Source organism: Cryptomeria japonica, chromosome 1, assembly GCF_030272615.1.
Source record: "Cryptomeria japonica chromosome 1, Sugi_1.0, whole genome shotgun sequence".
Classification (NCBI taxonomy): domain Eukaryota; kingdom Viridiplantae; phylum Streptophyta; class Pinopsida; order Cupressales; family Cupressaceae; genus Cryptomeria; species Cryptomeria japonica.
In genome coordinates this window covers 460924855-460994578 of record NC_081405.1, presented here as the reverse complement: position 1 = coordinate 460994578, position 69724 = coordinate 460924855, and the positions used below count along the sequence as shown (strand labels likewise).

At 36.5% G+C, this 69724-nt stretch overlaps 1 protein-coding gene across 1 annotated transcript; it reads left to right on the top strand.

The window, feature by feature from the left end:
* Positions 1-10048: 10048 nt before the first annotated feature.
* On the top strand, positions 10049-29810 carry LOC131064255 (uncharacterized). The gene is made up of 2 exons (XM_057998355.2): positions 10049-10438; positions 29528-29810. Exon 1 carries the CDS (start codon positions 10154-10156, stop codon positions 10433-10435), a length of 282 nt encoding a protein of 93 aa, XP_057854338.1. The 5' UTR covers positions 10049-10153; the 3' UTR covers positions 10436-10438; positions 29528-29810.
* Positions 29811-69724: the final 39914 nt, after the last annotated feature.

The following is a 69724-nucleotide window of genomic DNA, read 5'->3' as shown; positions in this document are numbered from 1 at the left end:
AATGAGATTGCTTCTGGATTCCTTTGTGTGACTTCAAGGCAAATGATTAATTGGAAAAAGTCAAAAGTGTTCTTTCTCAACACTTGACCAAGTCTAAAGATGGACATTGCTAGAATTCTAGAGCTCGAGATTCCAAATTTACCTAGTCAATTTTTAGGTATACCACTATTTGGAGGACTGAATAAAAAAGCTATTGGGAGCCCCTAGTTAACAACTACAAGAAAAGGTTGGAATCTTGGAAGGGTAAATTTTTTACATTGGCTGGAAGGTTAATGATGTCAAAATTAGTCTTGTCTTCTATTCCCACATATTCTATGTCCTATATGAGCATTACAAAAGCAATAAATGAATTATTAACTCAAAATATGAGGAGATTCTTTTGGAGTAGAATGAGAGATTAAACCAGATTTCCTTTGATTGTCTGGAATAATGTGTGCTCCCTTAAATAGGCTAGGGAACAAGGGGTAAGATAGATAAAAATTATGCATGTAGCTATGGGAGCCTAAGGTAGCTAGAATTGGGTCAAAATAATCAGGAGGAAGTATTTGGAATCTGATCTCCCATCCAAAATCATCACAATTAGGGACCCTTCGACAAGATCAATTATGTGAGTGTAGAGATATAATTACAAAACATGTGAACTAAAATGTCAGAAATGGGAGGAATGCCTCTTTTTGGGTGGATTCATGGTACATTCACCTCTTGCTAATAATCTAGATTTGGTGGAAATCAAGGAAGCCACATGCAGATCTTGGGGACATAAGATAAGGGATAATGTTATTTTTTATGAAGGTAGAGGAGTGTGCAGTTGGTATTGGAGACCTTGATGCCCCAAACAATCAAAAGGTTGAGCTAAGGAGATTACTAGAGAAAATAACCCTTGATTTCTCTAGTGAGAGGATGAGATTAGGTGGTGTGGATCAAAATCGAGGGGACATAGAAGTCAAATTTGGATACAAAATAAAGAAAGTAGTTGTGAATAAGAAAAATTGGCCCTTGCATATTTTTTGGAATAAGAAGGTATTGCCTAAAGTGGGTATCTTTTTATGGACGAGCTTTCAAAAAAGGATAATAGAAAAAGATAGGCTCTGAAAACTTGGTATCCAAGGTTCTAGTATATGTGTCTTGTGTTGCAAAGAAGCAGGGGAAACAACTAACCACTCACTCCTATGCCCATATGCTAATTATTGTTGGATTTTTTTTTAATAAACTCAACTAGCTCTACCCCCTCCCACCAGACACCAAAGAGTTGCTTCAATTATGGTCGAGGTTACAAAAAAATGTCGTATTTCGAAGCATTTGGGTCATTTTACCCTCAATTACAATCTTAGAAATCTAGAAGGAACAAAACAGGAGAATTTTACAAGACAAGGAAATGAATAGGGAGTCTCTAGCTCTACAGACAAAAGTGATGGTGGTGGAGCTTTGCAAAGTTGCAATTCACAATGTGAATATTCAAAAGAACCTATTCACAAATTGGGCTGATGAACTATTAAATATTTTCAATGGGCTTAAGGTTCCCCTCGTTAATGGGGTCAGGAAGGTTGATCTTCCTCTGAATCCTTGTGCTAATATTTCTTGGACTACTCAAAAGTTGGGCTAGATAAAGATTAATTTTGATGGAGTATCCATGGGAAATCAAGGAATTAGTGGAGTTGGATGTATTGCTAGAGACCACATGGGTAGGATTCTAGCTCAAAGATCGGTCAATCTCGGGATAGCGACTAATAATGAGGTGAAATTCAAGACAACCCTGATCGAACTAGAGTATGGCAGAGATCTCAATATCGCAAAGGTACATTTGGAAGGTGACTCTTTAATCATAGTTAAAACCATTTGATAGAAACATACTTTGAACTAGAAGTTGTAGAAGTGGATTGTCCCAATTTGGGAAGTGGTAGGAGAATTAAAGTGTCACAAGTGTACAAGGAAAGAAACACGATGGCCGATGAGATGGAAAATATGGTCTTGATCACACCTTGAGATAGTTGATGACTTAGCAAGGTTGAAGGGAGCTGGCGATGATGGTGAGGTGGCATGATTTCAATATTTACTAGATAGACATATTAGAGAATGATTTATTTGATGGGACAGGCTTGTGTTGCCATGAAGCTAAGTGTTTTCCCACCAAATGTCAAAATGCACCTTTTAAATTTTTTCACATTGAACCCTAACCCTATTTGAATAGTAACCCTAATTAATTTCTGATGTTAACTTTTATTAAGCCCTAACCTTAACTGAATCCTAATTATAATTGAACTTAATTGATTCCTAATATAAGCAAATATCAATTACCTTTATAATTTTTATATAATGAACATATTTAATAGAATATAATATAATTAATATACAACTATTAACAAAAACATTATACATGTTTATATGTTGAAGCATAACTATAATCCTATATAGAATGAAACCCTAAACCTAAACCAATTGAGCCCTAAGACTAAGAATACAACAAATAAAACCCTAATTGTCTACCAAATTTAATCCTATTTGTCTAACCTAGTACTAATGATTAAGAGCTTAAATTGTGAAGATCAATTGGGGTTGTTATATGAAAATTCTCAAAATGATCAACCAAGTGAAAATAACTAATTATGCACATTTATTGTTGCATTACCACTAGATGTCATATTTATCCTGAAGTGGAACAAGGTATAAAATTTAGAACAGAATGAAGCTATCGAAATATGATTTAATTTTATCTAGTTTGTTGAAAGAAAAATGCATTAAAAAAATGTATTCCAAAATGTAGCGTCCTAAAACTGTACCCCTTTGCAATTTCGACCACAATGGGTTCTTACCTTAGTGTTTGCATCCCTTGGCCTACTTGGAACTTGATTATGCTCATGCCCCTTCCATATTGCATCATTTTGTGACATTTTGCATTCATAAGGCACTTTCCCCTTTCCCCAAAATAGGGCAGGAACAGGGCATGGCGCTTTGGTCCTCAATAGGACCATGGCGCCATGCCATGGTCCCCCTCATTTTTGGGCCCCTTTAAACCCATTTTCACATTTCAAATATGAGCGGAATTCCTTCTCCGTGTTAGCTCATGTTGAAAAATTAATTAGTTTTCTCAATGAGAAAGTATACAAAGATGATTTACCCTCTCATCTAACACATCAATCAATCACCCAACAAGAATCCATCAATTACAACAAGCATACATTACACACATGAGATCAAGCAATCAAGCATTCAAGAGCAATTGAGCATTTTTAGTATTTCTTCAAGCCTTGGAGTAGCAATAAAGTCAAGGATTCAAGCATGGAAGTGGAGATCTACATCCAATTTCATGAAACCCTAATTCCATGTGAAGGCAAGCAAAACTTCACAAGGAGGTATCATCATTCAATTTTTAGTCATAATTCAACATCTCCCTCAAAAGGAGATCATTTCCTTTCAGTCATTTCAATTATCTTTATTTCAATTTCATGGTTAATTCCAAAACCAGGGTTTGACCTAAGGCAGGCCCCTATTCCCAACCTATTTCCCTTTCTTTTTGTGTGCAGGAAATAGGTACAAAGTTGTACTCTTCAGCATAAGCTTCATTCACAGAGACGAATCAACCCTTTTCGACATGCGGAAAGTTTGGAGGACCGTGGTGCCATGCCATGGTCCTGACTTTTTAGGAACTTTTTTGAGGATCAGATCTGACTCGGCTTATATTGCTTAGATCCAGTGCATGCGAAAATCCTGCATCTGTAGCTCGTTGTTTTCTCAATTTTGCCTTTATTTTTCAACACCTAACCTATTTCAGCATTTCAACTTACAAAAAAGAGGAAACCCCCATAATAATCAATCAATCCATTCAGTATTCAGTCCTTAATATGATTAATGACTAAATCTAGTGGATTCCCCTCCCTCTTTCGAATGTAATGGTTTTTTATGCAAAATTGATTTGGTGATTTCTCCTTTCTATGTTGCAAATTGTCAAATCCAATTTTCACCATTACACAAAAGTTTTAGAGTTTTCTTCAATACAAAGTCATAATTTTAATTTTAAAGGGAAGCCTTATACACAATGTAATCTTGGTGTGAAAAGAATAAGGTTAAGGCCTCCTACATTTGGTCATTAAAACCTCACTTTTTTGGTGAAAATGAAATATTCAAAGATGTGTTAACTTTTTCAATGATTAAATTTGGTGTCAAAAAACATGCTAAAATGTATCATTTATATATTGAAAGAAAAGATATGAGCTCTCAAGATGTGGATGATCTTTCTATTCAGCCAAGAGAGTTCATGACTAGTTTTGCTTCAGTTGTGCAACAACTATTGGACAATATGCTACTAGCATAGGTAATTTCAAGAGGTAAATAAAAATGAACAATTGCTAATGCCTTTTTCTTCTTCAAAAATAGAAGATTTCACATTTGAAAGTGTTGATGGAATTTTGGTGAATGGTTTAGTTGAAATAAAAATTAAAGTCTATCTTGGAGAGAAAGAATATACAAACGAATCATCTTGTAATATTTTTCAAACTGATATGTAGCCTGAATACGAATCCTTCCAATTTATTGAAGAACATAATGGAGAAGAATCACTATAACAATTGTGTTTAAAAATTCATGAAGATATTAGAGATCAGCTTGAAAGTAAAACCACCATTGCTTTGACATGCATACAATTAGAAGACCAAGTATTCAAATTTATTGATGAAGGTTATGAAGACAAAGTATTTCTTAGAGAGGTAATCAATCATCTGATTCTTGAATCTTTTCATTTTGAAGATACCATTATGCAGACTCCATCCCTTTCTCTTGTTCATTGACATAAGCCATCACACAAAGTACATAACAAGGAAGAAACAAATGAAATATTGGATGAACTCATGGTTGAATTTGATAAATTTGGTGGTGCATGTGTTACAAGCTGATTTTTAGAGACTTTAGATAATGTAGGTTTGGTTAAAAACACTACCACAACTAACCCTCAAAATATATCTTATTCTCATATTTTTTATGAAGGATTTCCAATTTGGGGGTTGATTCATTACTCATACAATCAAGTGTTGTTGATATTGTGTCCAATATTATACATGCAATCTCTAATGATCATATGCAAGACAACACTTATGTGATTCAGTTGACTTCAAAGGTGTATAATGAAAAGTGGATTTTTGCGAATAACGACTCATTCAAAGAGTTTTTACAAGGCATTATTCTTAGTATCTTGAATCTAGTAATCACAAGTTAGCAGTTGGGTTCGCACATGTTTTTCATTTATCAACCATTATTTTGCATGTGCATTTATTTTTCTCAGCCCATCAATGGCTTTATATGACCATTTGGAGAAATTTGAGGTAGGGTCCCCTGCCTTGTACATAAGTTAAGTAGAAGTTTTTGTCTTATTTGTTTTGGTTCTAATCTTTGTCTTTTTATCATGTCTCAATTTTTGGCTTGCATAAAGTTCCTCTTCGCCGGTCATTCTTTGATCAAATTTTTTGACTTTGTTGCTCGGTGGATTTAAAACATTGGTCTTAACCTAAGCTTATAGTTTCCTTCTACATCCTTCATTATTCTAGTCCCTAGATAGAGCTTGCTATTGGCCATGTTTTTTAACCTACCCAATTCCTTTAGTTTTTGGCTTATATTGAAAGAGAATTCTAAGGTTTCGAAACCTTTGATGGTCTCCGAAAGATTCTTAAAACCCTCTTAAATTCTGACAAAGTCATATTACTTTAAAAGTTAAGCATATCATTGTCCTTTTTGTTTTGTTGGTTTTCAAACTTATGTTGAGACCCAACAAGGTTTTCAAAACCTCATCAATCTTTGACATGGTTTTCACAAACCCATTGGTCTTTGATAATGTCTAAAAGATTATTAACTCCTGACAACTCTTTGTTCCAAAATCATTAAAAGTTGTTTCTTTCTTTTGTGTTGATCTTTAGGCCTAGTTTTGAAACCTTTGTTAGATCCTGACAAGGTTATCACAACCATGTTGGACCCTGACAAGGAACTCACAACTATGAAAAAGATACAACCATTTACAAAGAGAAGTTTAATGAGTTGGTAAATTGATCTTTGACTATAAAAGGAGGTTTTGAAACCACTTTCAAAATCTGATACATCAAGCCATTATTTTTAAACTTGGCACCTATGAAGGTTGTGAGAAGCACTTGAAAGCTTGACAAGTGTTATATACATGAGAAGGAAAAAGTTTATTTATTTTTATTGCATAATTTATTTTCAAGAAATAGCTATGTAAAGTCTCCCTTTGTTATTTATTGTTAAATTTCCAAGGAGAGGGGGGGTGGGTAGCACTATTGGAGAATTTCTAAAGGAAGAGATTGAGTTTTACTTGTACATAAGAAAGAGTTTGTGAACTCTTCGATTAAAGAAATAAATGAAGATCATTTTATTGATCTATGAATTAGATGTGCATTTCTCCATATTGTGGATTTTTTTATTGTTAAATTTGCAACCATTCTTTAATGTTTTATCACTAGCTTAACTGTAGTTAATTTCCTTCATTTTATATATGCTCTTTATGCATCAATGAGATGAATCTATGTGTTCTTTTTCTTTCTTGGTGCAATTGTCATTTCTTATTTCCATTTTAACTTACTTTTCTTTCCCACTTTTTGATTAAAAGAATACTCATTAAAACCCAATTTCCATCATATGAGGAAATTTAAGCTCTAAAACTCAAAGGAAGATTGTTAACCCAATAGCGTTCTCTCCAACTATTGGTTTGTTTGTTATTGCTCATTGGGCAATTTGGGGTTGGTCCTTAAGGAAAAACTACAACAAAAAATCTATTTACCAACATATATAACAAAAGTTAGTGATTTTTCATACACGATTATTTAATTTATATATGGTACATGCTTTATCTCTATTAAAGTACCACACAATAGTATTTCACACTGCATATCCTTTGATTATTCTCCTATTTGATGGGGTATAAACACAACACTTAATAATTCTAGGGCTTATAAATCTAGGTTGTGACCCCACTTTTCTTGCTAATATTGGTTCCATTATTGAGACTCCAATAAATAAGTAGAGAACAAAAATAGCAAGAAAAGTGGGATCACAAACTAGAGTCATGGGCCCTAGAATTCTTAAGTGTTATGGTTATACTCTAGTGATGATAATAGGAGAATAATCAAAGGGTATGTGATGTGAAATACTACTATGTAGTACTTTAATAGATCAAACATTCACCGCATATAAATTAAACAATCGTATATCATAGAATAACTAACTTCCTTTATATAAAAATATTTCACTATATATAATGTCTAATACAAAGTATTTTTCTCTTATACTATCTCTTTCTTATCTATTTATTTTCTTATTGCTTACTCACTTCTTACATCATCATAATATGCTATTCATATATATGCAATCGGGAACATGTCCCTTACAAAATATAGCTATCCTTATTAGGCTTGGTTGTCCTTATGCTTTGCATTTCATTGGTGACCAACTACAATAAGTTCTAGTTGCTGCTATAATTTTTTATATCTTGCTGCCAACAAAAATGTTATAGATTACAAGGAAAAATTATTGGTGCTATGTCGTTTATATGATATGGTCATATGCAATGGTATGAGAACATGGCCAAAATTGAGCAACATCACTTGCAAAACTTAGTCAAATTGTAGCACTAGATTATGTTATTTGATCACAAAACTATATCCCAAGATTGATGGAGTTAGTGGTTGGGGACTACAACTATTGAGATGAAATTAAATCATAATTGAATATATACAAATTAGATCAAAAGAAGACATCTTCATAGGAAAAAAATGTCATGACTCAAGAAAATAAACAATTATAAGGTCATCGTTGAATGATTATTTTATGAATATGAGAGCAATACAAATTGAATGAAAGAGCCATCCAATAAATATAATTTTGATAATTTCCATTAAACAAGGCTTTAAGTGCATATAAAAGGGCTAGGCCCAAATGAGGGACAAAAATAACTTTCTAATCAAACATATGGTTCAATGAAGAGAGCAAAATGGAAAAAAATAAATAAGGAGCATGAACAATTGTTATGGTATTAAAAACTTCCCAAAGAATCTTTGGAAAGAACTATAATAAAAAAAATACAAAATAATATCATAACTTTCCAATGGCTTGTGTATTACTATACTCAAGTAAACACAAACTCCCATTAATCAATGTAATCACTGAACTATTCTCCACATAGGATAATAACTAGGGTATAAAAGATTTGCCAGAGGGAAAGCATAAGATATATATGGGCTACAGGGAGTATATTTAAATGGGGTGTACAAGTCCTTGCACCTCACATCAAATGCATTTTCAATAATGTCATTCAAGAGGGCATATTAGAGGATTGGAGAACTAGTGTTGTTATCCATATATATATAATTGATGAAATAAAAAATCTATCAAAATATCATATTATTATGGCTAGTCCTTTTCTTGAAAAACTTTTTGGGATCATGGTTGAATGAAGAATTAGTAGTTGGATAGAATAAAAGGAAAAATGGGCTAAGGGACAAGCAAGTTTATACAAAAACATTTCATTTTGATCATTGTGTCACCCTTAAGTACTCGATTAAAAAGATATGAGACAACTAATGGGATGAAGTTTTTTACTAGTTTGTGGATATCAAAAAGGCCTTTGACATGGTGTCTCATGGAAAAATTTAAAATAGGATGGAGCAAATTAGAGTATTAGCTTATAGTGGTAGTTCATAGGTTTTATGAACAAGTCAAGGCTAAAATGAGAACACGTGATTAAAGTTTGAGTGCTTTGGTATGATATTGGCATCAAACAAGGTTGCTTGCTCTCCTCAACTTTGTTTGGGTTATATATTGATAAGTTAGAGGAGTGGATAAATAAAGCTGGTGATGAGGGAGTTCATCTTGCTAGATACATAATAAAGTAACTATTATATGTGGATGATCCCATCCTAATTGCAAAAACAAAACATAGTTTGAGAAACCACTTGAACCCTCTGAAACTTTTTTATTAGGAGGTTGAGATGCAAGTGAACACTAACAAAATCAAATCACGCTCTTTTCGTTATAGAGAAAAAGAGAAGCAAATTAACTCTTTTTTGAAGGTAGCTTGTTGGAAATAGTGGAAGAAAACAAGTGCCTCGTGATTGATTTTCACAACAATATTAGTTGAGACACATGTAGAGCAAAATGAATTCAAGAGGATTATATTCACAACAAAATAGATGCTAGAGTCTAGAAAATGGGATTGGAAAACCAAGATAATCTTATTTGGTTTGCTTGCCACTTTGGTGATCCTTTATGGGTGCGAAATTTGAGGCAATATTATGTCAAATAAGAAATGGAGGTAGGTAGAAATAATTCATAAACATTAAATCATAACCATCCTCAAAACTAAAGGCTTTAGTTCCCTTCAAGATTTTATTAACTAATACATGGATTTCTTTTGGAACCATGAGCGATGGCTTGATTGTTAAGCTACCTAGAAAATGCTCAAAATATGGAGAATCACCATTGACCTAGATCAATTATTAAGGAAGAGCTAGATAGAAGAAAGAACATATGGATGAAACACAATGACAAGTGGATAAACAAACATGACATTAATTTGTAGAGATGTCCAAATACTTATAAGAAAATTAAAAAGTATGTCAAAGAAAAACTCAAATTTACCATGTAAACAAAGCAAATTGGTTAAAAGAAAGCTTTACTATATCAAACATTTTATCCTGCATGAAATCATGTTGAAAAAACTAACATAAGAACTAATATCAAGTAAAGAAGAAGAATTGATAATCTGATTAAAGGCTAGCTTGTATCCTCTCAAATTTGAAATTGATAAATGATAAATTAGACAAAACTATGTACTTTTTGATCAATTAATACTCTCATGCCTAACATGCTACTCTTTTATTAGTGCTCTTAATCCTATAAACTATTTTAATCTCGTGAAATTATTTTAAAAAAATAGAAATTGTGAAAATTTGCAAACGTCAAAGGGCCAGATTCAATCCAAAGTGGTTGGACTGCATTCCAAAGAGCTCGGAGAGCAGATAAGAAAATTCGCACAGCTTTTACCCCTTCTCAACGTTGTAATATATCGAAAGGGGAACTGCGCATCTGGCCTCAATATAAAACTGCAGCAGCAAGCCAAGCGAGTGAGTTAATTTGATTGGGAGGTGGATAGGAAGAAATCATGGGATTTATAATGGAATTTGCAGAGCAGTTAATCAGGAACAGTATGGAAGATCCAAAGCAGAGGGAACGCAAACGCCGAGAACATCTGTACGCCGTAAAGCAGCGGTGTATAGAAAGAATCGAAGAAACAAAGCTTCCACTGCGGCCTTACGGCTTCTGGACCATGGAGAAGCATACCCTCCGCCTTAACTGGGACAAGCAAATGTCCAACGCCCGTGGCCGCACCGATCCCTACGACAACATCTCCGCTGATCCCTTCGACTTCGAAGATAAAAAGTGACAGGTATTCTTTTCCATTGGTATTCCTTTCTCTTTCATTTTCCAATTCGATTAAGAAGAATCTACCCATTTTAGGGACTGTTAAATGGCTCGCTCCTGCATTACTTTTCACTGGAATGATCCCCGTGATTGCCTTTGTATTTGACTCCCAATTTTTCCTCTTTGCCTGCGATTGGTTATTTTCAATCAGAATTTCTGGAATTGCATGAATGTCCAAGTGCATTTCCATTTTTCTCATCAACTGGTCCCCGAGATTTTCGATGTCTTCTCTTGCACTCCCTTTCTTCTCTCCTCTAAAGTAGGATGTTAGAAGCCCAAAACAACAAATTGTTGTAATTGCTTTAGTAGTTCACAATTTTCCTCCCATCTGTGCCTACTTGTGGGACCAAATATAAGCCACCCGTAGGTTACAGCGTAGTTCTATTAACAATTTTTCAATGGATATATAATATGAAAATTTTCAGACGTTTTGAAAATATATTGGATGTTATGCAAATTGTTAAATGAAGAACTAAGGTGTGAGAGTTAAGTACAATATTTGGTGACTGACAGTGAAATATCAACAAGCATTTAAGAAATCATACCCAAGGAATTTTAAAATATAGGATACTCAATACAAGAAGAGAATTGACGATTTGTTATGATGCTTGTATGTCATTGGTCAAAGCCTCCTATTTAGGTGTCTATTCCTGATGCGCAATAAGAGTGACTTATCTACTCTAACATCCTCCACAAGGCATTACTTGGAGGGCCCAAAGGTAAGTGGCAAATTTTCTCTCCAAACTTTGCTTCCAACATTCCACCGAGAGCGGAATCATGGAAGGTGGCATTTTTTGCTAGCTCTTCCCTCTGATATACCCCTATGAGAGGAGCCATAATGAAAAATGTCATAATAGGAATATGGCATCATAATAGCATTATATTTACAAGCGTGGCAAAAGTATCAAGGGGAGTTTGAAACAGGAAAGACTTGAGAAACTAAGTGTGTAATGAGTCCGAAAAATGATAGCTATTATTTAAAAAAATTTAGAACCACTTTTAAAAAATTTCAAGAATAACTCATGAATTATTTCCGAGATTTAAAAAGTTGCATATTTTTCGCTTTGACTACTGAACAATATTATATTAATATGATGTTGATGAGCTGAAATGCTGAAGCCAATTATGAGGACACATGTAGATCACCACACTCTCTTACTTGCAGTACCATAGTTGTAGAATGTGACGATTGATCAATCTATGTTGGTCCTAGATAAAAAGGATTTTAGTATTGATATCTGACTATTGCTAATATTTTATCAGCATCTTTGACCTTTCAAGAGTGTAGGTAATGCTTGAAGTTTGGAACCCCTCCAACAATAGGCCTGCTGCCTTATAATCATCTATTTGCACATTCAAACAAGTCTCCAAGAATGAAGAACCAAAGTGTTGAAGCCACACATGATCCAAACACATGGTGATCACCAAATGCACCCAGCTATAGGGTATGTTGGATCCACTCAAACAATGGATCTAGAGCTTTACATCTTCCAAATCTAAACAATCCTCCAAGGGAATGATGGAAAAATGGCTGAAGCCAACTATGAACGGGTCGATAACTTATCAAAAACTGCTCCCAGCCATGTGCGTGGGATCCCAAATCTGCACTAAGGACATGCTATCCTTAGAAGTGATGATGATGGCCAGAATGCTAAAGCCAACTTTGATCCATCAACCAAGTTGATCACAAAATTCTCCCAGTCACGCGTGTGAGCTCACAGAACCTGCACAATCCACAGATCCCTGGCAAAGAATTGAAGGCAAACTCCAAAATCTGCCATTCACAAGATCTGTCATGGATATCCTAGAAATGGGTTTGTGCCTTACAACCCCAAAAGCATAATGATGAAAGCAAGCCATGATTATATCTACAGTCTGTAAGATCACAGCAAGCCTCAAACCAGAATGGTGACCACAAACACTCAATGAAGCCGTTTCTTTTCAGACGCATAATCTCTAACAGACAATGAAGCTTATCCTTTTTAGCACATGACCTCCAACAAATTGATGAAGTTTACTCTTTTCTGATGCATAACCTACTGCAAAACAACAAAACCAATCTTCTTCGAACATGGGACCTCCAACATTACCCCGAACTAACTCTCAAAGATAAAATCAACATGATAATTCTGGCTAAATGGGATGGTCTACACTTACAAGGCCATTCATTTGTCAAATTTAATATAGAATTCATTACTCATGTGAACAAAATGCTTTCACAGTTGAGGAAAGACATCTATATGAAGCCTTAGAGCCAAAATAAGTAGCTCAATGACCTAGCATTGATCTATCCTAAAATCAACAAATCTGTGCCATCTATGCTCCCTCAAGCGAGTATGGCAATCAAGTATGGCCTCCATCCAAATGCACAGATTGAGGCCTAGAACACCCTTCTTTCCAATATTTAGGTTGTTGATTGTGGAAAATCCTCACAATGGTCTGCTATCAGGTTTTGAAATCAAGCAATGCTGAAGAAGAATCATCTCCCAATGTAGTTTGAGGGGTAATCAAGTTGTGCTCACTAGCCTAAATACAATTTTCATAGGAGCAACAACTCTGTCCACCTTACCTAGTCTGCCACCTGTATAACCCATTTATGGAAGCAAATTTGAACTGATAGTCAATATGAGTAGAGATAGCAAAGGGAATATCATAAGAGCCTTAGTAATATTAGATTAATAGCATGAGAAGGAACATCATTATTACGAAAAGTACTTTCAAGATTATAAGTAGCATCAACAATATTGGAATTGCCATTAACAGTAGTAGTACCATCATTACACCCATCTTGTCCAATGCCATTCTTACACTTTTAATTCAATATTCTTCTTCAAAAGCCTTTGATACAAGTATTTCAAATGTTGGATCTCTTTGATGGATTACACACTCACACAATCCACCTAATTGTAAGACACAACTCCTTCCATGAACAATTTCTTGATTTTCTCCCCTATTTCATTAGGCATTTCAAGCCATCAAATATGATCATGCGGATGTATACCATTCTGACCAATAATGGGTCCATAAGATGTTGGTACACACTTTTATACTCAATTAGCTTCTCTATTTCAGTTGGAAAATAAGCTTCACATTTAGTAATTGCCTGCAAACCTCTTCTAATGAAATTTATTTGCATACACTTCTGTAATGTTTCATGATTGTGCTCATTTAACATCGACACACCCAGAATCAGTTCTGTTCTCAGCTGAATCAAAGTCAGAATAAAAATATCCAAATGCCTTAAATAACATCCTCAATATGTAGATATCTGGATTAGCTTTTCAAATGTTTCAGAAACAGGGTCAAACAAAGCTTGTATGACCTTAAGAAAAAAGGCTGCCCCCATAATGGTCAACTTATCATCAAATTTAAATCAGTCATTTCAAGCCAACAGAATACGATAAAATGCAGTAAAATGACACTTTTTGTGGGAAATCCAAACATGTTTGTTGATGTGGAAAAAAATGCTCATAAACCTCATAAATGGGCAAGGATTTGATATATATCACTAGAAATGCCCCTTGAAACTCAAACTTGCTAATTTGCAATTTCCTCTTCAGAAACACAATTCTAACAGAATGCCAAGTTGGTGTTCCACCTCCTATGTTTCTACCGATGCCTCTGCGCACCAAACAGTTGTAAAAGTTCAAAACCAAGGGCCATAAACCCCAAGCCATGAATACCATATGAGAGTTAAGCACAATACTCCATGATGGAAAAGTGAAATATTGCAAATATTCAACAGGTTATCCTTGAGATACTGAAGTGAATTCCCTTATGGAATCTTAAAACACAATATACTTTATAAAAGAAGAGAATTCACAATGTAATATATGATTAAGTATAGGTGGGCAAAGCCTCTTATTTATTCACTTACTCTTAGTAACATATACGATGAGTTGAACACCAAAGAACGAACTTATACTGACATATATTCAAATGAGGAAACAATATTTGTTGATTCAAGTAGCATCGATCAGATAAAACCATATACCTATCTGTTTACATCAAATGAAGAAAGACGGTAATGCAGATATATATTTCATATGAATGATTCATATATCGAACCTCTTCATTATCGAATTACAATTAATACATGTCCAAACATTATCGGGTTATATTAGAATTGACCCGAATTAGTTATCAGGCTTGTTTGCTTTGATACCGATTCATTATCGGGTGTGTTTATATCGATCTGTTATCATTTACACTGGCACCGATTAGTTATCGTAGACATCGAATGGATCGGTTGCCATTTGTAAAAGTCACGACCAAGTGACATCTTGGTCGGACATGTCTAAAAGACATGTCCGATCAAGGTGCCACTTGATCGTGACTACCTTACTATATATGCATCATTCAAAAGAAAGGGGATGACATTGAAATCGATATATGTTCATCCTCCATACCTGCAGCAAAAGAAAGACAACAATATTATTGCCATAGTCATAATACCTAAATATTAAATACACCATCTTGCATATAACTTGTTCATTAAATTGGAAATTGCAATAACATTTACATGGTATTAGAGCCAATTTATCGAACCCGAGGCTATTCAATTTTGTGGAAAATTTAAGAACTAGTTTATATCAAGCATTCTATTTCTCTAATGGCCAATGCTATGAGATTCGAAGATAGACTTGGTGTGGGTGGTGATTTCTCCGCATGGAAGTTCAGAATCAAGATGATTCTAAGGGAGAGCAAAGTCGAAACTTTTATCAAGACTGAATCTACGGAAATCGAGATCGAACCTGACAAAACATCATGGTTGGAAGGAAATGAAAAAGCAATCAAGATTATTGTTGATGGGGTGAGAAATAACATAATGCCCATTATAAAGAAACATGAAACGACTTTTGAAATGTTCAAAGCACTTGTGAACACATTTGAGATATCAAATGCAAGTCGAACTTAGGCCTTGAAGCGAGAAATCAATCATATAACCATGAACAAAGGAGAGACAGTAAACGCCTACTTCATGAGGATCTCAACTCTAAGAGATGAACTAGCAACTCTAGGATATGAGATCCAGAGCAAAGAGTTAACACTCATTGCTCTAGATGGGTTACCTAGTGCATGGGAAACATTTTTCCAGGGCATCAGTGCAAGGGACAAATATCCTGAGTTTGAAAGACTAAGAGATGACTGTCTCCAAGAGGAATCTAGACTGAATAAGAAAGGAATAAAACATAAGAATATAGATGAAGACCTACAAGTCCTAAACACTAACTCCACCAAGCAAAACAAGAAAAGGCAGTTTAGGAAGAGAAAAGGTCGTCAAGGCAAGAACACTTCAAAGAAGGACTTATCTCACATCCAATGCTATAGATGTGATCAGTTCGGACACTATGTTGCAAAGTGCCCGAAAAGAACCAAGCAACATGCTACATTTGCCAAAGCAGGAAAGACTAAAGGGGAAGATGACTCCGGAAAGTATGTATTCTACTCAGCACTCACAAGCCAAGCTTCTAACAAGATCAACTCATGGGTGATTGACAATGGTTCATCCAGGCACATCACAGGGTTTAGAGAAGTACTTGACTCCATGACAGAGGAGAGTAATGAGGAAGTAACCATCGGAGATGACTCCACACATCCAGTCAGAGGAATGGGAACCTGCACCATCAAATTGAAGACAGGCATATCCTTACGGCTCGAAGGAGTACTATATGTCCCCGACATCAAAGGAAATCTAGTCTCTATATTGGCACTGGAAGATAATGGATACAGAGTGACATTCATGGACAACAGAGTATTGGCTTGGCCAAAGAGCTCTTCCATCAAGAAGGCAAAGACCATTGGACAGAGATAGGGCTATTTGTATGAGCTGTGCACAGAACCCAACCTAGCCCTAATCCATGAAGCCACTAATGCAAATGAAGTTTGGCATAGAAGATTAGGCCATCTGAATTTTAGGGCTTTATCTTCAATGGGAAACCTTGTCACAGGTCTACCTAAGTTAAAACAAGATCATTCAGGGGCATGCAAAGGATGTGCCCTAGGTAAAAATACCAAGGGTACATTCCAAAATAGTACTAGGAAAACTAGTAAAGTTCTAGAGTTAGTTCATTCTGATGTATGCGGACCTATGTCCGTACCCTCTCTAGGGGGATTCTTGTATTATGTAATATTTGTTGATGACTACTCTAGGAAGACTTGGATCTACTTTCTGAAATGCAAAGAATCAGAAGAGATCCTCTCTAGGTTTAAAGAATTTAAATCACTAACTGAAAACTACTCAGGAAACAAAGTTAAAACCCTAAGAACTGAAAATGGGGGAGAATACACATCAGATTCGTTTAGAGAATTTTGTAGAGATAATGGGATTAAGAGGGAGCTTACTATACCTTATAACCCCCAACAAAATTGGGTAGCTGAAAGGAAAAATAGGACTATAGTCGAAGCTGCCAAGGCCATGATTCTAGATCAAAACCTTAACACAAATCTCTGGGTAGAAGCATCCAGCACCGCTGTATATATACAGAACAGATGCCCACACTCCCATTTTGAAGATAAAACTCTTGAGGAAGTATTCACTAAAATTAAGCCAAATATCAGCCACCTTATGATATTTGGGTGTCCTGTCTATATCCATGTACCTAAAGAAAAAAGACTAAAACTATACCCTTCTAGAAAAAGAGGAATGCTTGTAGGATATAGTGAAACCTCAAAAGCCTACAAAATCTATGTACCTGGTCAAAGAAATATTGAACTAAGTAGGGATGTAATCTTTGAGGAAGACTTAGCCTTCAAAAGAGCTCAGAGCTCCATAGAACTTGAAATCTATGTCCCTATTTCTAACTTAGATGAAGATCCTGCTCCTGAGTTTCAGAGGGAGAATCTAGATGAAACTGAAAATGAAAATGAACACTCACCTAGAAATCTCAAGAAAAGACCACTATGGGCCACCAAAACAATGGAAGAAGCTCAGAGGTTTGCTGCTCCTTCAGGAATCTTCAGAGAAAGCAAAAAGCCTAATAAATTTACTAGCTATGTTGCTCTTATGAATGATCTATCTAAAAATGAACTTGACAATGTAACTGATGCCCTTAAACATCAAGTATGGAAGGATGCTATGTCTGAAGAGTATCAATCCATAATGAAAAATGATGTATGGGAGATTGTTCCTAGGCCAACTAAGAAATCTGTTGTTTCTTCTAAATGGCTTTTTTAAGATCAAACATGCAGCAGATGGTAGTATTGAAAAACATAAGGCAAGATTTGTAGCCAGAGGGTTCTCTCAAAAGGAAGGAATAGACTATGAAGAGACATTTGCTCCCGTAGCCAGATATACCTCAGTAAGGACTGTGCTAGCCATTGCAGCAGTAAAGGGATGGAAGGTACACCAAATGGATGTAAAGACAGCTTTTATTAATGGAGAGATCTCTGAAGAAGTATACCTAGAGCAACCTGAAGGGTTTGAGATTCATCATGTAGAGTCTCATGTGTGTAGACTCAAGAAAGCTCTATATGGGCTTAAACGGGCTCCCAGGGCCTGGTATGAAAGAATTGACACATATCTATCAAAGCTAAGCTTCTCTAAAAATGATGCAGATCCTAATCTCTACTACAAACAGAACAAAGGTGATATGCTAATATTGATTTTATATGTTGATGACGTATTAATCACAGGAGAAGATCACATTATAGATCAATGCAAGAAAGATCTATCCAAAGAATTTGATATGAAGGATTTGGGATTCCTTCATTATTTCCTAGGGTTGGAAGTATGGCAGAATTCTGATAACATTATTCTAAACCAAGGCAAGTATACCTTGGACATCCTGAAGAGATTTGGAATGCTAAACTGCAGACCCATGACCGCTCCAATGGAAACCAATCTTCATAAACTTAAAGAAGCAGCAGCAAAATCACCTTCTATTGACCCCACTCTATACATGCAGATGATTGGGTCTCTTATGTACCTGGTAAATACAAGGCCAGATATTTGCTATGCAGTGAATGCTTTGAGTTAGTTTATGTGTGAGCCAAAGGAGATACACCTGGTTGCAGTAAAACACATTATGAGATATTTACAAGGTACCTTAAATCTTGGTCTCAAGTATGAGAAAGTTGATCTTAATCTACACGGATTCACAAATTCAGATTGGGCTGGAAGTGTGACTGAGAGGAAAAGCACCTCTGGGTGCTGCTTCAGTTTGGGATCAGCCATGATATCCTGGATCAACAGAAAGCAGTCTTCTGTAGCGCAAAGTTCCACCGAGGCCGAATACATTGCGGCCTCCATGGCTGCTCGAGAAGCAGTGTGACTTAGAAAGTTACTTGTGGGATTGTTTGGTGATCCTATGAAGCCTACTATTATTCATTGCAACAATCAAAGTTGCATAAAACTTTCAGTGAATCCAGTGTTCCATGATAGATTTAAGCATATTGAGATTCCCTACCATTACTTGCGAGATATGGTAGACAAAAATGTGATCCAATTGGAGTATGTGAATACAGGAGACCAGACTGCAGATATTCTGACCAAACCCCTTTCCAGAGTGAAGGTTGATCACTTCAGAAAAGGTTTGGGTATGATAGAAAGGTAATCTGTTTTGTAACCTATACTTGCATATCAATAAGATGTTTAATGTGTAAACTTCTTTGTCGTGTTAGGACTTCTATGGGTGTAACCCCCTATGTTCATATTCAAGAAGTGACGACTTCTCAAATACTGTACACTTGTATGGGAACATCATAAGGTGACGATCTTATGATGTTCAAACCAGTTATCGTGATAGGATCTCTGGTATGTCATGGATGTGCCATAATTGTGTTGTGATATTACATTTGAAATAGAATGCTAGTGCACTTATCACAACTTGGATATGTTGAAAATTTAATTATTTTCATATGATTATCCTTAGTATTGCGTGTGTAGGCAATACTGATATCACGTGCTTAGGTGATATCATGTCAATACAAATTGACTAACCTCTTGTATCACATGTTTAGGTGATACTTCATAATTGAATGGTATAATCTTATGTAGAGTAAGATTATGAAACCTCATAAGGAATCCTGACCATTATAAGAAATGAGATGATAGATATGGTAACTTTATCTTCCCTAGCTAAGAGGGAGTGTTGATTCAAGTAGCATCGATCAGATAAAACCATATACCTATTTGTTTACATCAAATGAAGAAAGACGGTAATGCAGATATATATTTCATATGAATGATTCATATATCGAACCTCTTCATTATCGAATTACAATTAATACATGTCCAAACATTATCGGGTTATATTAAAATTGACCCGAATTAGTTATCGGGCTTGTTTGCTTTGATACCGATTCATTATCAGGTGTGTTTATATCGATCTGTTATCATTTACACTGGCACCGATTAGTTATCGTAGACACCGAATGGATCGGTTGCCATTTGTAAAAGTCACGACCAAGTGACATCTTGGTCGGACATGTCTAAAAGACATGTCCGATCAAGGTGCCACTTGATTGTGACTACCTTACTATATATGCATCATTCAAAAGAAAGGGGATGACATTGAAATCAATACATGTTCATCCTCCATACCTGCAGCAAAAGAAAGACAACAATATTATTGTCATAGTCATAATACCTAAATATTAAATACACCATCTTGCATATAACTTGTTCATTAAATTGGAAATTGCAATAACATTTACAATATTGAGTTCAATAAGAGATATTTATCTTCTCTTAACATTTCCAATAAAGAATTACTTAGTAGTATATCATTTACACAGCGTGCTAGAAGTACAAATGGAATTCAGTTACCAGGATCTAAAATGGGAAAAAATCTGCAAAGTGAGTGTAAAAATGAGCATAAAAAGACAAGAATATGTTAAAAAAATTTGCAACTATTTTTAAAAAGTACACAAATAATTCATGGTTATTGTGAGTTTTAAAAAAAAATTGATGGGTTTCTGGGGTCAAAGCTTGAGTTTGGCATCTGACCAGCATTACCTTTAATGACACCTTTCCAGTTGAAACAATGTGGGCGAGCCAATATATCTAAGGAAAGTATGATTTAAATGCATATTGATCATCAAACGCTCCTAGTTGCAGTGTCATAGCTGTGGAATGTGACAATATGTCAAACAATTCTGGTTTCAGTTTGTAAAGAACTGGATTTAATTTCTGACTTCCACTAACCTTATACCTGCATCTTCAACATTTTTGGTGCATAGTTAATGTTTGAACCACTCCAATGAATTTGCATCCTTACAATCCTCAAATTGCCCATTCAAAGAAATCTCAATGAGTAATTAGCTGAACTGCTGAGCCCAACTATGATTTACACACATTGATCACCAGTTGCTCCCAGTTGCAAGACATGCATGAATTTGCACCTTTCCAATCTTCCAACTGCCCATCTGAAGATTTCTACCATAATGATGGGAAACATGTCAAAGCCAACTGTGACCAGTCCAATAGCTAATCAAGAATTGATCTAAGCATGTGTATGGGATTTCAAATCTGAGCAGTACGAAGGTGTTGTTAATTTTAGGATCAGAAGTGAAATAAGCAGAAGTACAGAAATAATAAACACTTGAACACAGCAAATACCCTGGGAAAACCCTCCTTCTTGGGGGAGAAAAATCCAGCCAATAATATTTCTTATATTATTGAATAATACAGAAAATTTGCCTTTACAACTTGGCCAATCTCAAGGCTAATACAATGATGAAGTGAAGGCACCTCACTGGGCGCAAATTTACAACTGAAATAATATCTCCTTAATAGGGCAATATGTCAGTATGCTGAAGATATCGAACTCCTCCCTCGAGCACTAGTTTGTCTTCAATGCGTTGTATGATTTAATGATCTGACTTTCATTCTTTATTCACAACGATTCCTCTACTTCCCTAATGCTGTTCCAGAGGTGGCGATTTGCTTCTTGCAATGGATACAGAGATGAAGTCGCCTATGGCGATCTCAATGCTTGTATAATGAAGATATCAATCAGCAGTTTCTGTTAATGACAGTTCAGATGTGCAGTCGGATGTGGATTGGTCTAATAAGATCCTCGATCTTAATATGAGTGTTTGCTCGATATATGTATAATTATGAACGATTCTATGCCCTCCTCTGATGGATGCTTGCCTGACTTATCTTCTGTCTTCTCGAGAATCCTCTAGGTGCCGTCACCCCCTTGCACTGTGATTTCCTCAATATATATAATCTTGCAACATAAGAGGGTTGTATCTCTTCATAAACGCACCTCTTCATACGTGGGTTTGTTATGCAAATTGTGACTCTTAATGTTGATTGATTACCGTTAACTAATTGCTATTGCTTATATCCGTTTGTCAATCGCTGTTGGTTAATGTGTCCACGCTTATGACCAAATCGGGTCTTGTACACTGCTGATCTTGAATTTGATAGGAGAAAGAATCTCCTGCCGCTACAATAACATCAACAGGTGTATGCTCACAATCTTAAGCAAAGCATGAAGAACATGCCATCCAATGACATCAATAGAGGTGATGATGATGGCCAAACTGTTGAAGCCAAATGTGACTTAACTACCATGTTGATCTCCGAAGGTCCCAACCATGTTCTTGAGCTCCCAAAACTTGTACAATCTGCAAATCTATGCCAAATAATTGGAGCCAAGCACCAAAATCTGTCATCCACAGGCTGTGCCACAAACACCCTAGAAATGGATGTGGGAATAATATCCTTGGAATCATCACAAAACAACAAGCAATGATGCTATCCATGGTCTGCAAGACAATAGAAAGTTTCAAACAGCAATTAGAAACATATCTGTTTCCATGAGTCGCCCAATGGTCTTGGATTACTGAATGCCATATGTGCACCTAACTGGAACACTGTTCAGCTTAGCTTGCTGCTGTCACCAGACACACAGCAAGGATATCCTTGCAACAGCATAGGAAGATGCCCTCTCCAAACTGCTCGATATACCCCCCTTCAGATTTGTAGCATCGCTTATATCCTTGACTCCTGTTGCGTGCTTTGTAGCTGGTAACAATGAAGTTGGGTCAATGGCTGCTTAGTGGCTTGCATTTAGAGGTGCAAGCATCATCAATTGATATGCTCCTGGATGCGTCTTGCCCCAACCTGGCACTGAGGATAGAGTAGGGTAGTGCATAAAAGTCAAAATGATTACTAGGAATGGATAAGACAATATGATGCACAACAATAAGACTAGCAGGGGATTCATGTAATGTCCCCACTTTGAAATAGAATTTAATAATAAATAATAATAATAAAATTAAAACATTAAAAATTAAATTATAATATAAAGAATATAATTAAATATAATTAATTAAATTTTAATTAAGTTAATGAATGGTTAAAAGACATGGAAGGAAAAGTTGTGACTCCCTCAACAATAAGATATAAAAGGGAGAAGAGAACATCATTTGGGAGGGGGATAACTTGGAAATCAGAAGTGCAGATCTGATTTAAATAAGAAGTGCAGGTCTGATTGTGAAAGGTTGTGTCCCTTTCAAAGGGCAGAAATAATGAAGAGTTGCACACTTTCAAAGGGTGTTAATGGTGAAAGGGTGTGTCTCTTGCCATAGGGCATACATGATGAAGAGGTATGACCTCTCCCTCACATTGAGAGATATAAAGAAAAAGGAATCAAAGCATCCAGTAACATCACGTTGGATCAGATCAGATCAGAACTGTTATTAAGTTACAGGCAGTAACATCCTTGTTCTTGGTGGTATGCATGGGATGTGTTTAATAAGTATGCTTAATATATGAGGCCCAATAATGTTCTTATGCGGAATTGATAGTAATATTAATATGGACTGCAATATGTATGACAGTCATATGTAATTTCACATATATATTCATAATACATAAGAAATATTTATACTTATAGTCTAAATCATGTTATTACTGTCCGTATTTAAGAAGATGGGAATGAGATGTTCCAAAGAGGGGCAGTCTAAATCCAAGCAATAGGTTAAGTCCCAAGATAGGGTGGGATCAGCGATCCATAAGGCTTAATAGACCCAAGATAGGTAAGGGCTTGGATCTGTAAACTTTGAGGGAACCTATTGTAGTTGGTCTCTAAGCGCTTTGGTAACATACGTAAACCCTTCTCCCTTAAAACTGAAGTAGTAGCAAGGTCTGATATCTATATTAAGAACTATGAATAATGAAATTAATCATCTAATGAGGAAAATAGATAAGCACTTGATAATAACTAATTGAAGAATATCAATCAATTTTAATATGTTGAAATAGATCAGGTAGGGGACATTACAAAACGTCCCACCAGGTATGAACCTCACAGGTTTGCATCTGAACAGGCCTTGCATTCGTTTAATGCACAGTCAGTAGAAACTCTTTGATGCTTAGCTCAACATCAACACTCCTATCAATACTTGCTCTAAGTAAGTCGGCCTCCATAGGATAACCAACACAGACAACAAGTCGGCCTTATTTAAAATTATTTAATAATTATGTTTATTAATAATTTTATTTATTATTTATTTTATTTATTTAGTTTAAAATATTGACAAATAGAGAGAGTTGACCAACTCTAATTTGGGACATCACAATCCACCCGTCCAAGATGTTGCTTGAGGAACGTCAGATTTGGAAGTCCGATTTCCACATTTTCCCATGTTCCATCTTCTGTGTCCTCATCAAAGACTACCATTATAGTGGTGTCCTCATCAAAGACTACCATTATAGTGGATCTGTCCTTTTCCCAAACACCTATGACCTGGTTGCCACAATTCTCTGCATGTGAAGAATTCTGTGAAAGTCATGTCTTTACGCATAGGAATGCTTAAGGCATTGTATTCATCATTTAGCCTTGCCATTTCATCCTCTTGATCAGGTTGTTCTTCCTTTCTATTTGTTTCTCCTTTCAGAAATTTAGCCCTGAAAATTCTTGTATTGGTTGAAGCTCTTTCACCACCAAAACTACTCTCTTCAGCTCCATTTTGTATAGGTCTATTAGCACTCCATTGTTGGTACAACCCCCTGAGAAGCTGGACCATTTCCCTCATAGACTTCCTCATGCTGATCTGAAACTCTTTGGTTTCCCTGATGAATCCCTGAGCATTCTCATCTTCCCTGTCACCCATGGAAGACTCCCTCTTCTCACACTGCTGGTAACGCTGATCCCTATCACTAATTAATCACCCTCAGGCTGGCATGATGCCAAGCTTTGATATCACTGAAAGATACCAAACAGAATACTTGTCCAGACTTAAAAATAAATCAGTTATAGCAATAATCTCAGTACCAGTTTTATAAACAGTCTTCAATCAAACTGTAACATACTCAGAAAATTCATAGAACTCATAGTATGTTTCATTCTGATAAATAAACGGATTGTACAGATTTCATAAATATGTTATCTTCATTCACATTGGTCGTAACCAGATAGACAGATCTAATAAGAGTTCATACTGGTTTCCATGAGTCATTCGGTGGTCTTGGATGACTGAATGCCAAATGCGCACCTAATTGGAGCACTGTCGGCTTAGCTTGCTGCTGTCACCAGACATGCATGAAGGATATCCTTGCAATATTGTAGAAAGATGCTCTCTCCAAACTGCTCGATATATCCCCCTTCAGATTTGTAGCATTGCTTATATCCTCAACTACCGCCACGTGTTGTGTAGCTGGTAATAATGAGGTCGGGTCCATAGCTGCTTAGTGGCTTGCGTTTAGAGGAGCAAGCATCATCAATTGATATGCTCCTGGATGTGTCTTGCCCTGACCTGGCACAAAGGATAGAATAGGATGGCGCACAGAATGCAGATCGATTATTGGGCAGGGATAAGACAATATGATGCACAACAATAAGACTGCCTCCCAGGTTTGCATCTAAGCAGGCCTTGCATTTGTTTCATGCACAGTCAATAGAAACTCTTCGATGCTTAGCTCAACATCAGCATTCCTATAAATACTTGCTCTAAGTCGGCTTCCATAGGATAACCGACACAAGCAACAAGTCGGCCTTATTTAAAATTATTTAATAATTACATTTATTAATAATTTAAATTTTAATTTATTTTATTTATTTAGTTTAAAATATTGGCAAATAGAGAGAGCTGACCCAGCTCTAATCAGGGACATCACAATGCACAAGATCCAAAACTTACAGCTGTAAGAATCACACAAGGACTCAAGCTCCCAGTATCACTTGCAAAACCAAAGATAACCTTACACAAGAGATTAGAGCAAAAGGATAATTTTCTCGGTTGTGGATGCATAATGGTACAATGATTAATAATGGATCAATAATGCTACTAAATATACATATGACACCTTGCTTATAAAGGCAAGGTTGAGAGGTAGGACAAAACAAGATTGTGACATGTGTCCTAATCTCATGTCATGAGACAACAAAAAATAAGATCATAACTAATTCAGCTTTTATTAAACAGCCTCATCACCTTTTGAAAGATTTTCAAGACACAACTAGTGGACCCGCCATAGCAGAGCTAGGAATTTTATCTACACCCACATGGAGTAACTAGACAATGCTAGGAATATATCTATTTGCTTTCATGATCAATGGTCAGAGATTGCTGAAGGGATCCACTTGGCCATCTGCCAATCTGCTACAGCCAAATAAAAATAATACAACTGCTTGATGCCTTGGTGGCCCAGATTTGCTTCTCACCATGATTGACGGTTGGAGTAGATGGCCAAAGTATTGGGTAGTCTGATCTACTTTTAGACCAAAGTTTATACACTGTCTTTACTTTAAAGTTTAAACTGAAAAATCAGATTTATTATTCACCATAATCAATGGTTGTGGTAGATTACCAAAGCCTCAGGTGAAGAATTTTCGAAATACCTGGTGATTATGTCGTAATGTCAGAAAACATTGCATAAATCACACAATAATGAAAACTTCTAATGCAGAAGCATACACAGATAATTGCACCTTAAAATCCCAAGTTGGCCTGAGTTGGCCTAATAGTGGAGAACTTGTACTCTTGAAGAGAGGTGACAAGTTCAAATCCCACAGGGGTTAAGGTATGTATGCCTTGTTTGCAGCACAGTTAGGTGTCTCTCACAAGTAGTACAGGGTAGTCCCATATTGCTATAAGCCATCTGTAGACCCATATACAGATCGCCTGGCATCCTGGACTATAAAAGAATCTTTCTTTTAAATGTGTTTTCCAATCCTTCGAAAAACTTACAAGCCAACCTCCGCAATCGATACAAATCACAGCTGCATGGAAAACAACTGTATCTTACATTCAATTTTCCAGTTCTTCAGAAAATTTAGTCTTTCATTCTTTCGAAAGACAGTTTGAATGAAATTGCTTACAATCTTCTACCTTGCTCCTATCTTTATACTAATTCAGCTCAAAATCTATTTAATCTAATCTTCCAAAAATCAGCTTTAATTACAAAATCATCCTTATCAATTTAGAAGGATGAGATGGAAGATATCTTTAAATCACTAATACATTTGTACACTTTATTAGAGCTAAATAAAAGAATTCACTTTAATCACTAAAGTGAAATACAAAATAGGCTAACTCAAATCACTTGAACTTTTCCTTGCATATTCACACTGTACCTGTGTGGAAGTTCCTATCCAAGCTAAAATCTCAACATTCTTTGTCTTTATGTTAAACTGATGACTCAGATTCATTCTTCACCGTGATCAAGGGTTGTGGTAGATTACCAAAGCCTTAGGTAGTTTGATCCACTGAAACATACTGAAACATTGCAATTTACTAAAAATCTATCACTGCTTTTTCCCAAAGAGCTCAACCCTTGCAGGTGATCCAAAGAACATTGAAGGGATCCACCAAACCATCTACTGCTCTACATAAATCAACAGAAAGCTGCCACTTACCTTGGGCTTCAATGCTGAAGGGAAAGCATGCCACTTTGCAATTTGTCCTTGATGCAGATTTGTTGCTCTAATGATCCAATCGGGATTGCGCATATCATCACTTCTTTAGAAAAATCTCTATAGTGGAGGCACCATGTAGATGGCATGCATCATTGTAGTAGATCTATAGATGATTATTTTACCTGTCAAGCCATTCCATATATTCACAGAAGTTGGTGATCGGTCACCTTGGAGAAAGAAACAGATTACTGATTGTGACTAGCAAGTAAATGATAAAACATAACATCAAAGGCAGAGACTAAAGCAAAGTTTTCAGTTGAATCTATGTGAACTAGGCCATCGTGAACATAAAATAAGGAGCTTGACCAAGGCAACAAATATGTGAAGACATATATAGAACAAGGAACAAATTAATGAATAAACAATATGAAGGTCAACTAGGAACTATCTAGAACCATAATAAAGTAATCTTGGATCAGTGGTCAACAAAACATTTTTATGTTTGTGCACGCAGTCCACAAGACCAACTATATACAACCTGTAAACCGGCATGCCAATTTAAGCTGATCGGCAACTACCCTTGAAGGGCTAGTCTCACCTGAGGTGCACATTGGATCTGAAATGCCTTATACTGAATTTAGCTATGGAGATGCAACTTTTAAATCAGCAGATTAAAGAATATATACAACTAAACAAGAAATACACATGATTAGCACAATACTTAAAGTTTCTTTATTCATATCATAACTATGGTCATATACATGTAAGCCTCAACTTTTACACTACCTCCTTTGCCCTTTCACCTAAACTTGTTATGAGTATGGGTTGTTTTCTCTCACTCATCTATTGTATTGTATATTTATATGCATAGGGGGCAGCTTGTATAGGTGCAAGACCCTCCAATTTTAACAATTATTGTTCTTAAATTCTAAGTTACTGATCTTGGTGCTGGTTCAGGTTGTGGTTGAAATTTGGTTTGCCATTTAGGCCCAAATTTTTTTAGCGTTTTGGTTCCATAATATAAAAACACGTAAGAATCATTAGTTTAAACTTATTTATATAAAAGCAAGAATCAAATTAATTTTTTATTTATTTTTTATGTCAAGTGATATTAAAGTTTAGACACATTAAACTAAAAATATAAAATTTAAATATTATTGTATTAAATATAAAAATATTAAAAATTAAATATATTGATATATTATATCAAACCTAAAAAAATAAAAATTAATATATTGTATTAAATTTATATTATTATACTAAATAAGCATATCATATCATATTAAAATAGTAAACTAAAATGTATGGGATGGTGCAATGTATCTGCAACATGCATGTTTTATAGATGTCTGTAATGTATAATTTATCTTTCGCGAGCTGTTCGGCTGGAATTACATCTGTATTGTAATGTGTATATCTGCACTATACGAACCCAACACATTTTGTATATGGTGTTTTTACAAAATGCATATTTTACAGATAGACATTTCACAAACACTTGTTTTTCAGTTTTTGAATCCTTTGTAAACACGAATTCCAGCCAAATAGATTGCAGCAAAACATGACCAATTTTTTTTTGAAAAATCCCTGTTTTGCTGCAATGTTAAAAAAAAATGCACCATACGTAATTCTGGGTTTGTCTGGACTGAAACCACAGTGATTTCATCATTTTCATTTCAATCCCCCTGCCACGTTGAACTAGAATCCAATTGGGTTTGGGTTGGACCCAGATCAGGCGTCTGGCTGATGAACTGGTAACATCGCTTAAATTATCTCTAAAGCACATTGCTTCATGTGCAAGAAAGCCTGTAGACATGCTTTTCCTAAACATAGATATTACACTGCTTATGTGCAAGCAAGTCCCAATAATAGAAGTTCCCTTTAAATGGCCTATTTTTGGCATCAACAAGTTTTGAATATCAAGTATTCTATATTTTTAAGTAATGAAATACATTCTACTTGATGGACTTGCTATACAAATGTTATTGAACAATACTGTTGAATCAGCAATGAGGCTTCGCCAAAAAAAAAAATGCCATGTTGTGTTGCTTTGCTTTTGAGATGTCCTTGTGCATCTGATGACATGTTGCTACATGTTCTTTTTTGTCACTAAATTTTACACATAAGTGTGTGATCAGATGTTTTGTTGGTTGGTTGTATGATGTATTTGTAAGTAGGGGTAGAAAGCATTTGTTGCCTATCAAACCGCCAATTAAATTTGTTCGTATTCTGTGCAGGAGATCATAGTATGGAAATACCAGAGGACAACTGGGTTGGTGGGCTACTGTTTTCTTTCACTCAGAATAATCACTGTTGGCTACAATTTAGAAATTGGATTATAATAACTCAGTTTCTCGTGTGTGAAGTGTATTATATTCCATTTACTTTTTCCCCAGAGTCTAGGTCTTTAACTTTCATAGCCTTCAATGTGATCTCAAGATATAATAATCAGTCCTGAGAGACAACCTATCAAACATATAAACTTTGCAAATGAGTAAAATTCTTTAAAATCTTAAATTATGTGGCTGTGAATGGTTAAAAAATTCAATTACTTGTGTGTCCTTTGAGGCCACTAAATAGTGGGACTTCATTTTATAAGCACATGCTTTTCATGGAAAAGGTGAAATAAGCTCCCTTGCATGCTGAAAACATTTGAGTTCAGATAATATGCTTTTCTTTGACTACATTTTGAACCTTGCTCTGTCATCAGTTACAAAATATTCCAAACTGTACAGAATGAGATATTCTTTTTCTTACGTGACCAAATGCATATTTGCTTGGATATATTGGATAAATATAGTGACCCAAGGCTCAAATTGCATGAACTGTGTGCTTCGTAATCAAAAGAGTTGTTATCAATGACTGGTACATTTAGAGCATTCTTTAGTACACTACATGTTTAACTTCCTAGGATATCTGAGAACTACATTAAATTGTTCTGCATAATCAGCAACGATTTTCAAGGCTACCATGATTGAGAAGGGGATAAAATATTATATATTTAAGGTTGTGATTTCTATGGACCCATTATTTTGAAATTTTGAATTCCTTCTTCTCAGTCACAACTCTTACATGTTGATATTCTGGTTTAAGTTAGATTATAGTGGTTGGCTAAAATTACTGTTAGATTTGGAGGCAAGGATAAAAGTATTGCTAAATTGTATTCTGACTATCTCAGCTGCCATACAATTGAAGCTAGTATGGTTGGCGGCCAAAACCCATAATTTAGAGCAGGTTAAGCTTGTTGCCTTTTCCTTGACTATCTTGTCATGAGAAATTAATATCTGTTCCAATAATAATTACTTATATGATCAAATTGCATGTAAGATATTATTTATATTCTTAGCACAATTCTGATGAAATTCTTAACTCTGGGTACATATTATTTCTGTAATATTATGATTGTATTCTTTGTATAGATGGTTTGTCTTTTGAGCAGCTTCATACGGTTGTTATATCTAACCTAGGGCACTACAGACTTTTCTCATTGGGTGCTCTTGAGAAATTTTAGGGATGTTAAGCAGAAAAACAAGGGTTCCATTGACCTATTGCAAATAGGCTGAGGTCCCTTTGGCCCGGGAGGAATATGTTGGGCTTCTATGCATAGCAGTAAGAGGATTTCTCTGATGAATAGTGATTGTTGTATGAAGAGTGGACCCCCCAGGGACATAATGCTATTCATCCAGTATATATCGCCAGATAAAAGAGATGAAATGTTTTTGACTATTTCTTGCCACTGCTCCCTGGGGACATGTTGCTGGGGTAAAAATGGCCAAACCTGGAGTGGGGATGTACTGGGTATGGTGGGTTGTTAACAAGCTCTGCTGTCCTCAGAATGGTTTGCAGGGGGCATTTCCCATGCCATTAAAAACAAAAAAAACAACTATTTTTAAGAATTGCTGTAAATCTCAGTAAATTATCTTTTCATAAATTTATGCAAGTTTTTAAATTCACCTCAATGTTTTCTTGGGAAACAGGCAAAGTGAAAACAGAGAAGAAACTAAATAATGTGTGACAATATTCAACTTCAATTGTGTGGCCCTCACCTTTGGCCACCATGCCATTATTATACAGCCACTCCTCTGTAACCTTTACACACACAAAAAAAAGGACTTAATATTAGTTTATTATTTTTCTGTCAACTAAATGTAAAAATCAATTACTTCTAGTTTGCTTTTTCTACCAATTCACTCATTTTATTATAGATGCTAAACATTTATACACAGTTTTATCTAGAAACTCTTTAAATTCTTTTCAATGGACTGTGAAAGAATAATTTCTGTTATTATTTATTGTAACTTATATTTATTATAAATTATTATTTTTTGATCGATAAACTACAGCTTTATGGGGCTGCATCCTAATATTGATTAAAAACAGTGCTTACATCCAGTTCTGTATTCAGATATATCCATTTCTGCTACCATCTACCCATTCAATTCCCACTTACTTATCTCCTATCTAAACTGTACCTTATGTTGCTATCAACATTCAGTCTAAATATACCTACCTGTCCGATTCCCTACTACAATACATAATATCAAAATTTGGGTTTTTATCCCCATAGCAAAAAACTTCCTATTTTACCCACTTTTATCATAATCAACATTTTAGACAGTAAATTCCTAAACCTGTCAGCCCTGGCCACGAACCAACCTATCCCTAGCCACCACTGGGTAGTTTGGGCCGCACGTGCTGTGGTCCGCCATCTCCAGCTCTGTCAGAAGCACCTCCTCAACAGCCACACCATCCGCATTACTACCACCAACCTCAACCAACCCCTCTTCCTCATCATCGCTTGCCAACACCTCGGACACCAAGTATCTCTGCAACCATCCAGTGCCACCTTCTTTTGAGAGATCCACCATTTTCTTGAGAAACAAAGCATTTCTCTCCACCACTATTCGTCTTTGCACCACCCTTGTTTCATCTACAAAGACCAGAATGGGAAATTATTTTACCTCTCTTCCCTGCTTGCACACCACAAAATAGTCCTGAGGGAGCAGAATCATTCTCCTCTCATCCACATTTTCTAGTACGTCATCAAGATCTCCTAGGTAGCATTTCCTCACTAATTTCATGCTTAAGGTGCCTACCATCCCTTTCCCTTCCCCCGCATCAAGCAGATTTGTAACGAACATCGCTGAAATGTTGGTATTAAACCTATAACTGTGTTCAGCCTTCAGGAAGTCGTCCCCCAATATCCTCTGAACTGCATGGACTACAATTCCATGTCCGGTGTAGAACACTTGCTTCAGTCTCTTCTCAGAGACGTCGCGTAAGAATGCCATTTGCCTTTTTCTACAGCGCAATCTCAGAGGCGTATCCATGACAGACCTTTATTTTTTCAAACTTCCAATTGAGAATGTCTCCCCAAAGCCTCTATAAATTTTATCTCCACATCTTTTAATCATGCGGCCCAAGATTCGATGGATATTGCAACATTAATCAAGTACTATCCTAGGCCCAAACAGTAGGAATGAGTTCCTGCCACCTTAGCATCACACATGCAAGACCAGGGAAGATTGTCCTCACCACACTACACCTCACCTCCCGTCACACCAACCATGCTGCCAAATTATAGACATTGGATTCATCCACCTTGTGTCATGAATGCTCATGTCAAATCATCTCTACACTTCGAGCTCAATTGGAAAATGTACCCTCAACAACCTGAGTTTAGTGATTATTATCAAGTCCCCTGATGTCGTGCACGACTTCACCATATGCTCCTCTGCCACCTCATCTCTCACCTGACCTTCCGGTCCTTCTCATCTCTCATCTACCCCCCCGATCCACCTCGGCAGCTCTCCCAGCTAATGCATTAGCTTCTTGATTTCCTTCCCTATATATGTGAGTGATTTTGAACCCATGGAGTCTTCAAATGATTTCTTCTATTGGCGATTTTTCCAGTTTCCAAATTCGAATCAAGTTTTGCCTAATAGCGTTAACCGTTATTAGGGAATCACCTTCTAAATGAATTCTTGCTGCTCCAAGCTCTAGTCTACACTTTAAGCCCAGTAGTGCAGCTCTAAACTCTGCTGTATTAGTCGTTGTCACCCCTAGATGTTCAATATTTTCACCCAAAGTTTTGCCTTCATGGTCTCTAGCTATGCATCGTGCACCACTTAGCCCTGGATTTCCTCTAGATGCCCCATCAAAGTTGACTTTGATCCATCCCATTTCCGGTTTTGTCCATTTGACATCTTCTCTCGAATTGCTTGGAAGATTAGCCTTCTTGACCCCTTTAATAGGGGATATTTATTATAAATTATTAATATAATGAATAAATATATTTATACACTAATTAATTGAAAACTTATTATATATTTTTTTTTGATCGGTGAACACTTTTTGATTGGAGCTATGAACTAGTGAGGCCGCATTTTTGAGGGACCTTATCCTCAGGTGCTGGGATCAACCCCAGACCAATTTTATCGATTTTTTTTCCTTCTCATCAATCTCCTCCTTATGACTCCATCCTCCTTATCTCTCCTATCCTTTTGTCTTTGAATCCACATGTTGTGGGGCACAGTCCGCCAACACCTCCCGGCCTTCACCTGCATTTGACTCCTCCGTCCTCCTGCATTGTAACTGCCGCTGCCTCCGTCCAGGCCTTTACGTCGCCACAACCTGCACAAACTGGGTGGGATTCAAACTGATGACTGCAGTATTAACACTGCTTGCGACTTACCATTGCACTGTGGGGTCAACCCCCCACTCCCCCCCCCCAAAAAAAAAACTTATTATATAAATATATATTTATAAATTATTTAATTATATGTGAAGTTGTTTATATATGATAATAAATGATACAATTTCTTTTCCTATATTTTATAATTCATTTTTCAAATATTATTTTTAGCCACCATCTGATGCAGGAGCATCTTACATGGGCAGCAGAGAGGAAATCGAGCATAGCCAGATGGAGGGGCACCAGGAAATGACGAGTTTCAGTTTTAATAGAAATAAAGAGAAAAAAGAATGAAGAAATTTCAGTTGGCAGTTTTGGTTTCTCATTTTCAATCTGTGTCGATCTTTCCTAGTGAGGTTACAGTGAATTATGGAGCAGTTCATTTTCAAAATCAAAATTTGTTTAGAACATATGTAAAATTGTAAAATATCTAAAGATATACATTTACAAAGGCACATGAGGAGGATAGACATACAGCTGGATAAAATATAAAGCAAGACAAATAAAACTACAGTTTATGAGCTGCGTAAGAAATGGAATTGAAAAGGTTTTGCCTTAGACTACAGCGTGAAGGGGGAAGTTGGAAGAAAACCGATTGAAGATTTGGCAGAAAGAGAGCAAAAGATAGCACTTAATAGGCATGAGGGAGACAAAGCGCCACAGTTAGAAGATAATTTAAAAATGCATAAGGAGATGCTGCTTGGAGAAGAAGATGGCCCAAGGGAATGAAAAGAAAAGAGTGAGGGCACTGGTTTTGAAGAAAAATATGTAAGATTATGAGCACTGAAGAGTCAGTGAGGTGAATAAGAATACAACTGAAAGTATGTAACAAATAACTATGAAATGGCACAGAGAAAGCAGGGACAACGCTGTAAAGAGGAGTGAGTAATGTGTAGGTGTACATCAGAGACTTTGGGAGGTTTTCAAAAAGAATAGAATCGGTGTAAGGACTGCATAGAAGGAGAGCAAAGAGTAAGGGAAGAGTGCATGGTGTAATAGTGAGGTGGCTCGTGGAAGGAAAAATCAACATAGGAAGAATAGGTCGCACCATAGAAGAGAGGCAAAGTGTGTACAAGGAAGTATGAACAGGGGTGGAACAAAAAAAAATGTGATGCAAAGCAATTAATAATGAAAGGAAGAAAACCATACTAAGGTGCCAAGATGAACAAAAAAAGTGGATGCTGAAAGAATTGAATTTGGCAGATTCTAATTTGCGAAACAGAGAGATAGGAGAGATTAGAAAGAGTTCAGATTTACAAATAAATTAAACAGAGTAAAAATGGAAAGGGCCTTTGAGAGGCTCCTGTGTTGAATTTCGGAGTGAAGGTATGAGTACTGCAGACAGAGTAAGGAAGATTTTGGAGCAAAAGTAACCTGTGAAGGAAATAGAGCAAGATGTAGATTTGAATTCAATTTCAAAATAGAATAAATTGTATCAAATATGTTGTTTGAAATTGCCTTCAGTTGTGCGTTGTGGCTGCAAAATTGGGTTGCCGGATAAGGCCCTCCAATTTTGGTCTGCATCACCATCTTCCCCACTGTTACCCAGTGTCCCTAAATTTTGGGAAAAAAAGTTGACTGTGAACCATTTCTCCATACCAAGACTCTGGGGAACACAGCTTCTTGCAGATAGAACAATGAAAGCGTTTACCAAAATTAGGTTAAAGACAAATTGGCAAAGATTAAAATTGCATTCATAGGAAATTTTCAGGCCCCCTCACCTACTGTCACCCAAAGTCTTTCACCAAACAAATTTCCACTCTGTTTTTTGCTCGCAATTATATGAAAAATTGAATTGGAAAATTAGGTATAGAAAAGTTAAGAAATTGAGGACAGAGTTAGTAGAAAATAAAATAATTCAAATGGTGAAATAAAAATTTGGAATATTCCTAATAAGAGAAGATGAATACATAAGAAGAGAATGTAAGGAGCCATGATGAAAATTAACAAGTGGCAAATGATAAAGTACAAAACATGGAATATTATAGTAGCACATAATGTGAATGGAAGTTGTGTAAGAGAAAATGCAGAGGTGAAGATAAAAGGCCTTAAAGAATTAATAACAGAAGTAATTGGAGTTGGATAGGAACAAATAGAAGTTGAAAGTAGATACTACTTAATTAAAGAGAATATACAAAATATGTTGGTCATTTAAAAAATATTAGTTGTAAAATAGAGGCAGGTGTTTCGTAGAATGAAATTAAAAAATAGAACAATAGAGTGTGTGTCGTAAGATTAAGCTTACGAGAGGGGGACAAAAAAGGAAAATTAGTCGAGACTGGTTGAATAAATTATGCTATAAGAAAGTGAGATGGAAGATGAGAAGAATAGTATTGACAATTGTTCAGAATCACAACATGATAATGAAGAGATAGAGATGAAAGTTCATAGATGATGATGTTTGTAGAGTAGAGTAAAAGTATGACTTGGATGAATTAGTGTAGATGATGTATAAGTGATGGATTTACAAGAAAAAAGTAGAAGAAGAGAAGGTTTTTTTTTTTTTTTTTGGAATGGAAGGTATTTTAGTAGAGGTGAAAGGCAAATAATAGAGTTAATTTTGGTAGCCTATTCATATGCTAAGGGTACATTATGGTTAGCTTACTTGCCTAAGGAATGGTTTTACCATTAAAAACCTTTTTTTTTATAGCACTGAACTTACAAATCACTTACCTAAAGTGTATGATGTAGAAGCAAGTAATCTTTCAACAACCAAAAGTATTTCTTTTTAGTTGGATTGTGCTTTTAGTTCATTAGGATTTCCTTCTTGCTGATTTTTTTTTAGCTCATTAGCTTTTATCCCATTCACTTTGGTTTACCATAGTTGGATTTTTAGGTTGAATCACTAGTTGATCACTCAAACCAACAAATATAATCATTTTGTGGTAGCATATTTTCTCTAGATCATCATGATATCTTACCCATTGCATAAGTAGAGAATTGAGAGCATGTCCACATATCCATTTTATATTTCATGTGTATTTTACAAGGTAGCTTACCATATCAACTAAGGACTATCAATAACATAATAAAGGCTGCTAGAGATCTCATCAACACTTGAGAAATGCTTCATATCTCACATTTATCGTGAAGCTAATGGTTTAGCTGATTGGGCAGCCAACGTGGCGGTCAATCACAAAAATATGGTTACCTGGAAGGGGGAAGAGGGCCTCCTCGATGACGTCGGATCGATCATATTTATGGATCAATACAATAGTACCCCAAAGATTATAAATGGACAAAATAATGATGAAACGGATTAATAGGAGTGCTATGAGTAATTATAATAATGTTAGTACCATTTATTACAAGACACAAGCCACCTTTTCCCACGCTTTCTGGGTATTGTGGTAGTTTCGAGAAATTTCTTGCTTAAAGTTCTCTGCAACTCTCGGCCTTCTGTTCTGAAAAGTGAGAAAATGGGAGGAAATAGATGCCGCTATGAACCCAACAACTGTAAGGAGTGGAAGCAAAAAGAGGTTGTTTGGAACATTTTGCAGAAGGGCGGGTTTTCAAAGTTTATGGAGAGGCTCCATGGGAGGGACACCACAATTACTAATTTCTTTTGCAAAAACTGGAGAAAGGGCACTCTGAAGATGGGAGATCAAACAATCTCCATTGATGAAGACCTCATCGCTCAGGTCACGGGTCTCTGCATGGAAGGAAGCAATTACTACAGAGACATAAAATTGAGCAAGGAGGCTATTGAGCGATATCCCAAAACGGCAAAGGAGAAAAAGCGCCTGGTAAAGCTAAGTAAAACTTACTATCCGCCTAGGGCATTTATTAAGCCATGGAGGGAGGTCTTATTTGCTATTATGCGCTAGGTTACCTTGGATGGTAGATTCACAAAAGTGTATGGCTATCATTTTGTTTTGCTTAACCATTTCAGGTATGATGAAAAAATTAATATCCCTTATTTCCTGTTGTGCTCTATGAATGCTACCATTAAGGCCCATAAAGAGAACCCTAAGGGTGATACAACCATGCATCAAGGTCTTATGGTGTTAATTCATGACCACCTAAAAGCCAACCAAATTGCCCGCCCTCAGCCTTATATCTTTGAGTCTGAGGAGGAAGGGTCGGATTCTGTTTTTTCTATGGGTGAGGAGTCTGAAAGTGATTCAATGAGTGAGTCAGAGGAGAGTCTGGATGACTCTGAAGCTAAAACTGGTAAGAAAAGAAAACAAATGAGTACCAGGCCTTCCTCCTCGAAGGGCAAGAAAAAATCTAAATAAAAAGTTTTCCAGATTTGTTCCTCCTCGGAGGAAGAGGTCTCTGAGGATTCTGAGAAAGATGAACCCCAGTCTCCTCGGAAAAAGAAAACCAAAATTTCTATTCAGACAAGGAACAAATATGGAAAACTTTTGAACAAGTGCAGAGAAAGGATCCTGAAGTCGACGAAAATTTGGAGGCGGCAACCACGGGGGAAGGTTTTGATTAGAGGATTAATGGAAAAGATGATAAAATCACTGGTGGCGACCCCCCCAAAAAGGAACAAGATAATTCTGGTGAGAAAACTCCCCCCTCAAATCCTCCCCTTGAGGGTTTGAAAAGTTTTGTGGACACCATCAATTGGTTAATTAACAATTACAAGAAAGTTGTGGAGGATAATAAGAAGGTTAACCACAGGGTCCAAATTCTGGAAACAATCAGTATTGGTGGAGGCAAATCTATGGCGAAATATGTTGAGAATTTGACTAAAATTGTTGCCAGAGCCGAAGAGATCAGAGATTCCTTCAACCCTAGGTTCGAGCAAATTGAGAAGGACCTGACAAAGAGAAAAACTAATGATAATGTTATGGACCAGAGAATGGCGGAAACTGATAACAAATTCAACAAAATTGAAAAATGCCTCAAAAGTATTGCTGAACAAAGCTTTAACATTCTGAAGGCCTCAGCCGACAATACCAAAATCCTCATCAGCAAACTGGAGGACGAGAAGGATTCTCTGGAGCTAGAACCAGACACTGAAGGTACGGGAGAAGTGCAAGGACCTAGAACAAGGACCAGAGGCAAAAAGAAGGAGAAGAAGCCAAACAAGGATATAGAAGAACTCAAAGTTGTTGCGGCAAACTATGACTAGCCGGTCAATAAGGCGGCGGATCTTCTTAAGTCTTTATAGTTGTTTTTTGTTTTCTTTGGTTGTTTCGCTTTGTTGTTCCTTTCTTTTGTTGTCCGTTCGGTTAACTGGCCTTTTTGCCAGTTGTTTTGTAAGTTGTTTCTAGCAGGTCTGGGTGCTTTTTGATGAACTATTTTATGTTCCTTTATTAAAGGTTTCAGGTCCTTAAAACCCGTTTTTCATATTAATCAGAACATTTGCTCTTTTCATCAACAATAATTAAATAATTTTTCATCATATTTTCACATTCGTATTAATTAAATAATAATTCATCAATATTCATTTTCTTCCACATTAATTAAACATATTTTTTATTTAATTAATTTATCCATTTTCTCTTCTCATGCATGTTAATTAAATAATTTTTTGTTATTTAATAAATTTCTCCATAAATTCATCTAGTACACAATACTTAAATAATTAAAATCATTTAATTAACAAATTATTCTTCCGTAATTAAGTAAATTATCTTTTTCTAAATTTATCTCCTCTAAAAATAAATAAAATTAATATTTTATTTATTTTTCATCTTGTCGATGCATTAAATAATTAAAAATTATTTAATTCCACTAAATATTTCTCATGCACCTTGATCTCACCAATTAAATCATACTCACTCTCAATCTGTTTATTAATCAAATTAATTTAACTTAGTCATGCAATCAATCCACTATTTCATGTAGCTAGTTAACTTATGCTATTTTAGCCTTCAAATCGTCTCCATCATTTCTATCCATTGATTCTTCTAAATCATCTCAATCATTGATTGGTATTAGGTATCAACTATACATCTACCATCTACCATCCCATTTTATTATCTACAATCATTGAGCTTCATTCGATCATTACAAATTTGCAATCATTGTGCTATCATAAGGTTATTGCAATTGTAGGGAAATTCATATATCACCATAAACACACACATTTGTTTATAATGGAGCAATATGGAGTTGTGCAAAGTATAGTTGCTTTGATTGTTTGTTGATTTACATTGATTCATGCTTTATTAGTGATTGTTGACTTGTGAATTTGGGTATTGCATTGTTGTTATTCATATATTTATATTTCATGATTTATCATATCAGAACATGTAACAAAAGATAATCATGTAAGAGGCCTTATTGGTCCCATGGCGGATTGTGGTTAGATTTACATTAGTTTGGAAGAATGTTGTAATTATAATCTTTAGTAGTAGAGAATATTTATGTGAATCATACTTTTGATTGTGTTTGTGTCTATTGATTATTGTTCATTTAACATGGTTGTGTTGATAATTGAGTTTCATTGTGAAAATTGGTTATAGTTTATTTAGATTGAATGGTGGGATAGTCTTTCCTTAGGTCCTCAATCCATAACTAAACTAGTAGAGAGTGATTCTTTAAGACTAATTTGTAACGATGTGTGCTAATGAGTGACTATAAACATGATGGATAATGACATAGGGATTATTTTCATTTATACACATTCTAGACATTCAATTTTACAATATTGGAGCAAGAATTGACACATAATAACTAGTTGAAAGTAAGTCACCTTGAGCTTGGGATAAATTTTTAATTTTATAAATTTGATCAAATAAAATTTATATTTTATTATTCTATAAGAAAAAGTGATAATCTAAGATTTAGGAACTATCCAATAAAATTAAATTTTGTTTGTGAGAATCAATTAAAAATTTATATCCATGAAAATATCAAATTAATCAAAATCATATACTTAAGACACCAACATAAAATGATATAAATAAAAAGTATAAGATATACACTTTCCACTCTTAAGGAGTCACTTAATGTAAAACAAAAGTACTCAAGGGTGATGTGACATATTCTATGATAGTTTAAAATATTATAAGTTTTTCTTCTTTGACACACTAGAGTTTTGAAAACAAGGAAAAGTTTAAGTGTGGAGTGACATGTTATTTGTGGTATGTTGGATTATTTTTATTGTTAAAAATGTTTGTAATGCCCTTTTTCTTAAGATATTATTTGATAGTTTTAAATATAACATAGAAATGTATATTTAATAGGGTTTTAAGTGGATATTTTTCAAAAAGGAGTACATTTACTGTGTTAAAAATATTATCTTTGTAGTTTTATGTTACTAAATATAAACAAGTGTTATTGTTTTTTGTTGAAGTATAGTTAAATTGTTGTAATAAAAAATAATTAATTTATTTTAACTTTATAATAAAATTAATAGAAAATGATACATTAATCTATAATAATCTAGAAAATATAATATGAATTGTGGAATAAATTAGAAAAGTGAAAAAATTATATATTTAAAAAAATTAAACTAATTTGTTTAAATATATTTGAGCATAATTTATGATCTTAAGTTAAAAAAAATGAATTCAATTGAATTGTAGAATAAGACAAATATATGCATTATTGGTGAACAAAAGCAACAATTTTGAGAAATGGATCCTTGACACTTGGTTACATATGTCCTTTGATAAGAGCTAGTGATTAAATAAAGCTTTACTTTTATGTTTTACGTAGACCTTGACCTTAATTTTTATAATGCATGCATCTCAACATAATATTACAATATACTTTATGCATGTAGGACACTTACTACAAGTAGGATCACTACAAGATGACATAATCTAAAGGTATCCCACATGTAAAAATAGCTTAGTGAGACTTTGATAAAAATAATTTTGAATATTCTAATAGAAGAAACTAAATTTTTTTTTGCATGATTTATAGTATATTTTTTTTTATTAAGCAAAAACAGGTTTTTAAGGGACCCGAAACCCTATACAAAACAGGTTTTAAAAGGGGCTCCTACAACCCACCACATGAGATATTCAATCAAGTTCACAAAACGGAACAAAACCAATACAAGACGGAACAAAACAAAGAAATGGTAGAGACCCCAAAGAGAAAAGTTGTCTGAAAAGAAAAACCCAGCTGCAGGCAGACCATAACAAACAATGGGCAGTAGAGAGAATAAAGCAAAGAAAGTTCCAGTTGGCCACAGGGGTAAAGACAACCTCCCTAACTTAGGATTTCCCTATGGAACCCTTCTTGTGGGAACGAAGGGTCATGTCAAAAGAAGGCGAGGACCGCTTAGAATGTTTACCTTTGACCTTAATCCAATTGTCTTCAGCTTTAGCAGCCTCAACTTGCCACTCCAACGAATCTAGCGTTGGAAATCCAACAACCATGGAGTGACCAACATACAACACAGCTCCAGCAGGACTAGCAGGGCTAGAGCCAGAAATAGCCATAGTAACAGAACCAAGCAAAGGGACCGCACTAGAAATCTCCCTAGAGACAGGAACATCCCTAGTAGACCGGTCAGATCCAGTAACCAAAGAACCAGCACCATCACCTTCCTTGCTAACATCAATAGGAGGGACAACCTCAACAAAAGAAACACCAGTCGACAACCCGCAACCCCCAGCAGCCACCTTAGGCCGCGAGGAAACAGAGCCACCCACCATGGGGGAAGCCACCCCATCCGTCAACAGGACCGTTGTGGCAGTCGGGCTGTCCTGAGTAACAACCTGGGAAAACCTTCGCTATGAATAATTCTTCACAACAGAATAATGCTGAGCTGAAGCACCATTCCACCAAGACACAGAGCATTTCTTAGTAGCACCAAGATCACATTTGGCAGCAACATGACCCATTTTAAAGCACCTTCTGCACCTAAAGGGAATCCCTTCATAGTCCAAAGGTTGAATCCAATGGCCCTTAGGAGACATCAGTTTAATATTTGCAGGCAATCCCTTAGACACATTAATGTCCACCAAGATGCGAGCATAGGTGGAATGACAAATATTAAAAGAATTAGCATCAAACATCAGGAAGTCCCTAAGAGCCTCACCCACTTCCTCAAGAAGAGAATCCACCCAAAGATGAAGTGGAAGGCTAGGGATTCTAAACCCATAGAGGCATCTCATTGAAAGTTTCGGAAGAGGGATTGAAATCTTTGTGCCAAGGCTTAACCATTAACACAAAATGGTCATCCCAACTAAAGAAATGATCACACAAAATACAATTTTTGTCCTCAACAATGTCAAATTTTGCTATGAAAAACCCTTTAGCTAAAAGGAAAATATGAGTTGTACAAGAAATGAGGGGCTCCTAGTGCTTGGAAATCCATGCATGAAGTTCCATAAGGCTGGGCCAAAAACCCCGGAATCTACAAATGAGACCATGAGCAGCAAAAACGGAAGCAACATGATCAATCTTGGCCATAGTATCCTCCTCCAGAGAAAGGGCAATGGACCTACAGACAAGAAAAGGATCAGGAACCAAAGCAACCTTCTTCAAGACCCCAACATATGGGCAACTGCCCCCAAGAGGTGGAGCAGAACGAGAAGAAATCTTCTTTGAAATGGGGGCGGTCGCAACAAGCTCTATGTCCAAACCCACAATCCCAACGCCCCCATCAAAAATCGATGGCCTAGAGACGCCACAAATCGTAGAGGAAGGAGCATGAGCAGAAGACGCAAGGTTTGAAACACCCACCGAGCGGGAAGCGACCATGACCATTATGTTTCTCTCTAAAACTCCATATATTGTTGTTCTATTGGACGTTCATGGTAAATATTACAAATCCCACTTAACCATTTATGATGATCGTGAAATTAGCTTTTATTTTTTGAATGAACATTTTCTTAATATACTATTTGCAAGAGCATAAGGCTCCAAGAAATGAAGACCTTTAGGATTGAGATTGTATTTAAGTAGGTTAATTGTGGCTCTTGTTTTTCTCTATCTTTTTAGAATTTTCTTGGGAGAGAAAACTTGAATTTGTTAAGAAGATAGGATTTGGGGATTTACCCTTTTGCTTGTCTTTTGGTAGTTATGGGTGAGCAAATTATTTTTGGAACTGTTGACCATCTATTCAATTCCAACACCACCTTCATCTCTTAAAATTCCAATCCAATAGAGCTATAGAGGAATTGTGAAGAATAACTTATTTTGATTTGTATGGATAGGTCTTTTGTTTGTGACCATATGCTACATGAAATTTATTCTAACCGTGACTATTAAAACTTCATTATTATGAAAATTATATAGTTTATGTTTTGCGATGTAATTGTTCAAACATCCATTTGGATCTTGAATCACCTTTTGTCATGGTTGCCTAAATGGAATTTGAAGGAGCTTTTGGTTGTTTTTGTTTATCTCAAATGAGGGTGGAAAGATGCTCCAATGTTAATGGTTTATGTTCATGATAAGACTTCCATTGAGAGATTGCTCTTATAACTAATGGGTTCACAAAATTCTACCAATATCGAAGATTTATTAACTGTATAGTACTATATCTAGATCATGAACTACAAATAAATATGTAACATATAATTTATTAATTCTTAAATAATTGTATATTGAAAAATAAAATGTTTGTTGCGCTCTCGAGTCCTGCCTGAACCAGTTTGAATTCTACGATGTCCATTGCACTGTCAACGCCTGTCCAAACCTGTTTGAAACCCCCTATGCTGGTGGTTTCCACTGTGGGTGATGCCACGAATACGGGTGCGATGGCTGCTCCATTTGGTGCAGCTGCCTCTAGCTTGAAACATTCTACTACTATGGATGTTGGAGTTGTGGCTACTTTGTCTGGTGTCGATGCCCCTGTTACTGACGGTGATCCTGTTGTGGGTGCTAAGGTCCATCCCAAACCTTCTTCTTTTGTTGGTGGGCAAAACTTTTCTCGTCTAGATAGATCTAGTGCTCATCCCCCCAAGGGGACTCGTCCCCTTCGTTGTGCCAAGACCTCCCTTGTGGTGGTTTCTAGCCAAGAGGTTACGAAAAATGTTGATTTCTACCAATGTTGTGTGTTGGTTTGCAGATTTGTTGGGTTGTGGCGTTCTCTCCCGGACTTCCATCGATAAGTGAGTGATTCCTGGAACCCTTTGGTTGCTCGTAGCATTGAGATTTTCCCTTGTGCTAAAGGCTTTTTCATTGCTTCCTTTGCTTCTTCTCATGATCATGATTTTGTGCTAGGCAAGTTGTGGGCTTGGGGAGTTCACTCTCTCTTTGGTCAAACCCTGGACAATTTCTTTTAACCCTCCTACCAAACCACTTAATGTGTGTTTGGTATGGGTTCACCTTCCTAATCTTCCCCTTCATTTCTAGGAGCATTCTTGTTAGGAAACCATTGACAACTCTATTGGCTAATTTTTGAAGGGTAATGATTCCACGTCTACCATGGGTCATTCTATTTTTACCCGTATTTTAATAGATATTGACATCTCTACGCCTCTTCCTGGGGATGCGGTTCTTATGGTTAGGGATAGGCCATGGACTTGATTGTTGGATTATGAAGGCCTCCCCTTTCGCTATCGGAGATGCTTCTCAATGAGTTGCTTAACTTTAGATTGCTCTCTCTCACTTCACAAAGGTGTTGGTACTTGGTGGAAGGATGCTACTACTAATCACTTGCCTATCAAAGCTTCTAATTCTAATGACTTCTCTTAGGAAGATGATGACTTCTCTCATGATTAGGCTATGCCTCTTACTGTTGTTGAGGCTTATGTTGACCCTAACATCACTACCAATGTTGCCTCTTCTATCCTTGAGGCTCTTGCACCTACTGCTCATGTTCTGCAACATTGTTCCACTCTTGGTGGTTCTGCTCCAAATGTTGTTCTGCAGCAGTTTGTTGCTCCTTAGCTGCAACATTGTTCCACTCTTGGCGGTTTTGCTTCGAATGTTGTTTTGCAACAGTATGTTGTTGTTACAACAGTCTGTTGTTGTTGCAAACAAAAACTTTGCAGGGACCTCCCCACTTGATTCTTCTGTCGATGTCCATAATGGTAGTTGTAAACAAAAGAAATGTGCTATTAGAATCTCAGATTCAAAAGAATTCCAATGTCCCACAATGAAGTACCTGTAAATCACACACACATGCAAGCTGAAAAATGAAAAACATAATTATCTACTCTCAAAACTATAGTCACTTAAAAATAATTATTTTTAATTCCTCACATAATTAATTAATTAATTATGTTAATTCAAATTCTCCTCAATATTAATTAAATATAATTAATATTGTCACTATGGTATGTGACTGATTTATTTAATAAATCAATCCCTTTCTTTATTCTTCTAAAAATTAAATCCTCACAAATCTCCCTCTTAGCTAATTAATTTCAATTAATTAGTTAACCCACATGATTCCTACAAACCATCTTCTTAATTCATCATTAACCTAATAAAGTCTTCTAGAAACTCGCTAAACTCACTTAACCTTATTCTTCTAATTTTTAATTCCCTCCACTCATTCTCTCTCCTAATCAAATCCTCCTACAAATCCTAATCCAACCTAACATTTCCTCTAATCCCCCTCCTAATGAGTTGCTAATGGCTAATCATCATGATTAGCCACGAAGTCAACTCCTTGTCCCTTCCATCCAACCACTAGCTTTTAATGCTCTTTTCCTAGGTGAATGTGAGATTTTCAAAATCTCACAATCCTCTAGGCATCTCCTCTCCCAAGGAATTTTTAATTCCTTCTTATTCCTCCAATCCCCATGATTATCCCTTTTTGGAGAATTTTAAATTCCTCCTCCCCATCCTTCAAGGAATGTCACATCCCTTTCTCCTCTCAAGGCACATTGGGAAGTCTTCCCAATGCATTTGCTCTTCTCAAGGTACCTTGGGAAGTCTTCCCAATGTACCTTGAGGAGTGTGGAGACAAGAAATGTCTTCAAGACATATCTCTTGGTCTCCACACCCTCTCTTGGACCTTGTGTGAGCTCACAAGCAATCCTAGCCCTTCATCTTGAATCCATCTCAACCGTCCATTATTCCTCTCCTCCTCTTATAAATTGAGGACTCCATCCCTTCATTTTTCATCTCCAAGTTCAGTAATCTTATGCTGCCCTTTTGAGCCTAGGAAAATCATTTTAGCATCCTTATTATGTCAAAATCATCCTACATCCACACTTAATCATCTCATTTCCATCATCCTCCAAGATCCATCTCATTTGTGCACAATATTGGAGAGCCATCCACATCAAGTGGAGCATCATCCAAGGGCGCCTTCACTTCATCAAGCTCCATCCGAAGGAGAAGGTATAAGGTTTGTGAGGTATATGCATTCTTATTCTTGTTTTAAGCATTTCAAATTATGTCTTTGATTTCATATGATTATATGTTTGACTTGCATGCTTATTAACTAATCCACCTCACAGGTCTTTTTCACCTCTTCATTCTGGCACGCCCGGTGGGACCCACGTCCTGAATTTAACGATTTTTTTTTGAGTTTTTTTTTTTGAGAAGTTTTTTTCACAGGTTCACGACTGTTTCTGCATCAGCACGACTGTTTCTGAATCAACGCGAGCACCTCGGGTTCGACGTGACTGCAGGAGAAATTCAAAAAAATTTGAGCGTCCGCCCATAAAATTCTTCTATCTCCTCATTCTTCCTCTTCTGCATTTTCTCACTTCTATTTATTTTTTGTTTCTGCTTCAGCGCGAGCGTTTTTGTAAAAAAAATTGAATATCAGGGCAACTGCATTTTTTCCTTTTCTGTTATCTAATTTGTTTAGTTTTATCAATATGTCTGTAAGCTGCTTTGTTTAGTTCTAATTATCTATTTAGTTTCTAATAATCTGTCTCTTAGCTGCTCTGTTTATTTTAATCATCTGTTTAGTCTTAATAATCTGTCTGTCCGCAGCTCTGTTTAGTTTTAATCATCTGTTTAGTTTTAAATAATTTGTCTGTCCGCGGCTTTGTTTAGATTTAATCATCTGTTTAGTTTTAAATAATCCGTCTCGTGTTTGTGGAAAGTATGCGTCTATTTATTCTATTTTTTCGCCATATCTGTTTTATCTTCACTCCATTTTCCTCCAAACTTCACTAGATCCCCCGCATTGCCATTTTGCACATTTCCTTCCTTGGGGACCTTATCCAAAAATCCACTTTTTGAAGCCCGAAAACCCACATTCCTCTATTTTTAGGGTTTGCCATAACTCCTTCCCCTTTTATCCAATCACCTCCAAATTTTTCCATATTGTCCATCTCCAACTTTTGCTTCTTTGTCCCTCTTGGACAAATTTTTCCATTCCTTCATCTCTCCTCCAAAATCCCCATTTTTTGCTTGCTTATCCCTTGGAAAGTAGCAAAAACCTAGTCAAACCCCATTTACCCATAAAATTTTCCTCCAAATCCACATTTGTTATTAGTAAAAAAAAATTTATTCGTGTTTTTCTACTTATTCCCAAAAAATCAAAAAAATCAATATTTTTGTCATTTTGTTGTCTTTTGCAGGACGCTTGTTGAAGACTCCATTTTTCAAACTAATAATCAAGTTGTTTTGCAGGTTGCCTAGCTGATTCAACCAAATATTGTGCATTTATTTAAATTAGGCACCTAGATATTAATTAAAATGGAATGAACCATTGTCTTATGTGTCTTTAAGAAAAGCGTAAAGGTAGGAGAGTATGCTCTCGTCTTGCTAGACGATCAGAAATCCAGACCCTCCAACCTTTTCTTGTTTGATTGTGTGTTTACCTCTAGTGGGCTTGACTACAAAAGGGTCAATGGTTGGGGCTATATGAGAGTTTACTCTCACATTGGGTGCTTAGTAGAATCCTAGAGATCTCAATCACGCTTGCGTGACTACTAAGTTCTTGGTGCTTTGTTGGGCTATAGGCCTCAATTGCGCTTGCGCAACTTCGAAGGGTAGCTCCTAATGGGAAGACTTACTAAACACCTTGTTTATAGTGGCCAAAAACCTTCTAGTCATTGGTGCAGGAGGTCAGACCTCCGAAGCCACCCATATTTTTATAGCCCTTAGTAGAGACACAAAGTTCGCCATGAGGAGTTTTCATGGGAATTGATGCTTGGTTGCCCCGAGAAGTGAGTGTCGTGGAGGGGAGCCAATGGGGTCAAGCATCTAAGTGTCCGCTCTGGGTAAGCGTAGCTGGGAAACCGATTAGGATCCAGTGACTATTGTCCTTGCCAACCTTAAGAATGTTGTATATGAGCATGAGTGTCTTTGAGATAATATGCATTTGATCATTGTGTTTGCTTTGTTTGATTCATACTTGCCAAGAGAAGACTAAAAACACATCACTATCCCCAAACACTTTGCAAAAACACTTGTCCAAGTCATTACCCGCACAAAGTTCAAAATTGCGTCAAAACTCTGTCCGTCCCATGTTTCATAAAACCCAAGAGAGAAGCTAAGAGTTCATCCTCTCCATCAACATTCAAGTTTGTCCTTTGAAACACCTACTATCATCCAAATCAGGGTGGTTGTATCCCTTCATACAACTTGCCATTTGAATCGATCCTCCATTAAGTCATATTCATGTCAAAGACAACCTATTCATCAAGTTTCTTCTAAGCCATCACTATCATACCTCCTCCATCAATCATCCTAAAATTTCCTAAGGACTTAGCACATTAAATCAATCTCCCACCATTATCAAATCAATTATCAAAATTCAAATCCAATCATCCTCTAATCCAATTTAACCTCGCGTTAAGGTTACATGCCTTGTGAAATTCCATTTAGACCTCATCATTAATCAATTGGCTCTTGTGCTTGAAGGGGAATCCTCTCCAAGTACCATTTGCCTAATCCTTTTGAGTCGATCAAGACTCTTAACTCACGTCTTTACTTTGCTTAGGGTCATTAGTCAACCCTTGGTATAAGAGAGGCTTTTTAATCATCAATCCAAGGTCTAAATTCTACACAACTTGGCCATCACCTTACTTGTGGTCAAATCCGGGCTCTAATCCAAGAACCATACCAATCAACAAAATCCCTTGTCATAAAAGACAAAATCCAAAATTCCACAAATATCTTGCTAAGTCCTTTCATCACAAATTTCCCCCTCCAAACTTTTCCAAGGTTATTCGTGTATGGTTACAACTCGATCCCAAAAGAGAAAGATGACTGAACAACAATATGGCATGTCAGACATTAGTGCCTTATATGAAGATTCCACACAATATCCTACACAAAGTGGGCAACCTATCAATCAAGATCAAAGCCAAAATCCTAACATGGTTAGCCAGGATGAACTTTCTCCGGAAGTGCAAACTTTCCTAGCGGATTCTTATAACCAAGAGATGATGGAAAAGTTTATTCAACACAATCCTATTGCACTTCTAAAAACTCTCCTTGAAAATGGAGCTCAACTTCCGCCTAAATTTAATAGATCCGCTCTCGTCCAACAACCACAAGGAGACCTCACTCCCACACAAAGTGTTGCACCTATTATTCAGACTCAATCAATCGCAGCGCCATCAATCATCCAAGCTCAATCAATACCACCCGCGGCACATCCCACTGTGGTCTCCATCCCACCTTCCTCCTTACCATCTATACCACTATCAAATCCGATCTCATCTATTCTCCAACACACTTCTATACCACCTCCTTCCATTCAACCACATATTTCTATTCCACAAACTTCCCTTCCTGCCAACAATGTCGCAAATTTCATCCGGGCCATACTCAATCCCGTCACAACAGTTTGCGGACCACAACCAACTATCACACAAATCCTTGCGACATCGGTCCTCACATCCCACGTTCCTGCCTCCTCATCATATCAATACATTGGTGGTGGTGCACCTTCTTTGGCTCACCCAATTCTTGGGGCAAATACAATTCATCATTATCAAAGTCCACAACAAGACCTCATCAAGGAAATTCAAGACATGAAAAATATCATCAAGGACATGAAACAAATGACTAATAAAAGGAAAACTTACTCATTCGAAGAGTTTTTCCCTTGTCCTTACGACCCGTCTATATCAGTTGCACCCTATCCCCCGGGATTTGAGATCCCCAAATTCACCAAGTATGAAGGCAAAGGAGACCCCTGCGACCATGTCCAAGAATTTCACATCTTATGCCAAGAAGTCTCCTATAGTGACCTTTATCTTCGCAGACTCTTTCCCAAGAGTCTCACGGGAGATGCCCTGGCATGGTTCTCATCTCTACCATGAGGTTCCATTGTCTCCTTTCCAGACTTGGCAGAAAAATTTGAGGCCCACTATGCTTACAACATGGTTAATGATGTTTCTATGATGGACCTATGCAATACAAAACAAAGGCCCGGAGAAACCTTTGCCAATTATCTACAAAGATGGCGACATCTTATCAAAAAATTCCAGTGGGACATGCCAGAACAACATCAAATTGAGCTATTTCAAAAGAACTTGGTGCCTAAACTTTCGAGACCCTTAATATCCCAATGTATCAAATCCTTCCAAAAATTGACCAATAAGGGCCTTGCCCTCGAACATGTCTTGTTGGAGGAAGGAACCTTGAAACATTACCAGAAATCGACATAAAGTTCTTTCTCTTATCATAACGACAAGCCAAAATTCTGGTCTAAGAACAAAAACGTAGTCAATGATGGTGTAACTGATGCAAAGCGGGTCCAAACCGTGGCCGCTTCCCCAAAATCCACCACCAATAATCATCAATTCAATAACCAAAACAATCAAAATCAATCCCAAAAACCTCACAACAATGTGTCAATCCAGGGACGACCACCCCGATCGAATAACCGGACTCCAAGAGACTTCACTCCTCTGGCTGAGCCTATTGAAATGGTGTTTCAAAAACTTGTCCAACCAAGTGTAGTGGTTTTTTTAATCACTCGCCCGTTTGATCCCAATCAACCTAAACCAAGATGGTATAATGAAAATGAGTATTGTGAATACCATCGTATCAAGGGACATGATACACGAAAGTGTATGAAACTGAAGATCTACATACAAGATCTAATTGATAGAGGTGAGATTGAAGTAGCAAATGCAAAACCTGGTAATAACAATGATAAACTCAAAATGCACCAGGAAACCTTCCCGAAGCATGATAAAGGAAAAGGCTCATCATCTAACATAGTGGGTTATGACTACGCTAATCACATAACCGGCTTTGATTTTTTAGTAGGTCGCATTGAACCTGCAGACACTCATGTCAATGTCATAACCATCCAAGGAGTTAATCCTCCTTCTTCCCAAAACAGACCAAATCTTGGTAGGATAGTCATTCAAGGTGCCACGCCTTCCACCTCCCATTTCCAAAATGACTACAATGTAACTACACGCCGAGGTAAAGTCACCATCCAAGGAGTCCCTCCCCCACCAAACCCCCCACCCATGTCTTCCACCCGCCGATATGACCTCCTTGACCAACTTGGGAAGACACCCGCACAGATCTTTATTTTGGAACTTCTCAAGACTTCCCTGATCCATAAAGAAATTTTGGAACAAGCCCTTCTTGAATCATGTGTTTCTGATAACATCAACGCCACCCAATTCCAAGCCCTCATTGGAAACCTTGTTGCCCAGCAGCACCTTAAGATGCTCCCATAGATGAAGACCATAACAAACCTTTGCACATCGAAGCTCTTATCCACAAGCACAAGGTCAAACGTATCCTAATAGACGGTGGATCCGAGCTTAATCTGTGTACATATAAATTAATAAAAAAATTGGGACTTTCTGAGGACCTGGTAGACACATCAGGAGGGATCACAATAAAGGCATATGATGATGCAGAAAGAGTTTCAAAGGGCATGATCACCTTACCTCTTCAAGTGGGCCCCATTACAATTGAAACCCCTTGCCAAGTACTAGATCTTGATCTCCCCTACAACATTCTCCCTGGTCGGCCATGGATTCACTCCTTGAAGGTTGTACCCTCCACCTATCACCAATGCATCAAATTCCCCTTCAAAGGAAGAGAGATAACTATCAAAAGTGATCCACAACCCTTCCAGTATTGCAAACTCCTAGAGGAAAACCATCCATATCATTGCCCATTAAATAGACCCTCGCCAACGCCTCCATCTGACACATCAAATGTTGCCTCCACATCATCCCAACCAGATAATCAAATCAAGATCTTGGACAATGGTTGTGGAGAATACAAATTGGAGGACGTATTATTAATAGGTAGCCTCCATCTCTCTCCTAAGTCATTTGGCAAACCAAAAGAGCTCAAAAAGGACCCAAAACCAGTCATGCAATGCCAAAATACCACCTTCCAGCAATGGGGCCCACTCAATGAGGAGAGCCTTGAAGCAGATGCCTCTTCTTGGTTGTACCAGGAAGAGGATGGCAATCCAGCAAAAATATCCAAAAAAATGTACCCAAAAGCATCTGCCATAGTTGAAAGAATGGGTTACAAAGGACACGGCCTGGGACCAGAAGAGAAAGGAAGAAAAGCACCCATAAATCCTATCTTCTACAGATACAACAGAGGCTTGGGGTACACCCCGGTGCCTAAGATTACTATCGTTGGTGCCCCTTCTAGTCCTTCTTTGGATATCGAAAGCGCTGACGAAGAGGAATTCCACGAAATGCCTTATGAATATGAGAAAGATATCTTCCTTGACACTTACATCAATAACATCACCCCCGTAACCCCTCCCACTTCACATGAGCTACATCTTGTCCATCCTGAACTCATTGACGGGGGCCAACGAGACAAACCCACTTTAGATATTTGTGCCGACGATAATGCTCTCATTGCTCTCCTGACGGTGCGAAACCTGGAAGATTGTAACAGATTTGAGGGCATTCAACTACACAAAAAGGGATACTTTGGTAGTCAGGTCAATGCCCTTAGCCACAAAAAAGATAATAAAAGGAAAAGACATGATTCCCTAGGTGAAAACCTCCCTGAGGCACCTTTGGATGAACAAAAAATAAAAACAAAGGGCGTATCCGAAAGTGAAAACTTGGAAAAGGCACTTGACGATGAGGGACTTGACCTCCCTACCATTGGTTACCTTCCATAGGACAAATCAAATTTGCTGATAGAAGAAACAAATAGCATCAACATGGGCACCGAAGTCATTCCGAAAAATGTGCTCATTGCCAAATCCCTCACAGAAATAGAGAAACAAGACTTCATCAACTTCCTTACAGAGGTAAAAATCAATTTTGCATGGTCCTATTCCGATATGCCAGGGTTGGATCTTGCCTTGGTGGTTCACAATCTCGTCGTCCACCTAGACGTAAAACCTGCAAAACAAAAATTGTGCAAAATGCACCCACATATTGCACTCCTGGTCAAGGCGGAACTCCAAAAGATGTTAGACGCAGAATTTATCAAACCAGTAGACTACGCAGAATGGGTCTCTAACATTGTACCTATCGGCAAACCTGTCGAGGGCATCCGCATCTGCACAGATTTCCGAGATCTAAATAGAGCTTGTCCTAAAGATGATTTCCTGCTCCCCAATATGGACATGATTGTGGACCTTACAGCAGGACATGAAAGGCTATCGCTAATGGATGGGTTTTCCGGATACAACCAAATCAGGATAGCAGATGAGGATCAACATAAAACCACATTCACAACACCATGGGGTACTTTCTGTTATCAAGTCATGCCTTTTGGTCTCAAAAATGCTGGAGCTACATACCAATGTGCCATGGCAACAATTTTTCATGACCTCGTACACAAAATTATGGAGGACTATGTGGATGATCTACTAGAAAAATCTAAGACAAGACAAGAACACATCCCCATTCTAAAGCAGATCTTTGAAAGATTAGAAAAATACAAACTACGCCTGAATCCCAAAAAGTGTGTGTTTGGAGTCACATCGGGAAAATTATTAGGATTCATTGTTTCCTGCAGAGGCATCGAGGTCGATCCTGCAAAAGTAAAAACTATCATGGAAATGCCTCCACCAAAAACTCTCAGACAACTGCGGAGTCTCCAGGGAAAACTCCAATCTATTAGACGTTTTATTTCACAACTAGCAAATAAGTGTCATCCATTTGCACACCTCCTGCGCAAGGACATGAAATTCAAATGGGACTGCTTATGCCAAAAAGCCTTTGAGAAACTAAAAGAATATCTAGCATTACCTCCAGTGTCGATGCCTCCTACTCCTGGAAAACCCCTTATTTTGTATATATGTGCTACTACAGTGGCATTAGGGGCATTATTGGCACAGACAGACGACCAAGGGAAAGAACATGCCATTTAATACATCAGTCGAACACTGGTAGGATATGAACTCAATTATACCCCCATTGAAAGAGCATGTTTGGCATTAGTGTTCAACACATAGAAACTACAACACTATATGCTAAACAACAAGACAAAATTAATTGCTAAAATTGATCCACTTAAATATCTCCTGTCAAAAGCTGCTCTCACTAGTAGAACCGCCAAATGGGTCATTCTCCTAAGTGAGTTTGACATCGAATATGTGGACAGAAAGGCAATCAAGGGACAAGTCATTGCAGATCAGTTGGCTGAAGCTCCACTTCCAGGTGACCATCCTATTCTCACAGAATTACCAGATGAGTTCATTATGACTGTTTCCACATCCTCCACATGGCAATTATACTTTGATGGCTCCTGCACCCAAAATGGATCGGGGGTAGGAATATTATTGGTCACACCTCAAGGAGATGGCATCCCCAAATCATACAAGATAGCCTTTGCATGTACCAATAACATAGCAGAATATGAGGCACTCATCACAGGTTTGCGTCTAGCTATCCACTGGAAAATAAAGGAGTTACAAGTTTATGGTGATTCTCAGCTCGTTATAAAACAAGTCAATAATGAGTACCAGACAAAAGATGATAAACTCCTTCCTTACCGTACCATGGTTGAAGATCTTAAGAAATATTTCACATCAATCACATTTAATCAAATCCCATGAACAAACAATAGGGTTGTAGATGCAATGGCCACCATTGGCTCCCTCCTTCAAATGCTAGCACACAGTCAGAAGTGTGCATTCTTGGTCGAGCAATTATTTATACTAGCATATGACCTACCAGAGTCTGAAATGGTGTGTGTTCTCGTTGGTCCCGAGTCCCCTTGGTACCAAGAAACCTTCGCTTTCCTCAAAGACAACACCATTCCCCCACATCTCACAAAAACCCAATAACAAACCTTCATCCGCCAATGTGCTCGTTACACCATCCTCGGAGACACCCTATTCAGAAGGCATTTCGATGGTTCCCTCCTAAGGTGTTTAGATAAACAAGAGGTGGAATGGGCATTACGCGAAGTACACGAGGGTATCTGTGGGGCACACTCAAGAGGGCTCACATTGGCTAAAAAGCATTTGAGAACAGGATACTATTGGCCTAAAATGGAGGTAGATGCATATAATTATGTGAAGAAATGCATCCCTTGCCAGCAACATGGCGACAAAATTCATGCACCGTCACAAGAATTGAAGCCATTTATAACACCATGGCCCTTCTCACAGTGGGGGCTCGATCTCATTGGGAAAATCCACCCTTCATCTTCCAATGGACATAAATTCATTATCACTGCCACTAAATACTTCACCAAGTGGGTAGAGGCTATCCCTCTTACTTTCACCACCGACAAGCAAATATCCAAATTCATCCTGAACTATCTAATCTGCCGGTATGGCATCCCAAAAGTTATTATCACAGATAATGGCAAACAATTTAAAAACCAGGATGTCAAAGAACTCTGCCAAAAATTCAACATCCAACATCGCTTCTCCACCCCATATTATCCCCAAGGCAACGGCCAAGCTGAGGCTTCTAATAAAACCTTAATCAAAATCCTCAAAAAGACAGTCAATGAAGCTGGCCATGATTGGCACCTCCAACTCCATCTCGCTTTGTGGGCCTACCGCACCTCCATCCGCACCCCCACAGGCACCACCCCTTATTCCCTGGTCTTTGGCTCCAAAGCCATCCTTCCCCTTGAGATCGAGATCCCCTCTCTAAGGGTATTGCTGCAAGACATCCTACTAGAGGAAGAATACAGAATTGCCTGCTTACAAGAGCTAGAATTGTTAGATGAAAGGCACCTCAAGGCCTTGAACCATCTTCGGGTATATCAAAACAGCTTGCGGACGAGTTATCACAAAAAAGTCAGAACCTGGGAATTCCAAGTTGGTGATCTTGTCCTCATGGAGAATCAAAAAAATCTACAAGAAAGAAAAAAGAAGGCAAGTTCGAGCCTAATTGGCTTGGACCATATGTAATCACAACAAAATATGGATCAGGAGCTTATCAATTGGCTACTCCTGAAGGCGATCCTTTGGATGATCCAATGAATATCATGCACCTCAAAAGATTTTAGGCTTAGTCCTCAAAAAGTCTTAAATTGTCAAAAAAAAATCAAGAAAAAAAAATAAAAAATGAGAAAAAGATCCTAAAAAAATCGTCACTTTGGTGAAAATCTGGCAAACAGGCGCCTTATGACACAAAAAAATTAAAAAGTCAGAAAAAGAAAGAAAAACAATTCGTCCACTAGTGAAAACAACTTTGTGGTGCTATGGACAAGTACCTTGGTGAAAAGCTCTGTGCAGGTGCCAAGGTAAATAACCGGATCCACTATCTAGCATGTCAATACTACAAATCATCTGCCATCCAGCCCACCCATGCGCAACATTCCTTCTTTTCTGCCTCCCAATAAAATATGCGTATGATGATGAGTCTTCGCCTGAGTCATGAACAAGGAATGTCCCATTAAAATTGAGTTTTTATGCCTCTGTGTAAGCTTCAATAAGTCTTGAGAAACAATCCCAAATCCACTAGTCACTCTCCAAAACCATAGAATCACTCGCCTCATCCAAAAGCCCACTTTGCCCTAAGGATGACCCCTTCCCTCGCCTGGCAACCTAATCCTTCATCCTAGTTCTACTCTTGGCAAGAGGTATCATTTGGTCGCAAGGAAGTGACTTGTTAGATTTTGTTAGATCTTTTCATATAGACTTGCATCTTTTGCCCTACGACTGCCACTATTTATGACTACCTGGGTTCTTCCATATCCAGGTACGTTATGATAGGCACATATTGGGGCATATTTCATAGTATGGCATGTTTTGGATCCCTCTTGTATAAACCAGCGACCTGGTACTAGTGTTTATCAACACTTACCTTCTCGTGTACAAGAGGTATCGGTGTGTTTGAGGGTTTCCTTGCACAAACCCACAACTTTGTATTAGTGTTTCTTAACACTTGCATTGTTGTGTGCAAGAAATTCCCGTTTGTCTACAGAGTCAGTCCATGCCTTGGGTTTCTCATGGCATCTCGATTTCTATAATAAGTGGTGCAAGCCACTCAGGGCAACATCAAACTAGGTTGGCTCTCCACATTTGTTGTGTACAAAATCTCACCATCATTCCATCAAATCCTAAACTCAATAATCCCATGGAGTTCTCAATTTCCCCCACTTCCCATCTATTCCTTATTCTTCTATCTAAGATCATTGTGTTATTATTGGCATATTCCCTCTTTTTATTAATTCAATCACATCATGTAGAGTGCATTTCTTAGACATTCATTTTTTTTCCACAAAACATTTACCATATAAGATTGCATCACATAAATAAAAGATACACTCATCCATATAGCATTACATTTAGACTACATCATAAATCATTCACACATGTGTATTTATACATAAAGCATAAAAAACACTCATCCTGCATCCAAAAAAAACAAAACTATGTCAGCAACACATCATAAACATACATACATAAGCATCCACTTTGCATCACAAAATAGGTCAACATAGCACATCCATGATTGCATCCATATATGACATCATAAGACAAACAAAAATAATCCACCACAGTAAATGCTACACATCATCTGTCACCAATCGAATCATGTATATATATATATATATATATATATATATATATAAAGAGGAAAATATGTCCGTCATGATACAATGACCCCTCATTGGGTCCGTTGTGGCGTATATGGGCCCCCGTGAGGGCCCATCTTTCCCCGCGGTCTCGCCTCTCCTATTCTTCCAAATTCTTCGCGACTTCTTAATATTTCTTCCTCATTATCCCTTCCACCCTGATTCTTCTTCCTCTCTTTTTTTGAGAATTTTTCGTCCTTTTTTTCGAAAAAAATCTCGAGGGGGCATACACCTCCCATGCTTTACGTTGGGGCATCCTTTTCTTCTTCTATCTTCTACACACTGCCATGCACCTCACATAATTAATTCTGATTCTGATCATGTCTTATATAGGATGAATCCTTCCTAAAACCAGACGTTGTGATCAGTCATGTCTTATACAGGATGAATCCTTCCTGAAACCAGACGTTGCGCTCTGATCATGTCTTATAAGGGATGAATCCTTCTTGAAACCAGACATTGCGCTCTGATCATGCCTTATACAGGATGAATCATTCCTGAAACCAGACATTGTGATCAATCATGTCCTATACAGGATGAATCCTTCCTGAAACCAAACGCTCTGATCATGTCTTATACAGGATTAATCCTTCCTGAAACCAGACTGAATCTAGATCTTATCAATCAAATCAATATCATCATAAAAAAACAAGATTATTCTTTGAATCAACGCGTCATCACACCTCGCTTCAAAGAGGGGAAAAATGTAGACACTTAAAAATAATTATTTTTAATTATTTTTAATTCCTCACATAATTAATTAATTAATTATGTTAATTCAAATTCTCCTCAATATTAATTAAATATAATTAATATTGTCACTATGGTATGTGACTGATTTATTTAATAAATCAATCCCTTTCTTTATTCTTCTAAAAATTAAATCCTCACAAATCTCCCTCTTAGCTAATTAATTTCAATTAATTAGTTAACCCACATGATTCCTACAAACCATCTTCTTAATTCATCATTAACCTAATAAAGTCTTCTAGAAACTCCCTAAACTCACTTAACCTTATTCTTCTAATTTTTAATTCCCTCCACTCATTCTCTCTCCTAATCAAATCCTCCTACAAATCCTAATCCGACCTAACATTTCCTCTATTCCCCCTCCTAATGAGTTGCTAATGGCTAATCATCATGATTAGCCACGAAGTCAACTCCTTGTCCCTTCCATCCAACCACTAGCTTTTAATGCTCTTTTCCTAGGTGAATGTGAGATTTTCAAAATCTCACAATCCTCTAGGCATCTCCTCTCCCAAGGAATTTTTAATTCCTTCTTATTCCTCCAATCCCCATGATTATCCCTTTTTGGATAATTTTAAATTCCTCCTCCCCATCCTTCAAGGAATGTCACATCCCTTGCTCCTCTCAAGGCACATTGGGAAGTCTTCTCAATGCACTTTGCTATTCTCAAGGTACCTTGGGAAGTCTTCCCAATGTACCTTGAGGAGTGTGGAGACAAGAAATGTCTTTAAGACATATCTCTTGGTCTCCACACCCTCTCTTGGACATTGTGTGAGCTCACAAGCAATCCTAGCCCTTCATCTTGAATCCATCTCAACTGTTCATTCTTCCTCTCTCCCTCTTATAAATTGAGGACTCCATCCCTTCATTTTTCATCTCCAAGTTTAGTAATCTTATGCTGCCCTTTTGAGCCTAGGAAAATCATTTTAGCATCCTTCTTATGTCAAAATCATCCTACATCCACACTTAATCATCTCATTTCCACCAACCTCCAAGATCGATCTCATTTGTGTACAATATTGGAGAGCCATCCACATCAAGCAAGCAAGAGGAGCACATCAAGTGGAGCATCATCCAAGGGCGCCTTCACTTCATCAAGCTCCATCCGAAGGAGAAGGTATAAGGTTTGTGAGGTATATGCATTCTTATTCTTGTTTTAAGCATTTCAAATTATGTCTTTGATTTCAATGTTTGACTTGCATGCTTATTAACTAATCCACCTCACAGGTCTTTTTCACCTCTTCAAAAACATATGCATGCAATTACATATCTAACTTTGTTGCCCTCCTACTTATCAAGATCTTGTGTTCAAATGATAAGTGCTCTCATAAAGCATATGGAGAAGAAGCTATGAAAGATGGAGTTTGAGAAAATTATCAAAATGCAAGAAATGGATGCAAGCAACAGATTTTGAATGCAAAGTCGTGGATCCCAAAATGGGAGAGGGGCTCTACTTTTATAAGCATTCTTCAGGTGAATCAAGATTATGGGATGAATGTGGGATAAATAATTGGACTTGAGAGTTTGATCCCATATGTGTGAGATGAATGAAAATAGGTAGAGAAGAAAGCATAAATGAGTAGTGAAATGCTTATGCATATGTTTATGAAAATTGATGAATAATACTATTAATATTAAATATATTAATGATAGATAAAAAAATATGATAAATGGAATAATAATATTAATAATGGAGGAGCCCGCACGGGTAGGTGAGTTGGCTTGGGCCGTGGGTTTTCTCCCCATTGGTAGCTGGTTAGATCTAGTATCGATCGTACATGGCCCATAGTTGGAGTCAACGGCTCTCCTAGGGATCCTTCTTCTAGGATCCTCGGGGAAGAGTATCAAGTTGGCCCTTGCGAGCAACTTGATGTACTATCTCCCTTCAACCCTTTTGAGCCCAAAAAATGGGACAGAAGGAAAAGTCGTGCCATGGACCGACCCCATCATCTCCACCCCGTAGGAACTATGAGATCGCTCCAAGGATACTTTCAGCATCTAGGGGTCACAAACTAACCACATACCCTGACTCCCTCCCAGGTTTAAGAGGGGGGACTGCTTGCGGGGTGTGGATCCTCCCTGCAATGGGACTAGTCTCACCTCAGCTCGCCCCTTCCTCGACACCAACTTGGCAATAAATTAAGTCCAAGGTAAGGCAAGTTGGGCGCTGGGCTGGGTCGCGGGGATACCCCTGTTGTAACGAATATATATATATATATATATATATATATATATATATATATATATATATATATATATATATATATAATGGATAAATGAATGATTTATAATAATGTTAATGAATTAGTGATAATACTAATGAATAAATAGTAGATAAATAAATAATGATATATAATATTTAATGGATAATATTTAATGAAGAATAATAGATGGAATAATGCATGAAAATGAAGTGGATCCTCCCAGGATTAAAATGACAAATTTTATGTGTCTATGGTAGTATTGCCTAGACTGTTGTTTGTCACGGGCGAAAGGGGAAGTCCTCTCCCCCGCTTCCCCCATCCTCCCAAACCCCTCCTTGTCAAGTTTTGGGTGTTTCTTCCCACTCTTGAGTTGGGTTTTGGGTTGTTGTTGGTTTGACATACTTTTAACAATGGACTTTTGACTTGTTATTAAAGGCCTATCAAATCTTGCTTTGTTTTGGGTATGCACCCTTGTTTTGTTGTCTTTCTTTATCACCTACAAGTTGTTTTATAAAAGACTAGCACTCTTATTTTGTTGCTTATTACAATAAAAAACATTTCTTTTGATTTAAAAAATAATTTATTACAAAATAAAACAAACTTAAGATTATAATAAAATATATATTTATAAGTTTGAATACTTATTATTATTGTTTCATATAAATACTTGGTTTATTTTTTATAAACTTACTAAAAATTTTGGTTTAATTTTTAATTTTTAAACATTATAAAAAATTTAAAATAATTTTACATAGTACTAATTTCCTTTTAACTTTAAGGTCTCATTATTTTGGATCTTTGGAAAGTTAAATGGATATAATTCTATGTGAATGTGTGGTCACCAAGATCCCAAGAATGTAGTCAACAAAAAAATCTTTAAATTGACATGACTTTAGGACAACAAATAAATGAATAAAGTTTAAAAGTAACAAAATGATAATAAATAGTATTCTATTTGTTATACATCAGTATTATTGTAACGTGCACGTCAGGCACTTTAGTGGTTGAAAATTAGGTCAGCGATATAGAAAACAATGAAAAAAGCACTAAGGTGATGATGCAACATATTCAACCATACCAATGCACTAGGTCTTTATCAAAAGAGTCATCATTAACCATCATCATACCATGTGGACCTCTCCAAAAAGATAAGTTTGATTATAAAGTAATGTGTTATTTGGTCTTGGGACTTATTTTTATATTTTTTATTAATAAATAATTAAGATGCCATCTTATAATTTTGGAAATCAAAGAAATTTTTGCCTATTTAAATTGGATGGTGAAGGGGTAGTTAGTTTTGAGGCAAGAGTCTTATATTTATCTTCACTTTACATGTATTGAAATAACATTATCATTTTTTTTAATATATAAAGATTCCCTCACTGAAATTGTATGGTGGATTATATATGAATTATTTAAGAAAATAAAAATAAAAGATTTGGTTTGTTTGTAGAGAATATGAAATGGGGAAGGGTTATGGAATGAGGTATTAATATGGGGAGATTAAATTATTTGCTTTTATTTATGTTAATAGAAAGATAATGAATGAATATGATAAATTACATGTTTAAATTATTTGCATTCTAGATTTGAGATTTTATAAGGTTTTTGTTAGAAAGTAAACTTTTTTTTTTTTTGGAAAATCTATTAAAACAATATTTTTCATGATGTAAATAATATACTTTAAGTGAAAACTCAACATTTATATAATCCGGGTTAGCGCCCTGTTTTGGCTGCTTTATTATCAAAAATATTTATATAAGCGTTGAGAATCCAAATCTTGAAATAAACAATTTTTAGACCAGAATATTGGAATACATTAAGATTATATGATCAAATATAGTTATGTTTGGTAGACAATTCAATTAAAACTAAATGAAGCACATGAAACAATACTCAAGTCACATATACACAAGCTTACATAGAAAATCTTATGAGAAAATCCACCAACAAAAGGATAGTAGCAGTTGTATTCACATGAAAAGTTACATCCAATACAATAAGCTTCTCTTATAGAGTCTCAATTTGCAGACTACATCTTACAAATTCACAAAATACAACACATCAACCAAGATCGAACCTTGCTCCATCTATATAAAAGTAGATAGATATAGCCATGTCTATGGAAGTTTAGTTGTCAAACTCTCTACATGGTAAGTAGCATAACAATAGTTACACAACCATCAAATGATTATATCATGATTTCACATACAACTCATAACATGAAACATGAATTCTCCATATTGATAATCACCACACACAAACCACTATTACTCATAGTTGGTCAAAGGCTATTAACCAACTTTACTCGAACCACACACATGTCTTCCTACACTACAACCAAATATAATCCATGGATTGCAATAGAAAAGAAAAACACTTGACTACTTCTAGTTGCTTATAGTACCCTTGTGAATTCCCTAGAATAACATCATGCCCCTAGATTTCAATCCATGCATCCTAGTAGCACCACAAGTGGACTTACTCTACCATACACATTGTAGTAACTTAGGCAATATGCAATTGTAGGTTCTTGTCCAAATTACTTGAAAATGCAATCAAATCATCAATAAAATTATACAAGTCTCCATGCTAAACACCAACATTTAAAACTCATTACAACTTACCATAATTTACTATAACTAACTCTATAGTTATTTACTAGTTTACAATCAAACAATGTTTAAATAAAATTATAGCAAGTTCACCAGCTTCTCTCACTAAGAACCTCACCATGAATTCTTTGTAGATGAATAACATGTTAAAATTTAGCATTCTTCCTCTTCATATTTATTGCAAAAGAGTTTGTATTATCCCAAAAAGTTAACAACATACACGGGAAAGAGAGTTTTTCTTGCATATCTACCCCACAAAAACTTATCAATATGTATATATTATGTCAAAGATTGAGAAGTATTATTTATCTAAGTGTCATTTTTTTCAAACTAAACCTTCCTTGTCTCAACCATTTCCCTAAAAAATAATATTACACATCAACATGTTTAGTTCTAACATAGTAAATAGGGTTTTTAGCCAAACAAATCACACCTTGAGAATCATAATTGCAAATTGCACCTTGTGTCAATTTCACACTTATGCATTGCACTCGATGTATTTATGACAAAATCCCTAATCAAGATTTTACAATTCTGACTTCATGGATGGCAAAGATGAAGCATTAGCAACCTGTGATTTGGTTTCAATCAAAATTGGTCGAATGGGAGCATGGGGCACAAATGTCTGCGTAGTGTGCAAATATCTCGATAAATTATGAAAGTCAAATGAGTATATTTTGTGTAGTTTCCTTCTAACATATGTCCTAATGCCAAAACATGCTTGTAACAGCTACTCTCACCCATTCCAAGAAACAAAACTCTTTTTAATTATTCATTTGGTCATTCTTGGCAACTCTCTCAAGAAATATTTCTCATCTTGCCTTCATCTAGTTCTTTCTCATAGTGAATCTTTGTCAAAATTATCTCAATTCTTGAACTCTCACAATAGCTAAGGCTCCTCTCAAAGTTGTGTATCATGTCTATTGTCTCAAGAGGGGAGACACAACTACTAATAATTCTCTCTTGCTATTGTATTGTGATTTTGTTTATTACTTTGTGATCTCATTTGCCATCTATTATTTATCATGATAGGGGTTCTCCTCCATAGTGGGGTTTGTTTCTATCACACGTCTATTTCCTTCATGTCTTTTCATCTATTCTGATCATATATTATTGTTTGTAAAGGTCGAAACACAAAAGCAAGGGTTTGACTGAAGCAAACCCCTATATATCCCCAATGTTTTTCCCCATCTTTATTTGTGTACATGACAAATAGATTCAGAAAGTAGAAGGACTTGATTCTTGTAGTTTCTAGGCTCCATTCATACAAATGACAAATCAGTCGTGTAGACGTCCCCGTGGTGTGTTGGTTTTCAATGCCAAGGCTTTTCCTATCTAGTATTTTGATTTGTGTATTTAATTTAATCCATTTTTATAATTTAAACATTTTTAGTATATCATATCTCTAAGTTATTTAACATTTTTAGTTTACATTCATTATTAAGCATGAAACTTAAAGTTTCAATAGCATTTCATTTTTAGTTCACTTGAGTTGTGTCAATTGAGGTAGTTGAGAGTCATTTTCTGCTTGAGACCTCCTCATCTTGAGAGTAGAAAATCCCATCCTCTATCTACATTTTGGTGAACTCAACATGAACCTCTCATGTTGAATCTCTTTATTATATCAGAGGATTCCCTAGATGATTTCATAGAGGCATCTCCTTCTACTAAAAAACTTGTTGAATAAGTTCCACCCTTATAATCTCCTTCCTTGTAAGATGGGAAGTCCAAAAATGTGATTGTAGGCTCCACTCCTCCTAGTCAACCTAAGAGACCAATCATTTATGTGACTCTAGCTAGTCCTTCTCTAAAGAGAGTTCATTATATTCATAGTATTCCACTTGAAAATAATTCACAAGATCTCTTTACAAGGTTTACACAATCTAAAGCTTCTTATCATGTCGTAGCTCATACTTATAATACTTGAAGGAATAAAAAAAATATTGATCAACCTACTTCTTTACCATATTCTTAACCCGACCTTCCTCAGGCACCTAAACCTTCAACCAAGCAAAAAAATGAGTATGATCTTATTGAGCAACTTCATGCTACTCCAACTAAGATCTCACTTTGGGATTTGCTTCAAACTACTTTGATTTATCAAGGTATGCTTTAGGAAGATATTCAAAAGATTTTATTACCTTCTTCCGCTAGGTTGTCGGATGTGAATGTGTTGATATATCATATATTCATGTGGGTTTGACAAATATTATGTTGTATCCACACGAACTATTGCATTCAAAAGTACAAAATCATTCATTGATAATAATTATTTATCGTAACATTGGAATTAGGAGAACTCTCATTGATATCAGTTTGGCACTCAATACTTGCAATCTTGATCTATTACCTAAAATCAAAGTTGATTCAAGTCCTTTTGTTGCATCTCGATTGTTCACTAATGGTTTTGTTAACACTATTCAATAAGCATTGGACACTTTTATTTTTCCTTTATAGATAGGACCAATCACCATGCCTACCTTGATATATGTTATGCCAAGATCTTTACCATACAATATTCTCTCAAATAAACTTGGATTTATGCTTTGGGAGAAGTCACTCCTACCCTTCATGGTTATGTAAATATTTTTTGCTAATAATAAGGTAGTTATGATCAAGGCTTACCCTAATACTATATATTTATGTCAAATGGCAGCAATTGGTAAGGCTTCTATTACACCTACCTTTCAAAATTATATTTTACCATTATCTTCTATTATTTCAACATCTAGTCATGTGACATCTCTTGAAAAAGATACCTCTGAGAATGATTTTCCTAAAGAAGATCCTCGCCACCACCAAGAAATCTCATCTATGACACTGACATCACTGATGTCCAATAGAGAAATTAGGTCATGGTTAGTCCCCAAGTCTCACAAGACTTCTAAAAGATTGAATATATGTGGTCACTGTCTAAGGAACCATCTGACGATTTGCAAACTAGCACATGCAATGTCACTAGTAGTATGGTACCACAATGTTATCGTTTTGTCCAGCTAGGAACTAGTCACATTGTATGTGTGGAATTTGTACCCTGTCAGATCATCTGGCCATCCCCTAATATGGCCCCTATATCACGTAGTTGACCCCCATCCAATCCACAATCTACCACCAAAACAATAATCCCCAAACCTCTACTAATGTACCAATGGGCACACATATGCTTGTGAAAACTCACCTATGATCTGGTAGGGGTATATTATTGGTCTTGTGAAGGTGATATGATCAAATGCCAACACCTAAAGGAGATTTCAAGTTGTTAGGCTATGGTACTTGTGGTGGACATACCACCCGAGATTGTGATATAGGTGGGACAACTTCTTGTGATCTCGAGTGAATATGATACCTCACTCCATGTCTCTGATGTAGCATATGAGGCCTAACTAGAGAGGAGACTCATCTATTGGTGATGACTCAGAGTACTATCGTAGTAATTGTGATATGACTGACAAGGCACACTATGAACTCCCCCTTCTTACTACCATTGCAATCACGATATGTCTGACAAGGCACACGATGAATTTCCCCTTCTCTAACCATGTTAGATATATGTTCTCTATCATGTCAAAGGACACCACTTAGCTGATACAGTAGAGTTGTTCATCTTGGACATCCCAAGTTGTCCATGGATCATCAAGAGACTCTCTCTCGTCAAATAGAAGTCATAGAATGCGGTAGACGTGGATGAGTCTAATGATTACTTCTTTAGTGGGGAGATAAAAATGAATGAATGAAAGATTTTAATAACGTCCACAAGACTAAACAATTTATGAGATTGAAAATAGCATCCTTAATTAATCTTAAAAGACATAATGTCGATGTCCCATCTTTCCATTAGCTCCATGAGCACAACAAGGTGAGATCTCATCTTTGGCATCTCATGAGTCCACCAAAGCCTTCTCAATACATCAATACACCATTGGCCTATGTGAGGTCCCAAGTGTGGCTGCATAAAAGCGTCAACACATGTTCATCAATGTGCTCACGAACCTCTAAAGGTTTTGCAAAAACATAACTCTATCATACAAAATTATACATATACTTTGTCTACATCTACTCTAAACATGCTTTGATCAAAATTTCAAGGCCTTAAACTCAATTTCTATCCGCTTTGGCCTCCTGGATGCTAGTGCATCTTTCAAATGCCAATTCATCCTTAGGATGCCAACACCTACCAAGGACACCAATGTAAGAACTTACCCAGGATGAATGCATGGATCCTGGATTCCAATGCACATCGATGATGCTTGCACTGCTAATAATTTTCCTACTCAAATTAAATATATGAAATCAAATCAAAACACACATACATAGAAATATCCACCTATGCTCCTCAATGTGTGAAGGTTGAAATTCCCACCTATGAGGCATTTTAATGAAAATGACCATTCTAGGGCTTATTATTCACATATATAGTCAAATGTTTACCCATTTATGTAAAAACATTGTGGTGATCCTAACTCATCAACCTTCTTTACCCTCCTAGCTAGGGTTGAAAAAACAAGGGGGCATATATTCACACTTCTATCAACTTTTTTTCTTTTGATCTCAGTAACGTCTTCTTAAGCATTCTTTTCATTGTGGTATCTTCTTTTGTTTTTGAAACCAACACATTTTTATTTTGTAGCACTCAGAATTTCACATCAAATGTTATAGTTTTTTGTCAAGAACTAGGGGCACCATTCATGTTTTCCTAGTCAACCTTTGCGACCTCTACAATATCCTTCTTTAGGTAATTAGTGCACTTTTGATACTAAATATTTTACATCGTTTTAGCTAATTTAGTGTAGTTGATCCATTTGAATGACCAACTCACAAAGTGCAAGGAAAATGTACCACGTATCATTTTCATACTTACGCATAGTGCCCGATACATTTATGACAAAATTCATGATCAAGATTTTATTATTCTAACTTCATGGATTGATAAGATGAAATATTAGCAATCTATTGTTTGAATTCTAGGTGAAAGTGGTAAGACATCTATGTGATGCATAGATGTATGTGTGGCACACAAATGTCTCAATAAATTTTAAAATTTAAACAAGCATATTCATATAGTTTTCTTCTAACACATGTCCCAGCTCCCAAACATGCTCGTAATGGCTACTATCACCCATTCCAAGAAATAAAACTCTTTTTCTTTCTCACTTGGTCATTCTAACAACTATCTCAAGAAATCTTTCTCATCTTGTCTTCATCTATTTCTCCCTCACATAATTGAATCTCTATTCAAATTATATGAGCTCCTAGACTATCACAACAACCAATGCTCCTTTAAAAGTTGCTTATCATTTCTATTGTCTCAAGAGAGGAGCCACACCTATCAGTAATTCTCTCTTGCTATTGTTTAATGATCTTATTTGATGTTTATTATTTATCACGATAGGGTTTATCCTCCATAGCAAGGTTTGTTTATATCACACATCT

What these genes read in the sequence shown, in the direction of transcription:
- LOC131064255 (XM_057998355.2), top strand. Translation starts at nt 10,154, where the DNA reads ATGGGATTTATAATGGAATTTGCAGAGCAGTTAATCAGGAACAGTATG.